The sequence below is a fragment of the Mesocricetus auratus genome, unplaced genomic scaffold, assembly GCF_017639785.1.
Source record: "Mesocricetus auratus isolate SY011 unplaced genomic scaffold, BCM_Maur_2.0 Super-Scaffold_100010, whole genome shotgun sequence".
Lineage (NCBI taxonomy): Eukaryota > Metazoa > Chordata > Mammalia > Rodentia > Cricetidae > Mesocricetus > Mesocricetus auratus.
Genome location: NW_024429194.1, coordinates 4,398,679 through 4,470,767, shown reverse-complemented (window position 1 = coordinate 4,470,767; position 72,089 = coordinate 4,398,679). Strand labels below are relative to the sequence as shown.

General features: G+C 46.3%; 1 long non-coding RNA gene across 1 annotated transcript; it reads right to left on the bottom strand.

Moving 5' to 3' along the window:
• Nucleotides 1–32,389: 32,389 nt before the first annotated feature.
• LOC110343232 lies at nucleotides 32,390–39,067 on the bottom strand. The gene is made up of 3 exons (XR_002385440.1): nucleotides 38,688–39,067; nucleotides 33,643–33,793; nucleotides 32,390–33,496 (listed from the first exon to the last, which is right to left on the bottom strand). It is a non-coding gene; the product is annotated as an uncharacterized LOC110343232 (long non-coding RNA).
• Nucleotides 39,068–72,089: the final 33,022 nt, after the last annotated feature.

Sequence of the window (72,089 nt, the reverse complement as noted above, 5' to 3'; positions counted from 1 at the left end):
GAGACCAGGTTCAAAATATCTGGCCTTGGGACACTGCCCCGACCGTTGAAACATTTAAAACAAAAAGCCAGTGTTGTAGACACAAGGCATTTCACAGTGGGATAGAAATCTTTTGTCACAAATAAATAAATAAATAAACAAGCAAAAGTTGCTCAGGTATTTGCTTATTTTACTAAAGAAATGAAGATCCAGTAAGGCTTTTTGTTTATTTATTTTACCTCACATAATGGGATTTCAGGCAAGGTGAGTGAATGCAGAAAATGGGAGAATTTATAAATGATCACAAATCTGGGTCTCAAGGGAAAATGGTTAATACTCTAAGTAACTGATTTTCCCAGCCTGTCATTTCTAAGGGAAGTGGGGAACACGCATGTCCAATGCCGTTCTGTCCTGGCTAGCTCCAGCCCACTCCCTAGGGCAGAGATTTTTCTCCACCTCCCTGCCCTCCGAACGCAGAAAGGCGAGGCACACAGGCCTCCATGGACATCTAGCAGACACACGCCAGGTTGCGGCTTCATCTCCCTAAACATCCCGGGGAAGCTTCAACTCTCCTCTGCACAGGAGCAGATGGAGACAAAGAGTTTGAGAATCATCACACAGGGATTGTCAAGTTCATCTCTTCCCGTCTCCAAATGTTCTACTGTGTAATGACAACATGGGAGACTTTTCTGGAAAGATTAAGCTGGCAAATTTGGATGGCTTCAGAACTCAAAATAGACATCTGCCCTTTCCGTAGATAACCGACTGAGATTTCCCAAAGAAACCTTCTTCTGTCTTTTCAAAAAAATTCAGCTGCAAAAGAATTACCTTTTAAGGAGACTGAGCACCGAGCAGTGGCAGTGCATGCCTTTAATCCCAGCACTCGGGAGGCAGAGGCAGAGGCAGGCAGAACTCTGTGAGTTCGAGGCCAGCCTGGTCTACAGAGCGTGTCCCAGGACAGCCTCCAAAACAATACAGAGAAACCCTGTCTCAACAAAAACAAAAAAAGAAGACTGAGCATGGATGGGTCACCATGAGTTTTCAAGGCTCTCCTTCAGTATGCTCCTTCTGTTACCCAGTCGCCATCATATATGGCCACGCACCTTGTCAAGGCTATGTCCCCACCCACCCTGTCATCTGCTCCCCATCACATAGGGAGGCTCTGCTGACAGGGGTCCTGCAGTCCATTCTGCCCAGGCTATGGAGGAAACTTACCAACAGCCCCAGCCCATCTGGTGAGCCAGACACAGCTGACCCACTAGTCTGCCCAGTGTCCTTTATCCCCTGAAACTCAGGTCCACTGCGAGATCAGTACACTGTCTTACCTACTGAGCAATCTCTCTCCACCCCAGCCGTGTGGTTATTATACACTATGTAAGCATATTATTCTCTGGATACGTTATGAGCACCAAGATGGGATCCCAAAAGAATTAAGTTAAATTGATTGAAGTTGTAATACTTACTTTGTCTTCCTCTTACTGGGATTTCTGTGTGGTGGACATGGACAGAAGCACCCTGAGGTGACAGAGGAAGTGTGGGAGCCTGAAGCCAAAAACAAAACTATGATGCTCTACTTAAGACTTGATTTTATGAGTCGTCTGTTTTCTGATTCCTTCTGAGTCGGGAACTCCAGCTCCCACAGGGCTGGTGGAGTCACTCATCCAGTGACTAACCTTTGAGCTAAAAAATACGCCTATGAAGTTACGCAGACCACAGAAATGTCTCAACAAACAGAAAGAAGTTGCGGGACTCGGACAGAGCTCCACTCCATCCCACAGAAACTTGCATTTCCCCAGGTTTTTCTAAGGTGAGTTGCAAGATGAGACTTTTACTTAGAATGTGAGAGATACACTGTTGCAAACTGGGAGACACATAAGAAAGCAAGTCCCCTCACCATAGTGAAGCGTAGGTCAGCATGGGAAACGGTAAGGAAATTCATCCATCTGTTTTAGACGAGATGATTGGAGAGGACTGTGTTTTTCTGCCATTAGCATTGTGAAAAGCCCATTGGGTCATTTGTTGTTTTAAACAAAATAGCAAAAATTACAGAGCTTTGTTGAGTAGTTTGTGTTCAGCCTCTGCTAAGGTTTTTTTTTGTTTGTTTGTTTGTTTCTGTAATGTCATCATTGGCCTTCAGGAGATGATCACAGAGAATTGCTCAGGCAGGGGCTCACTTCAGAGGGAAGGGAGGAGAAAGCCACTTGCCAGAGAGAAAAGATCTAAGGGGGGGGGCTGTTGCATTGCACGGACAGGCGTGTGTCTCCTCACTCATCAGATGTCTGTTGTACTTATTCAAATGTATTAGACAATTGCAGAGCAGGGTAGAGAGACGTCACCTTCCCTGATCCTGTGTGGACTTCAGTGCTGGGGAGGGGGATGGTAAACTAGTTACCTGGGGAGACTTTACCCGCCACAGGTGCAGGAACCTGCGACTGTGAGGGTAATATGGGACATAGTCTAGTCTCTGGCTGGATTTCCACTCATGCTGCCTAGGTAGAATTCTAAAGAATATAGTACTGCTGTGGAAAATGAAGATAATTGACACTCGGTGAACAAGAATTTACTTCATATATTGTGCTACAGATTTAATGGATATTGTGCTACAGATTTAATGGACATTGTTTGGATTACAAGGGAGGCTCTGACTGTACCCCCATCCCTGCCATTTGCTTGCTGAGCATACAGGAGTAAGGTTATTTGCCTCGCTATGAGATAATAATGACACACAAAGTCACGCAGATCAAATGTAGCAAACATTGGAAGGCACTTAGGAGGATCTTGACACACTAAGTGTTAGTTATATGTGTCTGTCATTCCTTGTGGCCCACGAGCTAGCTGTCACCTCACCTCCATTTTTAAATTAATTGGAGGGCGCTGGAGAGATGGCTTAGCAGTTAAGAATGCTTACTGCTCTTACATACAGCCTGGGTTTAATTCCCACTACCCATAGGGCAACTCATGGCCATCTGTGACTCCAGGTCTAGGGTATCCAAAGGTCCTCTGCTCATCTCCACCGGCTTCTGCATGCATGTGGTACACATGATCCCATGGGTGTGTGTGTGTGTGTGTGTGTGTGTGTGTGTGTGTGTGTGCTCATGCGCACGTGTCTACAGAGCATTGGGAAATTGCAACAGGCTCCAGACTGTCCAGGAATTTACAGCCAAGGCTATGGGCAAATAAGGAGTACCCAGTGCAAAAAGCAGTGTCCAAAGGGGAAGACGGTTCCACAACTTATTTCTACCTCAGCTTTATTCGGGAAGGGGAAACTGAATGTCCACAACAGACTGGAGATACTTTTTTGCCATATGGATTTTGGTAGGTTATATGAGCAGATAGCTCAGAACAGCCTTAGACTGTACCTGTCTAACCTTTAATTTATCAGACAGGGAGAAAGAGAGTAGAAGAGGAAATGAAACACGCAGTAGCTACTAGCGTTCTGTCTGGAAGATGGAAACAGCAAGATGAATCAGGACTTCCTCTCACGTACTTATTAACTGGCATTTCCTTCAGAGTGAGAAACACTGGGATTCGGCCAACAATGCCGAAGTTTGATGTTACCTGCATCATCGTTGCTTTTTACCGCTGAAGACCATGGGCACGTTTTGGTTCCATTATAGCCCACTCAGGATAAAGGAACTTTTCCATATTGCATGTGTTTCTGAATGCTATGCATCCAGTCATTCAACACAACAATTTGTTGAATGGAAAATTCACTCACACCCACTGGAAGATTCACAGATGGTACGGTCTTCCTTCCTGATCAGAAGGTATTCTTATGATCTTAGGTTCTGAAACAAAAGAAACGGTAAGATCAGTTGAGTCCTTTTGATCTGCCTCCGGCTTGGATGGAGATAAAGACGTAAAACAAAACAAGAGCCACGTCCACAGAACAAAAGGCAGGTAAGAACACCCAGCACAACCCCAGGGTTACCTGTCCACCCTTGTCACTCTGGTCAGTATCTTGTTACCCCACGGTGTGGAATGGCGTACCCTTCAAGGTGGGAACTGAAGCCTGTAGCGCATCGCAGGGATATTTTGGGCAGCCAGGCATTGGCATTGGATGTTGCCTCCATAGCATCTCACCCGAATGACTTCCCCGGTAGAGGCCGTTTTGGCTTTGTTCCCTGGCTTCCCCATTCTGTCCCGTAGCTCGTATTCCCTCATCAACTCCTTTTGGTGGAGGAAATAAGGAAACTCAGCTTGCTGAACTTGAAGTGCCGGCTAAGGTTTTGATCATCATTATAGGGGTTGTCCGGCATCGAGGGCTGTGCTGTGGACTGTAATGCAAAGGGTGCCAGGAGATTTTCACTTTGGGGAACAAGAAGATCCCGAGGGACAAAGAGACAAGAACGCTTCTTTCGGGAAAGTTCAGTTGTTGAGCCTGCCGAAAGGAAGTAACAGAAACCAGATTGACAGGAGAAAGGGCTGCAAGTTGATTGGTGCGCTTCCTGTACGCGAGGGTCACATAAAAGAACAACGTGGAAAGGGCCAAGTGCTGGAGGCTTATTCCTCACGGAGGAGAGATGATCGAGGGAATGCTAGACATTCGACATGGTTATCAAACGATGTTTCCAGGAGGGAATGGGCCAAGAGAACAGACAGGGGTTGGGACAGCATTCCCGTAGGTTCCAGGATGTTTCTGGGTTACCAGCTTATTGGCAGCGCCTCCCACATTCAGGACATAATCTCCCTGCTCCCTGAGCTGTTCCTGGAGTGTCCATGTGTAGCTACACATCCTCTGCTCTAAGCCTTAGAGATTCTCCTCCCCCTGTCCGGCCGACCCCGCCTGTTGAGGGTGGGCAGGCCAGGGTGCAAAGCCAGGCTTCCCCAGGACAGATTCTCCTCTCCTCCCACCTCCCCCTTCTCTGCAGCGGATTTATCTCCCCGGTTACAAACATAAACAGGTGACTCACCAGCCAGGGAGGAGGAGGATGAGGAAGGGCTCGGGGAGAAAGGCATGTGGGGAGCGAGGAGCCCACTAGGATGCTGAGAACTATCTGGGGTGTGTGTGTGGGGGGGTGAATATCGGGTTTTGCCCAAAACTGAAGACCCGAGTTTGCTGCCGTCTGCAGAAGTGTGTTCTGCCCAGTGTTGGCAAAGGTATCTATTGACCGCGCACCTACCATTCAAGACTGTCACCTAAGAAATGGTGCCTTTTGGCTGGTACACCCCGGAGGGAGGCGTAGTCTGACTCACAGGCAGGCATGAGGAAAGAGCCACAGACGCGCCCACAGAGCTAACCTTTGGCCTGAAATGTACTGTGAGACTGTCCTCCGGGAGATCCGAAGGGGAAGTGGCTACCCCCTGATGCTCAGGCACTCTGGCTACTCTTCACACCACCCAGGAGCTCCCCACAGGCATCTACAGAGAAGCCCCAAGGCAAGAAGCCAGAGACAGGCAGGGTGTGGCCATTGTCCGGTAAAGAAGGATACTGAAGCACCAGGGGTGGCAATGGGAGAGGCAGCAGCCCTGGAGGATGGTTGAAGGGGAGCGAGGAGTGAATGACAAAGCAGGCGAGGTCGAGAGCAGGCAGTCTGTTCCCTAAAGCCGGTGACCCCTTCCTGTATCGGCTATGCTGTAAGTGTCTCGTGAAAATGTTCATATCCAGAAAGCACCCAATGCCCTTAGGGGTTCTAAGGAACTACTAACTCTTGTCTAAGATCTTAGGAATGTAAGGCTGTTTCTCTGACATCCTGCCCTTTGTACAGGACACACGTTGAGTTGAGAGGTCAACAGTCCCACAGTTGTCCCCCTCTCCACACCATAGGGGTCGTGTCTGACTTATAGCCATGAAGATTATTAGTTCAAGGAATTCATGCTAAGTATGTATAGTATCTGGGATTCCTGTCATAGTTCCCAGAGTTGTCTAGAGGTTCTGGAAGCCTCCACACCAGGAGGCTGTGATGTAAGGGCACAAGTCCCCAGACAGACACAAGGTGGTCCCTTTTTTATGAGTGACTTTAATTTCTGAAATTTGAGTTACCCATAGTCAACCGTGGTCTAAAATCTGGGCTTAGTGCGCTAGCGCACACATATCACGTCAGGGACGAAGCCTGGCCACATAATGAGCACCAGGTTAGACAAACACACATATCTCTATTGATACTTATTTTCAAATCGGAAATTTGCAATTTTCCTTGAGACTCCATTTTACCAATAATCTGTGTAATTATATTGGGTTAGCAGAAAGATTCACAGGTATCTTACAAAGATGGAAAATCATGAAACCCAGTGTTTTTGTTTTTGTTTTTTAAGTGTAGTTTATAGGGCTGGGGAAATGGCTCAGCAATTAGGAGCCCTGGTTTCTTTTCCAAAGGATTCAAGTTTGGTTTCCAGCACCCACATTGTGGCTCACAATGTCTACCACTCCAGTTCTAGGGGATCAAATACCCTCTTCTGGCCTTCTTAGGTACCAGGACACATGTGATACCCAGACTTACATTCAGGAGAAACACTAATAGGCATTATAAAAATAATAAAAAATAAAAATCTATAGTTTGTATAATACAAAACATACAAAGTTGACTTTGTTATTGGAGTTCTTATCGTATTAATACTATATAGCCAAGTCTAAGCCATTGACTTCAGTTGGCTGCTTCGTTTTTCAGGAGGGTCCCAGGGAAGCTGTCCTTAGCTTCTCCAGAAGTGACCACAGAAAGCTCAACAGGCTGGTCCTTGGCGACGGCACAGCTGCCTCATCTTTGGACGACCCTGTGGTGAAACGTGACGATGAAGATAGAATCAGAAGTTGGTGTGGTATCTGTCAGATAACTCAAGGTCCCCTTGCCTACCCACCCAGAAAAGCTACAACATCAGGATCTAGCAGCTGTCAGTATCCTGGAAAACAGGAGCTTATGAATATTCGCTTTCATCAATTTGTATTCAGTGAGCCGCATCCAAATTAAAGCCAATTTTCTCTCAGGGCCTGGAAGCCCTTTCAGATCCTTTCAAACGGTGTTTTTGAACCAGGTTCTCTCATGGACAGCATCTATGAATTCTGACTCTCACATGCACATGCTTTAGTATCTGAGGAGATACTGCACTTAACGCAAATGTGTGAAGCACCACGCTTCTCCCAGTAGGTCAAGGAATGGGGAAAGACGCTATCGCTCACCCAAATAACCAAAGATTTTAAAGGTTTTGTTTTTCATGAGTTTAGCAAACAGTATTCTGCCAGAGTAATTTAGGTAATCATTCATAAAGATGTTTGAAAGTTTCCAGCACACATGGCTTTTAAAGAATCTAGGGAACCAGTCTGGGATTTAAGTTGTGTCCTGACTTACGTCCCCAAGTTCTAGGCAGCACAACAGCTCAGTCATGGATCCCAGTCTCCTTCTCCTCCTCAACCCCCTCTCCCAAACTCCGCTTTCTTTTGGGAGAGGGAGGGAAGACAGTGCTATCATGACCGCGAAAGAATTAAACAAGATAATGGCAGGTGCCCCCCTCTCCTCTGCCTTTGACCTCCCTTTAAATGCTTCAAGGGAAAGACAGCCAATGGTCCTTGATCTTCAGGGTTGCTCTTCACCCATTGCCTTCGCCGTGTCTCCCTGACCAGCTGTGGTCCTCAAGCAAGAGAGTCACTGCCGGATTATGAGCAAGCAACCGGGACAGAATGATTTGGGATTTGTTTCAATGCAATTGGCTGCCAGAACCAGACATCTAGACATACACCTATGCTTGTGTTTTGTCCAAGAGCAAGGTGGAGATATCACAGGATGTGGGAAGGTTGCCCTTCAAGGTTGGGGAGTCTTTCTTTCATACTCCTTGCCCTCCCTCTATCTTCCCTTCCTTCCTCCCTTCCTCCCTTCCTTCCTTCCTTCCTCCCTTCCTCCCTTCCTTCCTTCCTTCCTTCCTTCCTCCCTTCTTTCCTTCCTCCCTTCCTCCCTTCCTCCCTTCCTTCCTCCCTTCCTTCTTTCCTTCCTTCCTTCCTCCCTCCCTCCCTCCCTCCCTCCCTCCCTCCCTCCCTCCCTTCCTTCCTTCCTTCCTTCCTCCCTTCCTTCCTCCCTCCCTGCCTGCCTTGTTTGCTTTGCTTTCTTACTTCTTTTTCTGTTTGTCTCCTTCTTCTCTTCCTCCTCCTTTTTTCTTTCGGAACAGGGTCTTACTACATAGCCCAAGCTGGCCTAGATTCAGGATCCTCCTGCTTCAGCTTCCTGAAGGCTGACTTTATAAGTATGTGCCACCAACCCTGACCTTTGAACATATTTCCTTAATGCTTTACCATCAGAAAGAATTTATGATTTGATTACCAGGAACCAAATACGTATAACTTGTAACTTTAAAAATGTTCTGGAAATGCAAAGGGCTGGTGTGTACTGCTAGCGGCAGTAGACGGGCATCTTCTTGTGTCATCTCACTTGCTTCTTCTTTTAATTGTTTCTGGACACGCAGACGATAATGTTCTCAGCGGGTAAGGTCACAGCATTAGGGATTAACCAGGCACAAAGGTCCCTGTGTCCCAGACTTCAACTCTCTGGAAATAGGAGTGATAGCATTATCTCCTCTTCCCAACTGCTATGGCCATCATTCAAACAATGCCCAAGTAGAAGAAATGCCCCACTGCCCAGTCCACTACTCATGCAAGCTAGTGTCCTCACACACCTGGCTGTCGAGCACGGATCTACTCCTAGGGCTTGCAACACAGCTGTAGATCGATCATTCCAAGCAGAGCTCTTTGATGCCCAATGACATTGTAGTCAAGACACCCTGCAGTCAGGTGACTCCAGAAGCATACTGGGATACCCCTTCTCAGAATCTGGATTTATATGGTGATCACGATCACTTGGGAGTCTTAGAAGCTAGGCAGACTCTCCCCCAAAGCTAAAAGACCAAAAGGAATGCAAAGAAAGGCAAAAGAGACAGACCCTGGGTTTCTATATGTAGGTGGAGCAAGACAGTGATAACTCAAACTGGATTGTCTGGCCCTGGGCAGAGAGCAAGTGTTTATTCAGAGTTGAATCTGGAGTGAAAGCAGGTGTAGACAACACAAGACATCACTGGGAAGAGTTTTTGGGACGTTTGACTTCTCGTCTCAAATTCATTATGAGATGTATGGCCACACATTGTAAATATACAAAGCCTTTTTGCATCAACTTAACACACACACACACACACTGCAACACTGTTTTGTATTCAGGTGTGAATACAGGTGTTCTGTCATAGCAAAGTTCTCTTCATTATTTCAATGCCTGGATTACAGATTCAATAAAATACAGAACATTCCTAAGTCTTGTAATGGATTACAGATTCAATAAAATATAGACGGTTCCTAAATCTTGTAACTGACCAAAAGGACATTTGTCTAGAATTTTGAAATGTCTCCTCTTGCCATCACCCCTCCATACAGAATGCTCAGATCCCTTGGCCTGTCTTATTTTGTGAATAAACTCATGTCACACAGATTGGTTGTTGTATGAGTTAGGTCAGGTAATTGAATTTGAGTGTCAGAATACAAAGGTGAGCAACCTACAAGTATTATTTTTTCTCGATTGACTAAGCCTAAACTCTGCTCTTGACACCATCTATCAGGTTCTCACGATGACACTGAAAGCCGTGCCAGAACTCAGGTGCCTATGAGTCACCCACATTTGCTATCACCAGTAGAAAGACATCTCTGAGGTTTCAAAACAGAATGAGTGAAGGCCATTTTCCCCTTCAGCCACAAGACGAACACAATATTGATACTGAGACTTATCTGATCCAAGAGTGAAAAAGACAACACTCAACAGTTTCTCAGTGGGTTCCATCAGCTGCCTCCTGAGAACAGCAGAACCTGTGCTAACATGCTCTACAAAGAGGCTTTACTAACAACAGCTGCTCAGAACGGCTTCGGTTTAGTCCTATCTCATTTGCGATTTCCATTGTTTCTGAATGGTAAATACCAGAGGAAGGATTCACTGGAAATGCAATAACTGGGCCCATTCACATAGTCCAGGATGTTCCTTTCCTAAGTTGACTGTTAGCATGTGTCATGGAAACATCAAATCCTGTTAAACCCAATCTGTAAATCTTATTATGACTGTCAAGACTGTCTTGTGTTGCCTACATGGAAGGACTCTACACACCTATTCTCCTTTATGTTTTCCCACATTGCTATTATTTTGAATCGCTCCTATTTTGGGAGGATTCTGTCCAGTTTTTAAGGCTTCAAAGGGATCTATGAGCACAGTCCAGAACTAGTAGAAGGAATGTTTCTCCAAATGCTTAGACACTGAAGAAGTTTGGTTTTACTTTTTAAGTTTATAGCATTTCTCCCATCTTCTCTTCCTTCAAAGCCCTCTTGTATTCCTCTTCACTATTTCAAATTCATGGCTTCTCTTTTCATTAATTTTATTGCATATATATTTATTTCCTAAATATAACTTATTCAGTTCATATAATGTTGTGTGTATATGTTTCCATGACTGCTTGTTTGGCAATGGACAACTAATTGGTGTGCTCTTCCCTCAAGGAGGTCACCCCTCTGCTCCTAGCTTTCCTCAGTTGCCCGTAGTTCTTTGTGTCGGTTTGGGAACTCATTGGCTTTTGCCTGTATGTGTTTTGTTGGACACAAAATAACTTTGCTTAGAGTATTGCTTTTCCTTTCCTCCCTTCCCTTCCCTTCCCTTTCCTTTCCTTTTTCCTCCTCCTTTCTCCTCTTTCTCTTTTCCTTCCTCCTCTGTTCTCATTTTTATAAAGAGATAAGATCTGGCTATGCTGCCCAATCTGGCCCTGCACTTCTGGGCTAAAGCAATTCTCAGAGAGTAGCATGGACTATAGGAAGAGACCATTGCAGCACCTGGCTTTTTAGAAAGTTCTACAGAAGTCTTGCAAGTCTCATTAAGCCAAATCCATCCATCCATCCAGACAGACAGACAGGCCCAGCCTCTGTCTATGTGCACATGAATTGAGATCTTGAGATATTGTATTGTTCTGAGCATTCAATCACACACACACACACACACACACACACACACACACACACACACACACACACACAGAGAGAGAGAGAGAGAGAGAGAGAGAGAGAGAGAACTTGACTTTGCCTCTGAGTTAACTGCTGATCTCAGGAGAAATGTTATTCATTTCACCACCCAAATTTCAAATGCTTTAGTTTTTGCTTCTTGTTTCGGCCTGCTAGGAATTTGGTGTGACCAGTGATGATTTCAGGCGACAATGGAAAACCTCAGTCCCTCTGATCTCAAGAATTCTGAATCTTTCCATTCTGTCTGGGAAGACGATTCCTTAACAATGAATCTCTTTGTAGCGTCACCTTGGTGTCACCTTTGTGACACAGACTTTGCGCCGTCAATGCAAGTGTAACTGTGGAGGGTCACCCACTTCTCTTCTTCCTCCTCTGCTGGATCCACTGCGCCACTCAGACTCAATGAGGCAGTTTAGTAGGACAGCAGGAACATGAAGCAAAGCATTGATTGCTTAAAACACAATGCAGTTCTGTTTGTTGTTCATGACGATGAGAAACTATGCAAAGACTTAAAATGAATACCTCTTCCTGGTTGTGTGTCTATTGTCTCTGGGATGTCTTTTCCAACTTAAAGGTTTGTCCTTGATGTGGGGGACTTACTGTAGTCACGCTGCAGTATACCCAGAAACATTTGATTTGATTTGCTCACAAGGGGGAATTGAATTGTCAAACCCTGTGTGAGAGTCTTGATTAACAGTGACTGCATCAATTGCTTCACCAGGCAAAATAAGAAGAAAAAGCTAAAGCATTTGAAATTTGGGTGGTGAAATGAAGAACATTTATTTTAAGATCAGCATTTAAGTCAAGGCAAAGTCAAGTACTGTGTGTGTGTGTGTGTGAATGATTGAGTGCTCAGAACAAGACAATATCTCAAAATCTCAATCCATGTTCACATAGATAGAGGCTGGGCCTGTCTGAGTGTCTGGATGGATTTGGTTTAATGAAACTTGCAATGCAGCTGTAGAAAATGCCAAAGTTCACTCAACTGTCAAGGCAGACATTCTTGAAAAACCATGAATTTCTCAGGTAAAATAATAGAAATAAGGCTTTAAAATATCTCCCTAAGTGCTTATTTTAATGATTTATAATAGAGTATTTTCTTCCTTTGATTCAGTATCAAAGGGAGTCTTCTCTGCATGATTGCATAGACATGATTTCATTGTCAAATGTTACAAAACAAGTGCAGAGAGGCATTCCGTCACCATGTGTGGAAATCAGAAACAGCAAGCATCAGGAAAGTCAGGGGAGTGAAGGTGTTTAGACTCACTTGGGCAGCCAGCATGAAGCTGCCGGCGTTCAGTTCCTTAATATTCTTGGCATAGCAACAACCCATACTGACCCATCTCCCCACCATCCTGTCCTGGTTCTCATGAGTTTACTGCCTTCACTCTGGGAGACACTGTGGTGTACAGCATCCTCTCTGCCTTACCTGCAAGAGATGTCTCAAGAACCTCGGAGGACCACAGCTGAACTCTCTCCATTTTCTCTGAGTTTGTGCTTCCCAGTCTTTCCTATAGGTGGCGTCAGCCTCTGCTTATGATTATTTTTCTTTTGCTGTTAATCCAAGAACATTTGCCTTTCCTCCTGTCCTGTTATGACTCCACTTTGGTACATCGAATTGTCAGCATCACTCCTTGTAGTTGTCACCTTTCTCATGGCTGTCATCCGACAAAGGCCACTCAGTGGAGGAAGGGCTTGTTTTGGCTCGTGGTTTAGAGGAATACAGTCCTTTGTGGTGGGGAAAGTATGGTTGTGAGAGTGGGTTGGTCCACAGCACCAACCAGGAAGCCAAGAAAGGTAAGGGTCAATGGTTAGCTGCTTTCTCCTTTTCCTTTTCTTTTCTTTTATTACATTCAGGCTCCTGACCCATTGGACGGTCCCACCCACATTCTGGGTAGACCTTTCCTCTTCAATTAAATGTCTCTGCAAACACTCAAAAAACATACCCCAAGTGTGCTTCCATCATGAATGTTCTGGGTGTTCTTTAATCAAGTTGGCCATCCAAATTAACCCTCACACTCATTTTCCACATTAATGCTGTCAGCATAACGTTCAAGGGGGGTGGTCCTTGGGTGGGGGGCCATTGAGGATTCCATTGCAGGCGAAGGTGACCGAGGCAGAGAGACAAACACACCAGGCAGACAGAGCTGAAGTGAGAAGTTTTATTGGAAAGGGGAGGAAGGGGGAAGGAAATAGAAAAGAGGTAAAGAGACACAAGAGACAGAGGACAGAAGAGAAGAGAGGGACAGGAAAAGCCCCATCTGCCCCAGGGGAACAGCGGGAAGAGAGCTGGAAAAGAGCAGAAAGAGAAGAGAGCATCGAGAAGAGCCCAAAAGCTAGAAGACAGAGAGCCTAAGTGGGCTGGGTCTTTCTTTTAAATGTTTCCTTTCCACCTGCGTGTAGACTGGTACTCATGGAAGCCTGGGCTGTCCAGGGTACCACCCGAGTGCATTCTGCCAGGTGACAGGGACAGGCCAGCACAGTGCCTGAATACCAACATATGCCACAATGAAGTAAAATGAGAATTACCGGAGCACAGCATTTGGATACCTCTTCACCCGATCTGGTCCTTGAGACAAGACCCGTGAGGCTAAGGAGCAGAGAGCATATGTAGGATGGCTAGACTGTCGAAGGGACGATCCACAATCTGGATAGAGCAGAACTGGAGAATGGGGCATCTCGACATGATTCAGAATGGTGTGCAGAGGGAACAGATGAAGTGCTGTTTCTGGAATTCTCTGCTTTATGGTCTCAGACTATCACTGGAAGACAGGGAAGGGAGTCTACCGGCTATGTTCATTGTCACAGCTTCTCCCTGACACCTATCCTTTGCAGGTTGCACAGTTCCCAAATGTTTCCATGCCAACAAAGTTAATGGTCTTTTTGCCTCTCTTCATAAAACAGGAGATTAGTATATTTTTCTTGGATGCATTAAATAGTGTGACTCACATTTTGCTGTTCATTTACATAACCAACGGAACAGTCCACCATATCTGTATCTCAAAGGAAAACTGAAAAATCAGTTACATTAAATTTCCATCAGGGCATCTTATGATAAGCTAATGATTTTTCCATCGCTTTTGTTTTTGCTTATTCATATAACTCTATGTCAGAAAAATAAAGCAGTTCCATGAGCATACCGCCATGCATGAGAGACGGCGGTGACAGGCCAGTAGTAATGACAGTAAAAGAACCCTCCAAGACCAGAGCTGGGTAAATGGCTGGGTAAACAAGGGCTTCAGTTAGATCCTAAGAACCCAGATGAAAAGCTGGGTGTGATAGTATGAGTCTGTAATTTCAGTTCCGGGGGGGGGTAGGTGCAGTTGATTCCCAAGGCTTGCTGGTAGTCAGTCTAACTTAACTGGACACCCAAGGTGGACCCCTGGCCTCTACATGCCCATATACATGTATGCATGCACATTAGAATACACTACATACACCAACGTGATCATGCGCGCACACACACTAACACACACACACACACATTTCAGCAAGTCTGAGGAAGTTCAGACGTAGATTAGATATATATTACAGTATACTTGTCAAGCCAGAATTCACTTACTCTGACCTTACTTCTACACTTATGCCTCTGAAATAAACGAAGTTACATTCATCCACCAAGGTTTTATGCATGCCGAGAGACGTTGAGACTCCTAGATTAGAGGCAAATGACAGTTTGTGCTTCTCAGTGCCACAGCTCCCACAGGACAACACAGAGATGACTCCTGCGGCTACAGCAGGCTATGCCCAAGCAGAGGAAGCACAGATGAGAGAACCTGGAATCTCCACTAGCTACTAGTCACATGCCATCCCTGGCTCTGGGCAGAGTCGGTGTTTTTCGTCTTTCTAGACTGTCTACCATACACATGTTCTTGAATGCACAGAGCAATAGTAGTCAGCACCACACCAGGCAGAATAGGAGCGTACAGGAGTGCACCATTTCAGACTTCTCTCCGGATGGTTTGATTATACAAACAACCACAGGTGCAGGGTGTCTCATTTAAATGGAACCAAAGCTGCCCCCATGGAAGTGTTTCCCCAGCTCTTCATTTTGCTGTTACACTGCTTCTTTTCACAGGAAGGGGGAGCCTTATCTGCCTCTTGCTGCTGTGAAGTTACCGCTGCACTGTGTACTCCTGTCTGACTCCCCTCTCGTCAGGCTGCATGAACCACCTGTGCTAAACTGATGCCAGGCCACCAGTAGACTCTGCTCAGCCTAATTCTCATCGCTCCTCATGAGTCTGCAACACAGCTGACCAGGACCCTAGATTCCACAGCTGACCCAGACTCCCTCCCCAACTTCTCTTCCATCAGAGGCCGTGGCTCCTCCTCTGGGCTGGCTCTTGGGCAACCCAAGTTCGATTTGAGCAGGATGGAAACCAAACCCACAACTCTGTGCTGTCCCCCCGAGGAAGGCACTTTAGAGGGAATCCCTTTTTTCTTTCGGGTTCACCACTTTCTGCAAACAGTTCAGAGCCTCACATCCAAACCAATGGTTGGTGCGAGGCTGTGAAAGCCAAGGCTGGATTGTGTTAGAGACCCTGAGATGTTGAGGACGCCACAGCTGAGCTGGATAGAGAAGGTAGCAAAGCTAAGGTTGGAATGGGGCCGTCTGAGCCCTTTGGCGTTGGTCACGGAAGCTGAGGGATTTGGGGTTCACCCTGTTGCGTTCCCCTCTTGGTTTGGTCCAGTAGTTCCTCACTCGGCCTCTACTCCTCCCTCCTGGAATGGTAAGGTATGCTCTCTGCCGCTGTATGAGGGAAATACGTAACTTGCTCTTCTAGTTTACAGGGGGTTACCCTTCAGAGACCGTCTTGAGTCTCAGAAGAGATACTGGACTTAAACCAATACTGAGCCTCGGGAATCGCTACGGGGACTTTTGAGGCTGGACCACGTGCATTTTGTATTATGATGTGGCCCCCAAGACCGGGGAGTGGCATGTGGAGGCTTGGATGAGAATGACCCCCCTGTAGTCTGGACACTTCAGTACCTGGTGCCCAGCTGGTGGCTCCTGGGGGAGGATTAGGAGGTGTGGCCTTGCTGGAGGATGTTTGTCACCTGGGGTGGACTCTGAGGCTTTGAAAGACTCATGTCATTTGAGTTAGCCTTTCTGTTTCCTGTTTGTGGTCCAACATGTGAGCTCTCAACTATTCCTGCAGCCCTGCCTTTCACTCTGCCATCATGGACTCAGACCCTCGGGAGCTGTTAAGTCCAACCAACCAGACTCCCAGGTCACGGCGTTTGGTCACAGCAACAGAAAAGTAACTATTGCACCAACCCTGGGGCTCCAGTTGTCTGTGTAATTTGACTATGCCGAGGCAAGAATTTACTACATCTCAGGGACTTTGACAGGCTGGTGACTCATAAAATGTGTCGCACTAAGTTTAGTTACTGCGCCAAAGCCTGGCCTCTGAATTACTTTGTTGCAAATCACCTATCTCGTGGTGCTACCGTGTCCTGAGTGAGCTTCAGAAAGCATCTGAAGTCATTCACCACCCTGTCCTGTGGCCAGTGAGCCTGAAGAGAAGCAAGAAGGAGAAAATCGAGAGGGGGTGGTACTTCTCTAGCTTGAAGCAATCCTGAGACAGGGTTGTTTTCAGTGGTTCAGGATGCTTCTTGGAATGCACTGCTGTAATTAACAAACTGTTCATACCATGGCTTTCAGTCTAGAGCTTTGCTTCCTTTTTTTTTTTTTTCTTCAGTCATTTGCCAGGCTAGTGGGTTGGATCACTCACTGTCTGCTTCCTGTTCGTACCCTCGATCGCTCTCTGTCTTATGATCTTCAACATCTAACATCATCCTATGTATAACATTATGTACAACCTAATTCAATTATCCCAGAGTAAGAGTTTAAGATGATGCATCCTCTGGATAATGCAATAGATCAGACATGACATAGATGATAAGCAGGGAGATGGTAGACAGACAGACAGACAGACAGACAGACAGACTGACATACAGGCAGGCAGCAGAGAAAGACAGACAGAGCTTCTCTTTATACACTGCACATACAGCACTATTACCTTTTCTTCTCAACCCACATTTTCATTTGAAAACGTTAACAGTGACCCCTGGACTCCCTTTCTCGAGCCCCGGAACCACAAACATGCATGCGTACGTTCTTGGTGTCGGCAAGTGTCTTGTTATAACCGTAAAGAACGGTTATAAGAATATGTTTAATTGCTTTTTTTTCAAACCGTAGTTATAGAAGGATTAGTGTTATCCATATTCTGCTAACCAGGACAAAGCTCTTCCCCAATAGGATGTCTATGTGGAAATAACCCAACACCTGGCTGTCCCACTGCTCGCTATAATCAGGTCACTGGCTTATCCAGTTGTGTGCGGCAACAGCCTCTGACCTTACAGCGTGCACCACACACAATGTGGGCCATGCTGGTGTGCTGGTTAGTTCTTGTCAACTTGACACAAACCGGAGTCCCTGGGCTGAGGGGACCTCAGAGGAATTATCTCCATGAGACTGGTCTGTGGGCAAGGCTGGGTCCTTTTTTTTTAATTAATGATTGATGTGAGAGACCAGCCTTTGGGGCACAGGATGGGGGTGGGGAGGCTGCTCCACCTCTAAGTAGGTGTGCCTGGCTTGTATAAGAGAGCAAGCTGGACCGGCCATAGATGTAAGTAAGTCAGCATGCAGGGTCCATAGGGGTAAGTAAGTCAGCATGCAGGGTTCATCTGAGGCCTCTGTGTCGCTGCCTGCCTCCGGTTCCTGCCTTGCCTTCCCTGGCTGACAGACTGTAAGTTGGAAGTGTATGATGAAGCAAACCCCTAAGTGTTGGTTATGTCAGGGGTTTATTACAGCAATAAGGAAGCAAACTAGATTCCCCTGCTTTCTTTCCTTTTTTTATTTCCTGTGATAACATACCAAATAATTTAGGAATAAAAAAATCACATACCTCAGCATATACTCTTTACTTTTCTGTTTTGAAATAAATAAAAGCTTAAATACAATGATAAGAAAGAAAAGAAATCCTTGATATGTTTTACTTATCCTCCCTCCCCATCTTAATGTTTTTATGGCTATTTTATGGTATGGAAGTTGACATGAATATGACCCATTGATATTCAGATTTCTGCATCCTTGCTAGTGTGTGTGTGTGTGTACATGCCGCATATTTGTTTCTGTACACAAATATTCTATTTTTTTCCTCCATTAAATTTTCAGCGGTGTGGACATGGGACTCTGTTTGCATTTCTGCTTGTGGTAAATGGGAGATAGAAAGGTTTTAGCCACAGAAATCAGAACCCACCCAGCCCAGTGCTGTTTCCCCGTGATAGCAAGGAAATGTTCCGTTTGAAAACGGCCCCCACAGAGCAGCATCGGAAATCACAGAAAGCCAGCAGCAACTCTGGTGGGGTTTGGAAAGTTCTTGCATATTCCCGGGCAGGCTTTTCTCTCACCCCTTTCTTTCCAGTTTGTCTTGAACGGACGAGCTGAGTAAGACAAGTCGTTAGCGACTCACGGCTTACGGAAAAGCAAATCTGCTCTCCAGAGAGTAGCAGGCACACGACTAACGTGCAATAAGTCGTTGAACCACATAACAAATCTTCCTAATTAACAACTTTTAAAAAGTTATAACGGTGAGTTAATGCCTTAGTGTCAAATGAAAAACATGAAATGATGACAGGTCTGGGGAATGTGGATGAAGGAACCATGCCTTAAAAATCAGCTGCAATAATTTCCACATGGGTCATGTGTTCACTGTAAACTAGCCCTCCTCCACACACACACACACACACACACACACACACACACACACGCACACGCACACACACACACACATGCATTCGCACACACACACACAAGTGCACACACGCACACCCCTGACTTGCACCCACTTGTGACATCAGTACTCAGACACACACAAAAGCATGACGGCTGTTTTCCCATCGAGTCCCTAGTTGCTGCTACAGATGGGCCAAGCCACTGCTCTTGGCAAATGCGGAGGACGGTGATTATTTTCTCAGGAAGGCTAGATTAAATGTGCTTTCCTCCGTTTGAACACCAGTGACAGGGCATTTAAAAAAAAAAAAAACGAGGCGCTTAACCCCTGATAGGGTAGATGATCTCACATTAGCATAGCAGCCCGTGCGGCTCTGCCCATGCCAGACTTTTTTCCATCGGGCATACGTTATCACTTGACACACTTTTCCAGTCGGGCTCCGCTCTCCCCATCTCCCCACACTTCCCGAAGGAGATATGTGTGGGAGAGAAACATTGGAATGCACGCTAAGAGGCCCACAAGCCTTTTTGCCTAAACCTGGGTGTGTGAACTACACCTCCATCTTTGAATGCTTTGAGAACTGAGGCAGCGTTGTGTATGAGATCAGTGGTCTCCTCCTTATCCTTTGGGGGTGGGGGACACAGTCCAAGATTCCTAAAATAGTGAGCACTGTTGAACTCTACATGTATGCATGATGTCACTTTTGCACATAAATGATGCTCATAGTAAAAGTTAAGTTACAACGTAGTCTTAGAAGGAGATTGGCAATTATAAGTATAAAATGGAACAATTATTGTAACACACTGTGTGGAAAGTTATGAGAATCCCAGTCTCTTCCTGCTTAAATATCTTGTACTGTAGATCTTAGCAACGTTATGGCATGATTTTCTTTCCTTATTGGGAAGTTTAGTGTTGTTCCACTCACAGGAAGCTATAGCTCTCCACAGGCACAGCTGAACCGCTGTTGTCACTACCCTTGAAGCCATCATAAGTAAAATACAGGTCACTTGGACACCTAAGGTAAACCGTTCTGCTCTCAGAACCTAAGGAGGGAGTCCCACATACACCATGGGCACACTGGAAAGCCGATGGGTTCATATCCTGGACAGAACAGTACCCTAAAATGTGCCATTTAGGGGGCTGGAGAGATGGCTCAGAGCTTAGGAGCACTTGGCTGCTCTTCCAGAGGTCCCTGAGTTCAATTCCCAGCAGCCACATGGTGGTTCACAACCATCCGTAATGAGTTCTGGTGCCCTCTTCTGGTTTATGCAGGCACAACATTGTATACATAAAAAAAAAAAAAGAATGTGGAATTTAGAGGTTACCTATTATCTGTTTCTAGAGTTTTCCACTTAGTATTACTGGACGACAGTTGATCACAGGTAGCTGAAATCGCAAAAAGGTTAACCACGAGTAAGGGAGAGACAGATGCTGCTATTAATGGTTAAAAATAGACCTGCAGGGCTGTCACAGGTTGCAAACTGATGGAGCCCCATGAAGGATGTCTGCCGAGTGTCTACTCCGCGTGCCACACCCTGGTTTTGAGCTTCCCCAGTCTCTGCTGTTTTTTTTCCCCTGGAACTTTTACTTGAAAGCAAATTGGAGAAATCCAGAGACTTCCTGAGCCCCAGGGATCTGTGAAGCGAGTGGGACTGGGAACTCTCCTCCTGCTGCTGCAAAAGGGCTTTCTGGCCAGATACAGCCTTCTGAAGATCTTTGTTCAGACCCCAGTGTTCTGAGTCCTGCAGAGAGGTTCTCCAGATGCAAGCAAACAAGGTCAGGGGACTTTCTCTCAGTTGTAACAAGCAGCGAACATCCTGCCAGCAGCCATGTCGTGAAGGCCACGGGTTGAAGCGGTCACAGAGACACGCATCAGCAAGAGGCATCATACATGAAGCTGCATTTGTCAGCAGGGCATGGCCAAATAGATGGGACTTAAGGACCGCCCAGGCCTCTTAATTCAGAAGCAAGTAACAGAGACGGTGGTCTAAGGGGTGCGCCTATTGGGGGCACAGATGGGGACGACATCCTTTTTCCTGTTATGCTGAAGCAGGGCCTTTGCAAACCCATAGGACCCTAAGCATAAGCTAAGCCTGTCCCCATAGGATGTGGGAGACAAGCTCAGGCTTATTCTGCCTGGCCCTCAAGAGTGCCAGCTGCCTGATATAGGACTGTTTGCAATTAGCCTGGTTCGCCCAGTTCCAAAAAGAGACCTGGCTCGTCCTGAGTCTGGCAGTGTAATTCATCAGAAGCATGGGTTTGGATGGTGTCCCACCGTGGCTCTCAGGGACAAAGGCCCCCAGCAGTGCAGTCTCCCTCAAGGAGGAGAGGGTGTGCAGACACCAGACTATGCATGCTGGTAGCCTCCTCACCTCACCAGGTGGCTCTGCCTCAGCTCTGACAGCAAATGGCTGAGGGATGATGGTTCTCTCAGAAAGGGCCCTGAGTTCCTCACATTCCTTCAGGCAGGAAAGCCCAAGCCTGACACTGATGAACAGCAAAGGCCACACAGGGACCAAGCCACTCATCCAGAGGGACAGCTTCAGCTGATGGGAACCTTAGGGAGGGCCCTGCACCAAAGATGGGACCTACCATGCCAGGTTAGGTTCAGGAGCAAGACACACGCTCATAGCAAAGCCGACAGGCCAGCCGTGGGCTCCTCTTCCCTCCAGGTTCCCAGTCCTCAAGCAACTGTCCCTGTGTCCCCACCAGGAGCTCACAATCTGTGACCAGCAAGTGCTTGAGAATGCACATGTGTGAACACACATACACACACATGCACACATACACATGCATACACACACATGCATACATACACACATGCATACACACACATACTCATACATACACACATGCATACATGCACACATGCATACACACATACTCATACATACACACATGCATACACACATGCATGCACGCACACATGTGTGCGCGCGCGCGCACACACACACACACACGTGCACAGAGTCATTAAGAAAATCCTTTGCTGGCCCACAGTCTTCAAAACTAATACCCTTTGCAGTGAGTTAAGGAGCAATTTCTTGTTTCCATGAAATACACATTAAAACTCTTTCCCCCAAACTATTTCCCAAATATATAAGCATTCATTTATTTAAAAAAGTACTTAACTTCTTACTCATCCCCTCCTTCAATAGGATCCACAAACAGATTTTAAATTCAGAACTAACACTACTGATGAAAAGGGATTTGACCACCGTGAACAGACATTTGTCCTATCCATTTTGAAACAGTGAACGACAGAAAATTCTAAACAAAACCATTTTCCCATTGCATACTTGAAGTTTTAATTATAGAGTGAAATGACAAAGAAAGAATACTTAGTAATTATACATAAAACAAAGTTAGTTCAAGGTTTATAATAATCAATAAAGCACTGTTTCATCCGTTCACACATGAGTGTCCCGCACCGTGTTAAACAATTACAGGTACACGGAGCAAACTCTAACCTACACCAATACTTGCCATACTCGCCCACAAATTCCCACTGAGCCTCTCAATGATAACAACTAAAAATGCCCCCTTGGGGGTTTCTGAAGCCGGCTCCCAGGGGCTGCAGCCTCTGCAGGAAGCGCTGTGGTCTTCCCAGAGGCAGCTCCAAGGCGCAAGGGCTCCTCAGTCGGACTGATATAGAGTCTGTAAATTAGACGGCAAAACGCATTCACTACATATGAAACGACAGAGCCCTTCAAAAATCTCAAGCAAAATCCCCCTTTACAGGCTAGGACACAGGACACAGGAAGCTAGATCCAGCCCCGCCCTCCCCTTCCCCAGCCCTCTCTCTGTCCCCAGCCCTTCTGTCCCCTCCACTCCCTGCCCTCCCACCCAGGCCACTCTGAGATGAGGATGTGGTTCTCAGTCACTGCTCAAGCGCCATGGCTGCCTGCCGCCATGATGATCGTGGATTCATCCTCTGTAAACAAGGCCCGATTAAATAAGCTTTCTTTTGTAAGCGTTGCTGCGGCCATGGCGTCTCTTCAACCCAGCTGTGACTAAGACAGTAGTTGAGTCTGAAACTATGAAAAGAGCACACCGGAGTCCTGAAGATGACTTCTTTCTCAGTCAGCGAACAGAAAAGCTCTCCAGGAGTTCCTCGGGCAGATTAAACAATTGAGTTGCCCCTTTTTGGGTGCACCCTGTCTCTTCCTTAGAGTCTACTTGGCTTTCCCTTAGCCCTCAGCAGTGTGGGTACCAAGCAACAGGTGGCCCCTTTCCTTTCTGCGTGAGCAAACATATATATCTCATCAGGGTTGGAAGAACAGAGGGCCTAGGGGTGGCCGCAGGACAGTCTTAAAAGGCAGACACGTTGGGTGATAATTAGAAGCTGCAGGAGAATCAAGGGAGATCATCTTGCTGGGAATTTACCAGCAATGAAAACAAAAGGCTAAAAATCAGAGATAACCTTTCCTAAGCAATGCATGCATACCTGTATAAATGCCACAAGATATGCCTAAGGGGGAGATCCAAATGGACTTTGGGAGCCCATTCCACATGGAGGGATGCTCTCTCAGCCTGGACACATCGGGGAGGACCTAGGTCCTGCCCTGGATGATATGACAGACTTTGGAGATCCCCCATGAAGGGCCTCACCCTCCCTAGAGAGTGGAGTGAGGATTTAGTGGGGGGGGTTGGAGAGGTTGGGAAGTGGGGAGGAGGGGAGGGAGAGGGAACTGGGATTGACATGTGAAGCAAGCTTATTTTTAATTTAAACAACAACAAAAAAAGATGTTCAAGATTCATCAAAAAAAAAAAGATATGCCTAAGGGAGGAAGCAAGTAAGTCTCAACACACACACACACACACACACACACACACACACACACACACAACGTACACACATTTATCTTTATCTTTGGTATATAAGAATATAAATGTTTTGCTTATATGTGAAATACAGAAAGATAAACATGGGCAAATAAAAATCAAATAAAAGCCATTGAAATTGTTAAATAGATAAGGAGAGGGAGATGTTGTGGAGAGGGGAGTAGAAGAAACTAAATTTCTGTATACCTTGGAACTAAGGAGTTTTTTTTAAATTATAGAAAGAAACTTAACATCAAAACAAAAGTATGCACCCTACAAGCTATTAACACACTTAGCTACAAATCTGGTCCCCTCAAATAGAACAGATACTGATTAAATAAGCTCTCATGTGTTAAATACAAGACAATAGCAACACCAGTAAACATAACAACACACTTGATTAAAGCATATCAATGTGGTTGGTGTCTAGTCATGGTTAATGACTCGAGGGAACCAACTGGTTGTGAAAACCAGTAATTAAAGGGAAAACCATGGATGGACCCCCACCTGAGTCCAAAAGCTTAGTTTTATCTCAAGAGTCAAACTGGTCCTAGCAGAACTTTTCTCTCTATAAAATTATCCCCACTGATAAATGGAGATGGCATGATAGACGGCCTTCATTTTGTAAACACCAGTGTCTTATGAAGAGTGGATGTTATGTACCCTCAGATGGAAAAGAACAGGTTAAGTTTTTGGAGGTGAGGGCATCTACTGAATCTTCTAGATCTAATTGCCATGTACAGAGAACAGGAGATAGAGGAGCCGAACCATGGAGTGACACCTGGGGTGCAACTAACCCAACACACACACACACACACACACACACACACACACACACACACACACACACACACACACACACACACACCATGACAGTTCAGCCCATGAGAGAAGGGGTAGATGTGAGGAGGAATTTGAGAGTAAGAAATAGGGACTTCGAAGACTCATTCACTGGTTGCTGTGTGTTAAGTCTTGCGCCTTGATTCAAAGAATTAAAAGCATACATGTACAGTTAGGGTGTGTGATGACTGCACATCTGACAGCCCTGTGCAATTACACAGAGGGCACATGCTTACTGATGTGGAAGCGACATCTGCAGTGTGAAAGCCGATTCCTTTAAGACGATATGAATGTGCGTATAACACATAGGCACTTACCTGCTATCCAGAGCTGATATGACATTTTAAGTTGCTTATAAATAATTCAGAGAGAGGGGAGGGAGAGAGGGGCCAGGCAGAAAAAAGAATGTCTCCTAGGATCTGATGAAGGTCAGCGCCAGGAGACAAGCACATTGCTTAGCTGCCTCTACTTTTCCTCTTCCTCAGAATTTTCCATAATAAAAATAATGTGTCTATCAGAACAAACGCACTGTGAATAAAGCAGCCCCCCAAGGAAACCAACACTGATAGTCCACCAAAAGACACAACAGCCATAGGAAAATGCTAATGCTTTTCAGAAGACTGATTTTCAGAGTGGTAAGCCATATGGCAAGAAAAACTTATCCAAAAAAAGACAATGGAACTTTTGTTTGTGTTAGCTGTGTGTCTCTTGGCTGAGCTTTGGAAAAAGTCATTTAGACACATTCTCTCCAAGTAACTAGAGAGTTGAATATGCCAAAAATTATGACAAATTATGAAGCTGGAGTTTTACCAAGCTGTACGTGCCTCACTGTGATACAAAATCTTCGCTGTGGCCAAACGCATGCTGGAAAATTAACCTAGTCACTCACATGGATAAAAAATGTGACAGCTTGTGTTATATTTTTTTGCAGTCAGACATTTAAAAACATTAATTTGTATGGTTTCCTTTTAAATTAATGGGGAAAACACAAAAGAACTTACTGGTGAACCCCTGGCCCAAATGGATTGTTAGAGTCAGGGGAAGCTATTGCATTTCTGGAGATACAAGGAAGTCATTGATTCACCCATCCTCCAACAGCCTGCAGTTTCCTGCTAAATGGCCCTTAGGATCCCATGGAGCTTACACAGCAAAAAAACCTCCAAAGACAGTCCTCCCAGGATCTTCTGGGATTCACCAGACCAACCCTCCCTTATGTGTTCTTCTGTATGCCAATTGCAAGAAAAAAGGATTTACATTCATACACATAGATACTTGGAAGCCCATTGAGTGGTACCACATACAAATGGCAACTTGCCAGGACGAAGCAGCTTGCAGGCCTTCATACCTGCAACACGCACCAGACTGGTACTTAGACACCCGGTACATGGTCACTAACATGCGGTCTTGGTGGTTCCCATCCCCTCTGTGGGTTAGGACTCCAGGCGGAGACAGGCCGGGTGACAAAGGGAAGGCCTTGCTACTTTTCCTTCCCCGCTCACTACAGATTTTCCTCTCATCAGCCGGACCTTGATTAATTCCACCTTGCACCAGCAAGAGGCAACGCGAAATGTCTGTGCACTTTTCCACGACTAGGATGCAAGACAAAAAAGCCACAAGTCCCCAATCCCTTAAACCCATCAGGGTTGTTCGACACAAAATGCAGTTACCAAAAAAAGGCTTCTCCAGCAGATGTACTGTGACAGTGCAGATGCCTCCACAAAGGTGTGTGTGGGGGGCTGCCTGCTGGACCTTGCGGATGGGTAACTTTTACAATGAGATAAAATCCCAGCACATTGGGCAGAGACCTCAAGTTCACTTAGACGTGAACCTTAGCTGAGGGGTCTAAGGCAGGAGAGAAGGCCCAGGGACAGGACCGTCTTGTTGAGGAGCTGGGCTTATCCCAGTGCTGAGGGAGGTCATTGGGAACTTCACTTAAGGGAACCTCACGGTCAGCTCATGATGGGAGATGTCATTCTGAAATCTGTCTCTTAATGGTTGTTGAATAAAGCACTGTTGGCCAATAGGGAAGCAAGATAGGTGGAAATAGGAGTCGAGGAGGATTCTGGGAAAGAGAAACACAGGGCGTCACGATGTAGCCTCCAGAGGAGTAAAAGTTCTGGATCCTTTTCTCCGGTAAGAGAAATACTTAGATTAACAATTATGGGGTAAATACTTAAGTCAGAGATAGCCAGTAAGAAACCAAGCAAATGGCCAACAGCTTCTAAATTAATATAGTAGCCTGTGTATTCATTTGGGGACTACAACTGTGGCAGAGCCCAATCGGCAGTGGAGGATAAACCAAAGCGGCTGGCAAGGAAAAGGCTTCACCTACAAGTTCATGGTTCCATTCACTGGACTGGTGATCGATGGGTTGACATTCAGTGACTAATCATCTGCTGTCATTAGCTGCTCACCAACAGGACTGATTTCTTACCAAGAAAACATTTTTACAGAGCATTGAGGTCATGGGTTTCTTATGCTACTAATTGTGATTCAGACAACACAGCTGAAGCTGTGTTTAACTTATGCTACTGATATTCAGACGGGCTTTTATTTTAGCTCACATGTGCAAAGCCACAGGAGAATCCCACCTCCCAATTATACTTGATCTCGCTCATTGTATGAGCTCTGCCTCCAGTTCCTATAAACACTTAGGTCCAATTTCCTCCGTCTGAGTCATGTATAATGAATGCGGTTTCTGAAAGAGTTCACGTAGCTCCCAGATGTGCCTGACTCTGAAAATACCTGAACTGGCACGCCAGAATTTTTCTAATACAGGGCTGAAAACTCCACATTTATCTAACATCTTCAAAGAGACTACTTATACAAGTTATAGGCTTCCTGGAGGTTACAATGGAAGACAAAAACCAGGAGGGAGGCTGGTTTCTGTCCTGGAGGGCTGACAGTCTAGGAGAGGCTGCAGAGTCTCGGGAAAACGATAAGAGACATGATGCCAATAACATATTGAGGAGAAACCCGAATGTGACATCCTTAGGCCAATCACTCATAAACAAGGCTCTGGTATCACTTTGGTGGTTTTGTTTCCTGGAAAATGCCATTGTGCCTTGCTGCTTTGAAGATAAGTCCACCAGGAAGGAAAGATTTAAACAGCATCTTCTCCTCATTCTGAGCTCTCGGAGCCCGCTCTCCATAGATGCCCCCTTTCCTCATCAAGAGTTCCCGTGCTTGGGGACAGAAAATGACTTATTTTTTTCTCCTGCTCTTTGTGAAGCTGTTTTGCCAGGTGTGTGTTCCCAAAGCAAGGTCTTGACAGTGAAAGTCACTGCATAATAAGATAGCCGAGGAAATAGCCAACCGTTCTCTCAGTTTGCACTCAGAGTAACACGTGTGTCATAGGACCACGCAGAAGGGCATCATACGCAGACACTTGTGACCCAGGCTGTCCCATAGCTGCAGCTCTAATTTTCCTGAGTCCTGAACATTAAGAATGCTTCTTACTCATCGGGAGGATAAACTTAACAGTCTCTCTCTCTCTCTCTCTCTCTCTCTCTCTCTCTCTCTCTCTCTCTCTCTCTTCATACATTGCTTATTCTATTTTACCGGGTGTGGAAAAAGAACTTTTTGTTTGAGAATAGACTGCCACACACCTGTCACACCGAGCACAAACAAATAATTCATGCTCGCTCATTAAAATGTTTGAAAGATCCTAAAAGCTCGGGGAAATTCTGTACATTACGTTCTTCCTACCTAAAAGGGGGTCTTCAGAGAGCACCCCCCACCACCCCCCGGTTTCTGTGACCTGCGAATGGGGAAAATACTCTTGCTGCTGTGACAGTGACAGCCGGGAAACTGAGGTCTGGCACAGAAAACGTCCCGGAGACTCCGTAAATTAACGAGAAATAGCACCAAGAGTCAAAATCTGGCTTGTGGGTCCCAGAAGAGAGAGCTGGCTGGCTCTGAGGCTTGCCTGCTGTTCTCGGCTAAGTTATCTTCAGCGTTCCCACAGAGCCTCAGCCTGGATGGCGAACAGTGGCTTCGGTGATCCTTCAAGGCCAAGGATGGGACGGGTACGGAGCATCCACGAAGAATCCATCCCATTCATTGCCCTCCTTTGACTAAGTGAGCCTCTCGCCGGATGTACATTTTTTTGTGCCGGTTCACCGCCACCTAGCGGTTATGGGTATGTTAACGTCTGTTTTGCACTAGCTATTAGAAGGGCATTTCTAATAGGATGGAAGTGTGGTCTTTCGACGGAAGGAAAGAAGATTCCAATAAAAGGGACACTCACCTAAGTAAATGTGCATGGAGTAAGGTACCTTGGATTTTTCCCCCCTCTTTTCAGATGACACTCCAGTGAGACGGATAGGTTTGGCTTAGGCCTTGCACGTCCTCTGGCCATAAAACTGTTATGAAGATCAAGCTGTAACAGTGGACTCTTGAGGAAAAAATGAAAACTTCCTCTGAAAATGCTCCCCCAGCCCTTCCTTAGCAATGGACAGGGATGGTCTTTTTTCCAATTATATTTAAAATGCAGATTGCTTAGTGCAATATACATTCTCTTAATGGAATTTAAAAAACCATTCATGTCCTCATTTACATAATTCCTCTCCCGGGTAGAGACATTCTCATTTCATCTTTGGTATCCTTGACAATAATGATGTAATTTATAAATCTGAAATTGGGAAAAGGACATCATAATATTTCTAGTTAAAGACAGAGTTTTAGGCCTTGTACTTTATGTACTTCAGTTGACTATTCCTTGGGTTTCTGGAAGGCCTGAAGTAGGCGAAAACACAGGAATCAGCAGGCACAATTTACTCAGGATGCAGAGAAGGCAAATTGACAAGTATGTAGCAATGGTAAAATACACAATTTTATTTAAGTCAGCCGAGGCAGTGCCTTTGGGGATTGACCCTACGACATTAAAATCCCGCAGGTGCCTACGCAACTTCTCTCCATCCGTCAAGGGCTCTCTAAAACTCAGCAGTCCTTCTCACGCCTTGGACAGCAGGAAATGCTGCCCGCTCTACTCTCCCCCTCTGACGTGCTGAGCTTGGGCCTCTTCATTTTGAACCATGGTGGTGTCTTGCTTCAGTTCCAATCCCAACCCTCCTTCCAGAAGCCATACAATCCTACTAGGCAAGGCTAGTGTGGGATTCACCCCTGTTTTTGGAAAGTTAAGACGGTAAAAACAACCACAACGATTCTCACGCTGCCCACGATGCCTCTCATGCTCTCCTCCATTAGAAACAAGTCGCTGGGCGTGGTGGGAAATGTGACAAGCTTGTCCAGTGATGGATGGAGCACTTACCCAGGACACAGTACCCTGAGTTCCATCCTTAGCACTAGGAAAAAAAAGATTTTGATTTTTTTTTTTTAAAGCAGAACACTGCATGACACACCCCGGAGGTCGTGCTGTGGAATGACAGACACCTCTGGGTGTGGTTTGGGAGTTGCCTAGCTCTGTCTGGAGAAAACTACTTAGAAAACAAAGGCATGACTGCTTCACACCTTTTGGATAATCTTCCCGTACCATCATTTTCTTGACATGGATTTCTTTGGGAGTAAATCAGTAATCAACCTACCACTGACTTCTTCGAAGACAGCAAAAATATTAAAGATCTGGGTCACAAATCAATGAGGGATTCAGTGTAAGTTTTCAGTTGTTTTTATTAAAAAAATAGTGTAGAAATGCCAGCACTCACCAACTCTACAAGAAAAAAAATCATAGAACAAAACTCCCAAAACCTGCTATATACAGGGAAAGGAGTAAAAAAGAGAAAATTGAGTTAACTAAAATCCTAATATCATATTTGCACTTCTGTGGAGTTCCAGTCACCATAAAGTGTCTGAAAATCATTGAAACTGATAAAGTCAGCAATGTACAAGGCAGTTCTAATAGCTCACTGGTTTATTGGAAACCCAGGAAAATCCATGAATGGTGGGGGTAATCGGGTGGAGAACATGATAGCAGGCTTAAATTGTGAAATATTCAGGGCTTTGGGGTTGGCCAGAAGAATCGCAGAAACTAAACCTTCATATTCTGCTTAGCTTTCTTTCTATTTTTCCTTCTTCTCATTCACCCTCGTCCACCTTTGAGACCAACACTACAATGCAGAGTTTCTCACACACAAAAGAGATCCTGCTTCTCTCCCCAACTCGCGTGGTCCACAGACCCTTTGACATCACTGGAGTAGAGAACCCTGCCTACTGTTATTACATAGGATCCCAGGCCAGTGTGAAGTTGTAGTCATTTACTTAATAAACCCACAGGTGTGAGTTCACCAAACCTACGGCAATTACTCTTGTTCATTAATATTTTAATGGTTTTTTTTTTTGTCCGTGCTAGGGATGGCCCTGCTTACATAACTAGGCAATCATCTACAATTGAGCTGCAAGCCACCAATTCATGTACATCGAGACAAGGACCCACAAATATGTTCGAGTGGGCTCAAACCTGCAATCCTCCTGCCTCAGTCTCCCAACCACTAGAACTCCATGTGTGTCCCACTATACCCGGAAACAACCTCCCGTGGCTACCATCTTATTCATTGTAACCAGTAGACGCTTTATTCTTCCAGTTGTGCAGGCGTAGAGACTTTGGACCATTGCTGATCTCTTCCCTTTTCTTAAAAGTCACCTCTGATTTATCAGCCAGCATCATCTCTGCTGGAAAAATCTCTTCCTGGAATCTATCATCAGCCAGCGAAGTCTTCCTGGAATCTCTCCACTGCCTACTAGCCCTGGAGATGCCTGTAAAGAGCCATCACAGCAGGATTCCAGCCGCTCACCCTGCTGTGCTGTGTGAAGCTACAGTGATACCACAGGTGCTGACAGCCTTTGCCCTGCTACATGAGCTCATCTCATCCTATGAGAGACTATTCCTGGAGAGGACCCCCCCATACACACACACCTCTGATGAACCAGAGTTTTTATTGGGGTCACTAACAGTCTGGGTGAGGGGTTACTTACCAGAGAAGGCATGACTCACAAAAAGGCATCCGTACCACCAAAAACTACACCCCGACACCGGGAAACCCCAGGAAAGCTGCAGGCCTGGGGCTCCCTGCACCGCCTGTATGCAGCTCTGTACTCTACATGTGGCTGCTCAGCCTCCTCCTAAAGCCGCTGTTTATTCTCTCTATAAAGCTGGGGAGGAAACTTCTAGACTCTTTCTCGAGATGCTTTGTCTACCCCCAAAGTCTCATGAGCCTACCCCAGCCTTCCTGGAGGAAATGTTTTAACTCAGACAAAACTGCTCCACAGCAGCTATTCACACACACACACACACACACACACACACACACACACACACACACACACTCACACACACATTTCTGCTAGTCTACTTCCAGAGCCTGCTGTCTTCCCTGCCCAGAAGCAAATGTCATGAGGAACATGTCTGTCAAGGTCTACTTCCTGGTTCAGCTGAGCCCTGGGGTAAGTAGGGCCTCTCACAAAACAAGGCCAGTCATTAAATCATGGCCTTCATTGGTGCTGCTTTTATGCTCCAAGTGTTGCTCTTGCTAAGAGTTTTTTTTTTTTCCTGAGGCTAACCAAGCTTCCAACTGATAGCCTTTCAACTGTTGCCCTTCTAAGACACGGCAGCGGCTGACAGTGAAGGATGAGGAGAATGCCTCCGGAAAGTATTTTTCATGTACGCTGTGTTGCAGAGACTTTTCCAGACTCAGGGATGAAGAAGGTTTCACTGGCTCGGGCCCACTTGGTGGGCTGCCATTGACTACTTCCTGTATTCTCACCCTTTAGAAAGGGAATGAAATCGTAGCTTCATGTGGATGAAATAAAACTTCCGATGGTGTTTCAAGATGAGCAAGAAAGATGGCCCTAACCAGAGCCAATGATACTCATTTTGAATGGTATCTGATAGCTGAAAGTGTACTTTAAATTAGTTGAAGCTTTTCATTCATTCCTTTACCGTGTTGGAAAAGTCAGAAGTCTCTGTAATTGTGGTGCTTACGCTCATTACTGGAGAGGTGTTTTTCTTATTTATTCTTTTTTTCAGTGACTCTTTGGTGGGTGGGCAGTCATGGGGCCATGAGAGCTGTGGCCCGCAGTGACAGAGGGATTATGCCACACTGACATTTGGTTGAAGCTTTCTTCAAGCACACTTTTTGTTGGATAGGTGTACACAAACTGGGAAAGCGATTTGGAGAATCATGTCTTGGTGAAATGCAGACTTAGCATGAATAAGATCGTTTGGAAAGCAGCAATGTGAAACTGTGCCTTAACGGTGCATAGACTCTGAAGCAGAGGGTTGCCCATTCCAGGCTCCTGCTGTGGCTTAGTGCAGAGAGCTTGCCCAACAGGCATGACAACCTTAATTGTTTGCCAGAACAACCACAGAAGCAAAGAACAAAAGACCTATCCTAGCCATTGTTGATTCTGTGCAGCAGTAAATGTTTTTAAAGGTTTAGTTTACTTTTACTTTTTATATGTGTGTCAGGTATGTGGTCCTATGCACTAGTGACTGTGGAGACCAGAAGAGGGTATCAGGGGCTGGAGTTACAGGCGGTTGTGAGCCATTCTGCACAGGAGCTAAGAACTGAAGTCATCCTCTCTGCAAGAGCGGTGTGCACTGTCACCTGCCGGGTCAGCTCTCCCATCCTGCAGATAGAGCTATTCTTTGGCCTTCACATCAGATCTCTATTGCTTTACCTTGCCTGATGCATGCTTGCTGGCCAGGGGTATCCAGTGACTTGTTGACCTTCACGGTTGCCTGTGTTCGGTCTTAGGGCAAGTGGCTCTTCCCAGCCAGTTTGAAAATTAACTGTGGCCACCTTTAAGTGCTTTCTAAGACCAACAAAGAATCATCACTCCCCTTTCCTGGTGTAGCCCACAAATTACTGAGGCAATAGTCTTGTTTGAGTTCGTGTATGCTCTTTGTTCTGCTGGTGTTATTGATCAGCCCGTTTTTTTCTCACTCCGATGTGCAAAGCCCCATGGGAGAGGAGAGAGGGCAGTTCATTTGCTGAATGAACCTCCCAGCAGCTGCGTTTAGCGGATTATTCATCCAGACATTTCTCTGCCAGAGTCCAAGCTCTGCCTCAGTAGGAAGAGCATCACGGATGCCAATAATGTGTTTTAGAGAAAATAAAAACCCATGCTTGAGGTTGGCAGCTTGCTTTATCCTGAAGTCTGGACACTCGTGCCCAGTAGAAGGTTTCTGGAACCACTGAAAAAATCAGAACAGATTAACTCTTCTGTTAATCCGGTTAACTCAGAACCCGAGCACTCACACTCTAGGCTCCCAGCCCAGAGACACATGAACCAATGTTATTGGTAAAGTCGTGGGTGGACAGATGGTGTGTCAGAGCTCACCTTTTTTTAAACGTCATTTGTCAAGAGAGAAGACTGATGCTCAGAAGTGGTGTCTCTGAGTCCCAAAGGTCTTCTGGGTCAGAAGAGTTCTGTCTTTCTTAGCAAACCCAGCTCTCCTGTTTATCCTGGTCAGCGTTAACAGCGACAGAAACTGCATTTTGACAAGGAAAGGAATGGTCAGGGCTCCTACTGCCAAGAAGAAGTCAGGTCCTGTACTCAGTCATGGAGCACATTCCTGCCTCCTGTTGCCAGCTTCCAAAGTAATCTCTCACTTCAGAAACATAGCAAATAATCGATGACTGCTGTGGGACGTTTGGGACATTTGGGATGGTCTTCCTCCCTTCCCTTTTCTTTGTGAGCATGTAGGTGTGGTACGCATGCATGTTTGTTCACCTGTGCACATAGGTACATGAAAACAGAAGCCCAAGAAGAGTGTTTGGAGTCTCCCTCGATCACTTTTTTTTTTTTTTTACCTTATTCTTGATGCGGGAACTGCCAATCAAGCCCAGAGCTTACGCACACAGATCGTCTCTCGCTGGTTCACTCTGGACATCTCCTGCTTCTGCCTCCCGCCAACCTGATGCTTGTGGACTTTCAGGGGGTCTGAACCCCGGTCTTCTTGCTTGTGCTTTGAGCACCGAGTCATTCCCCCAGCCCTCTGGGACACTGTCACACTTTATAAGTTTATTCATTATGCATGTGATATTAAAATGTAACTATGTGTCCTATTTTACTTGTTAATCCAGAAGCCCTACTCATCTCCCTTCATTTAGATACTTGAACCACATATCGTCAGCATTTAGGAAGGATTTGGTAACTGTGTAACATCAGCCAAACCAAGAAGTGTTGACAGAAAGGGGAGCACTGGGGTGGTTGGGCATTTAAGCCGACCCTACAGGTCGTCTGGAGCAGAAGTCTCACACTCCTCTTTGATCAGTTACAGTGTACGCCGAGGACTGGCCATATAAATTCACCGGGAGCTGCTTTGTTCCCCATTTCCCTCTTCTACAGAATCGGAAGGACAGACTGCTTGGCAACCCAGACCACCAGTCACAGCAACCCAGACCACCAGTCACAGGTGTCGGCCACGTGACCAGGTTCTACGTTGGGATCACTGGACAAAACCTCCCAGAGAGCATTTATGAGAAAAACGGGGTCTCTTTGCGCACCCACAAGGCTTTCTATCCCTCCGAGTTTTAGACGCAGCGGAAAGTTCCCGAGAGCGTCGGAGAATCATGAACCACAAAGCTAAGAAGACCTTTACGTCCCACCAGAAAGGGAAAGAAGGGAAGAGGCCTCCCTGCTTCTCCTCAGCCTGGACCTTTACCTAGTGTGAGCAGAATGACGGACTCCGACAGTTGCTAGCATGTTCTGACCCCGGCGCCTGTGAGTGCGATGCCCTTCGGAGATGAAGCCTCTGTTTACATAGTAACAGTCTTAGCGTAATTAAAGTCTTAACATGAGGTCCTTTGGGATCCTCCAGGCAGGATCTATGACCAGTGGCCCATGTCCCTGCTAGGGACAGAAAGGAAGTCGGCCCTGAGTTGACAGAGCCTCAGAAAGTGAAGCATAGGGTGGAGCCTTGCAGCCAGCCACAAGCCGAAAGGAAGCAGAGATAGACAGGGCAGAGAGTTTGCCAGAGACCCCGAGAGAGCACTGCGATGCTAACAGCACCGAGTTTGAATTCCTGGCTCCGGAACTGTGTGTGATTTCCATTGTTTGGGAACACCAAGCTTGGGATTCATCCTTGCACTCTCTCTTACACCACCCCGGCTACCTGTCTCCAAGCACACTCACTTCCCTCTTTGTGGTACCCGTGTTGCTCTTTGTTTCACTTGGGCCGGTTTCCAAAGGCTGGAGTTCCTGTCCCAGTCATGTGACAAACACATCGGTTCTGGTCAAGATTGACCTTTAAATATATCATTCCCTCGAAAAGAACGTCAGCCCTGCCGACGGTGGCCAGGTGACATCATCCCACGTGGGACGAAGTCCTGTGTTTCACATTCCATGAGCTTTAGGATGTTTGCACTGTCCCGGGATGCTTTTTCACGAACTCCATTTTCTGTCCTCAAGCAAGCAAGTCTCGATTCACACCACAAAGAGCAGCAGACCTAGGCTGACAGTGTGACAGATCAGGAAAGCTCCCCCCCCGTTAACTCAGCTTCAGCACCCATGCAATTCCATATCAAACTCTCTTTAAACGAAAAGGTTTGACCTCCTCTCTAGGTAAGAATTCAGAGGCTCTGCTTTGCCGCCAGCCAGCCTTATTAGGTGATTTGGGACCAAGAGGGAAGGCAGTCAAGTGGCGTTATCGTTCCAGAAATACCTCCTCCTGCAAAGTTCGCGGTAATTTTGATTATAAATTCACACCAAAGCCCACTTTGGGTGGGTAAATATCCTCCCCTAGAAGTAGATCCTGAAGAAGGAAGAAAACACTGGATCTGGGTTCGTGACATCAAACCTGAGACGTGTGTAATTTACGGAGGCTGAAGTCACTTGTTCATGGTTCTTCACTCACTCAGTTAATGATCTTTAAAGCAAATATACAAAACTTTAGTTATGAAGCACTTTAGTTTGGGGTTTGTATGCGCAAAGATTAGGGTACAGTTTAAGTATTATCATGCTGATGTGAATCAGTAGTGTATCATTTTTTTGTATTTGTTTTTTTGTTGTTGCTTTTGTTCGAGGGTTTCTATGTATTGTTGTGGAGGCTGTCCTGGAACTTGCTCTGTAGACCAGGCTGGCTTGAACTCACAGAGACCTGCCCGCCTCTGCTTCACGAGTGCTGGGATTGAAGATGTGCGCCACCATTGCCCGGCATGCATATCTGTTGTTTTTTCCTCTTACACCTGCGCAATTCTTCCATTGCTTTGACATGAGGAAAAAATTAACATACTGCACATAAGAAATAACACAATTTCATCCTCCCTTGGGAAATAAGCTTCATCCACCCCCTCATTTTGAGATGTCGATGTAGTGTGCTGAAATGCCAAAGACTCCTGTCAGGAGGGAGAGAGCATCAGGCTGAAGGAGCAAGCAGAGTCCTCAGGAGAATGGATACCTCATCGATTCCCGTTTCTTTCTTTGCTCCTTTGGATGGGGCTGGTGCCGGCATCTTGACTGGCTTTGAACCAATGAACACAAAGAGGGACGGCATCGGCATTTCCACCCATGGGCAAGTACCCTTTGAAAGGTCCTCGGGCTCCTGAGCACGGTGTGCAAAACCAAATATTCTTGAGACCCGTAAACTGCCCTGCACAGAACTGTCTGAACCAAGTCCCTCTCGTAGAGAGGCTGCACAGAAACAAGGCTGGAACAGAGTCCAGAGCTTGCCCCAAACCTTAGACTGAATTCAGTTCCACAGCATGGTCAACAGAGAACCAACTGAGAAGAACAGAGCAGGTTAGTAAAGGAGAGGATGGCGGGGATGCGTCACGTGGCTTTTCCCCAACACACAACCTCCAGTATCGTCAGGTTCTGCCTGCCGAACCTTCCCATCACGATTGGTGTGAAAAAGTTTTATCCTTTTGTTTTCCTTTTTTTAAAATTTAAATTAGAAACAAGCTTGTTTTACATGTCAATTCCAGTTCCCTTTCCCTCCCCTCCTCCCCTGCCCCCCACTGGCCCCTTATCCCATCCCCTTTCTGCTCCCCAGGGAGGGTGAGGCCTTCCATGGGGGATCTTCAAAGTCTGTGTCTGTCTGATGGGGAAGACCTGTGTATATGTCAATGAAGCACTGTTGGCCAATAGGGAAGCAAGATAGGTGGGACTAGGAGTCCAGGAGGACTCTGGGTAGGAGAAACACAGGGAGTCACGATGTAGCCCGCCAGAGAAATAAGATGTCTGAACTTTGCTCCGGTAAGAGAAATACTTAGATTAACAATTATGGGGTAAATGCTTAAGTCAGAGCTGGCCAGTAAGAAACAAGAAAGGCCAACAGCTTCATAATTAATACAGCGTCTTGTGTGTTATTTGGGGACTACAACGCGGCAGAGCCCAGGTGACTGGTGGGGAAAAAAACCAAAGCTGCTAGCAAGGAAAAGGCTTCTCTCTACATCTGCCATATCATTTGGAGCAGGACCTAGATCCTCCCCCATGTGTCTAGACTGAGAGAGTAATCCTCTATGTGAAATGGGCCCCCAAAGTACATTTGTGCCCACCTGACACCAACAACTAGCACCAGAAAAACACAAGCTCTTACACCTGGGGTTTCTCCTCTGTGCTGTAAGTCTGTAAATGAGGCTGCTCAGTCCTTATGGCAGACACACACACACACACTCTCTCTCTCTCTCTCTCTCTCTCTCTCTCTCTCTCTCTCTCTCTCTCTCTCTCTCTCTCTCTCTCTCTCTCTCTCTCCTGGCAATAAAGGCAGTAGACTCATTCTCTTAGCACAAATAGCCGGACGTCTTGTCTTTCATTTCCCGATACCTTGGACTTGCTCGTGGAGCGGATCTCACATATCCATTCATTCATTTATGTGTGATCGCATGGTATGTGCACACTACTGTCTGTGCATGCATAGAGGCCAGAAGAGGGGGCCAGACTCCTCAGAGATGGACTTACAGTCCCTTACAGATCACCTGACTTGTTGGTGGGTACTGGGATCTAAACTCCCCTGGGTCGAACAGCAAGTGATCTTAGCGGCCGAGCCCTCTCGATGGCCCTCTATACCACTTCTTAAATGACATAATCAGCTTCCTCCTTCAAAACTCTGTGTATCAATAAAAAAGATCAATGCAATAAGAATTATGTTGTAGAAGACTTTTTAATGTCCCTGAGTGATAACTCCAGTAGAGCATCAGCTGAAAAGACAATTTATAGATTCATTTGGGGAAAAAAAAATAATGTCTATCTCTTGCACCATGATTCTGGAGGAGCAATAAATAGCACTTAATTACTTTTCCTGTATTAAATCATGGTTGGCTGTGCCTGCCAAGGTGAGGGAACATTTAATGCCTGCCATCTATCTATCTATAGCTCCCTTTCCACTCCTGAGATGCCAGGACAGGGAACTCAAATAAATGGTCCCATGAAACAGCACTTACTCAGCAATACCGGTCAGCACTAAAGCGATCCCCCCGGGCTGCCATGGATTCATAAGCACAGAGCTGGCTGGCAGTGTCCAGGCGCCGTCGAGGAAGGTCCTGCTTCCCACGCTGTGGTCTGGGCCAGGCAGCACTCCTCCTCACCGGGTGGCTGTGGGTGAGGGCCTCCTGACACCACAAACTCTTCTGTGTCCTGATCCAAAGCCTGGCTTAGGACTCCCTGCTCTCCAACAGACTCCAACACCGTGGTCCCATCACTGTAGGCAGAGCTCTAAGGGGGCATTTTCAGGGCTCCCCATACCCGAAACCCGCAGCAAGTATGAAACGATCGAATCACGGAAGAAAAGCCAGGCTGTGCCAACGTCCTGCGGAGGACTTATCCTAATTCACACAGACATTTACATATGTGCACAGCGCCCAGTAAGCTGGGGATGCGACCTGGTGATTTGCTTCTTCTTCCGCGTGTGTGGAAATGACGCGGCATTTTACGTAGAGTGCCTGGCTGAAGGCAGGAAGAGGCGTGTCCGCGTAGGCAGCTCTACAAACTGCCTCAGTTTACTACGGGGTAAGTGAAGCCGGCAAAGCCTCATCCTTTAGATGTTTCTACCACGGCAGACACAGTCCTGTTGCATCCTTAAAAGCATTTTAAGGGGCGGTGGTGGCGCACGCCTTTAATCCCAGCACTCGGGAGGCAGAGGCAGGTGGATCTCTGTGAGTTCGAGGCCAGCCTGGTCTACAAAGTGAGTTCCAGGACAGCCTCCAAAGCCACAGAGAAACCTCGTCTCGAAAAACCAAAAAAAAAAAAAAAAGCATTTTAAAAAATAAGTTATAAAAGTTCCTCACCCTTCCGCCTCAACAGAGACACATGACTCTGTGAGGACCCCAGAGACGAGCTGAGAAACTGCCGCGCCCTGGCAAAGGTAAAACCGAGGATTCGTGGCGTTTTGGCATACCTGGCCTTCCCTCTGCCCCCGCATTGCACAGCACAAGCCACGGAAGGTCCTCACTGGGACAGACACCAGGGCGAGCCACACCTCCATGACCTCAGGAAGCACACTTCGGAGATGCAATTTCCCAGATGGGCACCAGGGGGAGCAAGGACTCAGAAGCGGTTTGGCCCAGCGTTGGACCTTCTCTCTGGCTAATGGCACAAGGGTTGTTTCGTAGGTCTTTAAAAAAAAATTCCTCGGGTGCCAAAATCTCAACCAAAGGTCGCAAGGCCGGCAAAGAGCAGGAGGCCACCCACAGCCCACTGAAGGACAGTAAAGCCTCAGAAATTGACCGTAAAATGGGGACCTGTGGGCTCTTGACAAAAGAGTTTGAACTCACAGTCGTGCAAGGATTCTTGAGGCAGGTTACAAAAAACACACAGACAACTGAACACAAGTCACAGGTAAAGCAATAATGCAAACAGAGATAAGACTGTTGCAAATATGAATCAAATTCTAGAACTGAAAAATAAGATAACTGAGCTAAAAATTCACCAGAGTGGTTTGGCAAAAGACTTGAGCATACAATGAATGCATGTGATAAAGGAAATTAAAAGGAAACTTAGAGGTGATAAAAGTGGGGGGGGGTCTGTTGGGCCCCAGCCTGCACGGGGTCTCTGTGAGTTGCTTGTCAGCCAATAACCACAGGTGCATCCTGTTTGCTAGTCCTGGCTTACAGCCCCGGCCTTGCCCCACCAGCATCAACCTCTAACTATGAAAACACGGTCTCTTACCTGGGGTTTCTCCACTGTGCTGTAAGTCTGTATATAAGGCTGCTCCCTCCTTGCAATACACACACACACACACACACACACACACACACACACACACACCACACACGGGCAAACGCGCGCTTTCTCATAGCACAAATGGCCTGACGTCTTGCCTTTCATTGAAATCTCCAGGCTTTCTCCCGATGCATTAGACTTGCTCCAGGCACAGGCAGCACAGGGTAAGTGAATTTGAAGCATTTGAAGCCATAGAGTCAGGGGTGCCAAAACAAACAGAATGAAGAAAGGTGGGCATCTGCAGACATCTGCTGCTTCTCCCCTCACGCGGCCTTCCTCCTGCAGTAAGAGCTTTGTTATTTCAGTCACTGTGACATGAACTACTGGGCCAATTGCGTGCATTATGAAAGTGCAAGAAGAGAGAGTGGGGAGAGAATTTATTTGAAGATACAGTGGCTCCGAATTCCTCAAACAAGAAGGGAGAAATGAACATACAGGGTTTGCTGTATGAAGAAGCTCAGTGGCAGGTTTGGCAGGCCAAGGCCCTGAGTGGGGAGGCTGCAGAGTCTGAGAGACGGAAAGAGGGGGACAGAAAAATATTCACGTTTTAGAAGCCAAAGTCTGCACACGTTCAGTCCAGCTGTCCAGAGTCAGAGACAAGGAGAACGGCAAAAACAAACAAACACAAAGAAAAAAGCCACCCACCAAATACGAGAAAGCTTCCCTAAGATGACTGACAGATTTCCCAGTGAAATCTTACAGGCTAGCAGAAGGCAGAATGATTAAATTCAAAGTGCCCAAAGAAAAAAAAATGGTCAGACAACAATATTGCATTTGTCAAAACTGTCTTTTAACAGCAAAGGGGAAACGGACACTCGCCCAGATGGTCACAGTCTACAGAAGTTCAATAAACTTGTATACAAAACATTAAACAAAGAGAGAGGGGCTGTCTTGTTTGTTTTGTCAACTCGACACAAACCTAGACGTAACTGAGGAGAGAGAATCATAATTGAGAAAATGCCTCCATAAGGTTGGCCTGTAGACAAGCCCAATTTGTGTTTTTCTAATTAGTGATTGATATGGGCGGGCCCAACCCATGACGGGTGAGGCCATCCCTGGGCTGGTGGTCCTAAGCTGTGTAAGAAAGCAGACTGGGCAAGCCAAGGAGAGCAGACCAGTGTACAGCATTCCCCTGTGGCCTCTGCTTCAGATCCTGTCCTGGACTTCCTTCTATAATAGACTGTGATGTGGAAACCTGTGGTGAAATAAACCTCACCAAGTTGTTTTTGCCTTGTGGTATTTCATCACAGCAATAGCGACCCTAACTGAGACAGGTGTGTGAGGTGGACTTTCAGGAAGTGGGGACTTTGAGACAAGGTTGGGCTATAGGAAAAAACCCCGAGGAAGAGGCAGAGCTAAAAGGAATACTTCAGGATGAAAGAGAAGCACAAAGTCATTTATAAAGAGAAACACGTGGGCAGATGTGGTAGCCTGTATGTTAACTTGAGTCTATAGTATTTAAGTAGGAAAAAATTATCTATAAATCTCTTAATGGATATGTAAAATATACAGAGACATTAAAAACATGAAATGCAAAAAAAAAACGAGCACAGAATTTGTATTTGGTTGAAATTAGTTCATTATTTTTTAAAAATTCGGTAGGTAACTGTAATAGTGGTTAATGGAATGTTATAATTTTGTGTCACTTGATGCAGTGTCACACAAAGAAACTGTTTACAGATCATACACACAAGGAAATGAAATACTAATCTAAGCCCAGCAATCAAGTTCCCCAGACGGGAAAACAATGGAATACAAATGAAAGTGTGAAGAGAGGAAAGGAGAGAGAGAAAAAAGATATAAGACAGGAAAAATAGTAAAATGAATAGAAACCTTTCCCAGTCTGTAATTCTTACTTTTTAAATTTTGAAAATTTATTTTATAAGTATGAGTATTTTTCCTGAAGTGAGGGTACACCTGGTGCCCTTAGCAGCACCAATTCTTCTGGAACTGGAGCTTCAGACGGTTGTGAGCCAATACATAGGTTCTGGGAATCAGAGCCGTGTCCTCTGAGACAACAACAAGTGCTCTCAACTGCTGAGCCATCTCTCGTAATTATTTAACGTAAGTAGATTAGCTTCTCCAGTCAAAAGGTGCAGTGTCATTGAATGGATTAAAAACACAGGCTCCAATGATTTGCTGCCTGTCCAGTTTGATTTCTGTTACAGTAAACAAAGCCCTGACCTAAAGGAGCTTATGGGAGGGGAGGGTTTATTTCACCTTACACTTCCAAGTCATGGTCCAACACCAAGGGAGATGAGAGCAGGCAGAAAAACATGGACGGTGCTCCTTACAGCTTGCTGTCTTGCCTGTTCTTTGCTGCATTCTTATACAGCCAAGGCCCACCTGCCTAGGGACGTGCTGCCCACAGTGGCCTGCGCCCACCCACATCAGTCAAGACAGTTCCTCATGGGCGGGGCCACAGGCCAATTTGATCGAGGCTCTTCTTCAGTCGAGGTGCCCCACCCTAGGTAGCTCTAGCTTGTGCCAATTTGACAGCAAAAACCAACGAGCACATGGTCTGGGAGAGTTGCTTTAGAACAACAGATGCTCCTGAAAGTACAAAAATGGAAATTAATAGCCCATATGTGTATCAAACAGATGAGTAAAGCGACTCTATTAACAACCGCTATAATGAGCATTGTAGAATCTGTTTTAAGACACAGAGGACACCATGGAAGCATAAAAAAGGCAGGCTTACAAGGATGGTGCAGTCACCACACACCAGATTTCCAAGTGTCTAGATATACGGTGGGTTCAGAAAGAAACAACAGAGAGTAACACAGTCGTAAGAGGAGATGTCAATGCCCCGTCTTAATAATGACTGGAGCCACGAGAGTAGAAGTCACCAAAGGAGGGAAGGCTCGGGCAACACACTCGGCCAGCTGGGCTTCGCAGACATAGAGTAGCCCATACCGTGAGAGCAGTATTCTTAGCACAGGCCACGCAAGTGACCTCAAAGCAAGTCTTTACAAACCCAGAGATGCTGAAGTCCTGCAGAGTATCCTTTCTGGTCCTTATGGGATGGAATTAGAAGTCAGCAGTGAAGGGATGTGTGGGCGTTAACTTATGTGGATCAGAAACGTCACAGGGGAGTGTGAGAGATACCTCAAGACAATGAAAACAAAGACACAAAATAAACTAGCCTCATCTTTATTTAAAAAACATCCCAAATTAACACCCTAACTACACAAAAGAGACAAAATCAAAACAAAGCACCCCAAAGAAACCGCAACAGAAATGATAGAAATAAAGAGTGAGAAAAACAAGGAATTGAAATCTGTCTTTCTGAGATCGGAACGGTGGGCATACTATTAGGGCTGAATAAGTCCACGGTGCAGACGAGCTAGACTAAGAAGTAGCAGGCAGGACTTCGGTGCCCCACAAGTGAAAGGGACCAGCAGGCGCAGTACTCTGCACGGTGGCACACCGATCTATTAGACGGCTCAGGGATGTGAATGCAGTCTTAGAAATGTACAGCCCTGGGAGCACCAAGACAGAACCCGAATGGGCTAATAACTAACAGAGAATGAAACCTCCCCAGGAAAGCAAGTCTGGGACCGCAGGGCTGCACTCCAGAATTCTCCTAAACATCAGAGATTTAATGGTGATTTCAAAACTCTCTCCAGACACTGAAGAGGAGGGAGACTTTAAAATTCATTCTGAGACCAGAGGCATCGCCATTGGCATCACAATTGCAAAGCCAATGGCATCACCAAAGCGGAGAAAATGGCAGACCAATATTCTGGATGGATATTGATTCTAAAGTATTGAACCAGATTATACACGTGAAACTGTGACCAAATAGTATCATTCCTGGAATGCCAGATTCAAACCCAAAATGGTATTCAATTTTCTTTGCATTTGAATGACTACCATTTTAAAAAATAATGCTGGTGGGCTTAGCAGTTAAGAGCACACACTGAGTACGTGCAGGATCAGGAAGACTGAGTCTGGAAAAGAATAGAGGAGAGCAAGAAAAGAGATACCATAATAGACAGAGCCATTATAGGTTTAAAGACAAATCTGGGACTAGGGAAATGTCCAGAAATCCACAAGGATGACCCCAACTAACAATCTAAGCAATAGTGGAGAGGCTGCCTTAAATGCCCTTCTCCAATAATGAGACTGATGACTACCTTAAATGCCATTCTAGAACCTTCATCCAGTAGTTGATGGAAGCAGAAGCAGACACCCACAGCTAAACATTGAGCTGAACTCCTGGAATCCAGTTGTAGAGAGGGAGGAGTGATGAGCAAAGGGGTCAAGACCAAGCTGGTGAAACCCACCGAAACAGCTGACCTGAACAAGGGGGAGTTCATGCACTCCAGACTGGCATCTTGGAAACCAGCATAGGAAGGAACCAGGCCCCCTGAACGTGGGTGTCAGACAGGAGGCCTGGGCAGTCTATGGGGCCTCTGGCAGTGGAACAGTATTTATTACTAGTCTTTGAATGGACTTTGGGAGCCCATTCCTCATGGATGGATATTCTCTCAGCCTAGACACACAGGGGAGGGCCTAGGCCCTGCCCAAAATGATGAGATAGACTTTGATGACCCACCCCAGGGAGTGGATGGGGGATTGGATGGGGGGTTGGTGGGGATCATGGGAGGATGGGAGGAAGAGGGAACTGGGATTGACTGATATGTAAAATAAGGTTGTTTCTAATATATCTCTATATCTATCTATCTATCTATCTATCTATCTATCTATCTATCTATCTATCTATCTATCTATCTATCTATCAATCACACTGCTCTTGCAGAGGACCCAAGTTCAGTTCCCTGCACCTGAATTCAGGTACCTCACAACTACCTGTATTTTAAAACTGCAGGGACACTTGATGCCTCTGGTCTCTTGCAGACACCTGCATTCACATGCAGGAACCACTCTCATCATATACATATATATATACATATATAATATATATGCATATATATATGTAATTTAAAAATGTTTTAAATCTTAAAAAGGTGTTGGTGATGTGGAGAAACAGGAGTTGCCGTGTTCTGTGGTGTTATTGTACAACCAACTGTCATGGGATACAGTGTGAGACTTCCACCCCAAACTAAAAGTAGAAATGCTGAGTGACATGAGAATCTCATTTCTGACTGTATATTGAAAGTCTGAAGTATCACCAAGAACTACTAGAGCTCCCAGTTTCACTGCTGGACTACTCACTGTAATCAAGAGGTAGAAATGATCTTCAAGCCCATTGACACGACCTACAGGACACTTCGCCAAGAGAGCTAAGGCAGGCATAAAGAGAAAAACAGTAGTGACTCCACCCTCACGAGGCACAAACCTAGAGTGGCCAAATGCCTAGGGACAGAAAGCATAGCACTGGTTTCTGGTGAAGAACGCAGGAAGAAATGGTGAGATTTGTCTGGAAGGCGTGAAGTTTCCATTGCGGATGAGACGCCCAGCTCAGGAGACCCCTTCTCCTCAGAAGCGCTAGCGTACTTGAACGCCCCAGCTGCATGTTTCCAAGAGCCAAGGTGGCAAACCCTATGTCGTAAATATTCCATCACCATAATAAATAATCCAGAACAACTGTATACCTGCAACAAATCAGATTTGGTTCATCGTTTCTCCTGTAGAGGCTGAGAGTGAAGATCAGATGTCTTCAGAGGCCCCTCCGCGCTTAGCCTGACCTTCCGCCATCTCTTCAGGGAATTCCTGCATCGGGGAATCACAGTTGCCTGGCATCAGCTCCCCAGTCAGCTCACAGTCTGCAGCCCACTCACGCCTTTATCAGCGTCTAGGAGACTTTGAGAATGCATTGTGTGGATTCTGGATGCCTTGTGTGCATAAAGAAAGCAAAAGCAGACGTTACCTGGGAGGGACCAACAAGCAGCTCCAAGGCCTTCCTTCCCTTCATGTGGCTGACTCGGCGGCAGTACAGGGTCTCAGGGGACCCGGGGCTGCCAGACATCTGGAGGAACACGGCCAGTGTCTCGGGAACAATGCCCCAGCTTCTTAACAGTAGGTGGGTGGCCACCCACAGCCGTTGTCACTTTTCTACACGGTAGGCATCTCTGTAAACGTGACTGTTGCCAACAGCTGTGATCAAGAAGTGTCTTAGTCAGCGTTTTGCTGCTGTGATGAGACACCAGGACCATGGCAACTCTTAAAACAGAAAACGTTTAATTGGGGACTTGCTTATAGCTTCAGAGGATTAGTCCATTATCATCATGGTAGGGACCGCAGCAGCAGGCAGACATCGTGCTAGAGAAGTAGCTGAGAGTTCTACATCTGGACCCTGGATTGAGAATTGGCATTTGGAACCCCAAAGTCCACCCCTGGTGACACCCTTCCTCCCTACAAGTCCACCTTTCCTAATCCCTACAAATAGCGCTACTCCCCAGTGACCAAGTACTCAAATCTATGAACCTTATGGGGGCCGTTTTCATTCAAAACACCCCAAGAAGTCAACACGGGACAGCAGCCCTTAGCCACATATATGAATGGATGCCTTCATTTCTTCTGATTGGTGGGAAGACTTTCTCCTGGGGTGGTTGGGAGGAGTGGAGTGGTTTCATGTACCTGGTATAAACCAAGCATAATTTACTTTTATCTCAACCAGGCAAGGACAGTGCTGTCAAGAAGGCTGCATTCTGTGTCGATTAAATTAGTTTGCGCTAAGGTGGTTGACTTCTGGGCAGCTTGCTTCTGCTCCAGTGGGTGCCACTTGGTTTATTTTCCCCCAATTATGCAGGGCACCTAACTGGAACTGGTTTCAATATCCTGGCCAGCTAATAGGGTCATCTTCAGGTGTCTGTCCCCATCGGAAGAAGACACTGCTTAGGCACATTCTGGGATTCACTCATCCTGGATGGGAAGCTTCCAGGGAGGAGCAAACTCTTCCTTGTTGTGAAGGCAAATGCAGTCTTCCCGCCTGGGCTGTGATTGCTGCTGTGCGGAGCAACGGGCGGCTACTTTTAGATAAGGCTCACCGAGTGCGTGCATCTTGTATTCTTTGTCTTTATAGCCACTGCTTACCTCTCTTTACACCCAACACTATTAAAGTCAGACCGAAGTGAAACAAACTTGGCCTGTGGTTATTACCACTCCCCCTTTGCTGCCCGTGACTTCCGGCTTCGTATCTGTTAGGTAACAGATATTAAAATCTTGAAATGGAGGTGTTTTCACACGTGAATGGAAACCACATGCTCAGCAGGTAGAGAACAAGATGGGAATGAGGACTGCTTCCCAATTAATTGTAAGACAGACCATCCAGCTTTAAATTTTATCTCAAGGAAAAGGGGAGAGTTTTGGGAGCAAAAGGCTGGGAGACACAACTAAATGTGGGATTTTTCCGGGGGGTGGCGGGAGGAGGCTGAGGAAGTGGCCAGATTGAGAACTCTCAAGTCTGGGATCACGGTGAAACATGTAGACATTGCACAGTCCAGAATCATGGCACATGTAGACATTCCATAGACCAGGATCATGGAGTATGCAGACATTGCACAGTCCAGAATCATGGAACATGTAGACATTCCATAGACAAGGATCATGGAGCATGTAGACATTGCACAGTCCAGAATCACGGAGCATGCAGACAGTTCCACAGTCCAGGATCACGGAGCATACAGACATTGCACAGTCCAGGATCCCGGAGCATGCAGACATTGCATACATAGTCCAGGATCACGGAGCATGCAGACATTGCACAGTCCAGAATCATGGAACATGTAGACATTCCATAGACCAGGATCATGGAGTATGCAGACATTGCACAGTCCAGAATCATGGAACATGTAGACATTCCATAGACAAGGATCATGGAGCATGTAGACATTGCACAGTCCAGAATCACGGAGCATGCAGACAGTTCCACAGTCCAGGATCACGGAGCATACAGACATTGCACAGTCCAGGATCCCGGAGCATGCAGACATTGCATACATAGTCCAGGATCACGGAGCATGCAGACATTGCACAGTCCAGAATCATGGAGCATGCAGACATTCCACAGACCAGGATCACGGAGCATGCAGACAGTTCCACAAACCAGGGTGAGCAACTCTCTCTCTGCCACCTTGCCCTTCACCACTCACCTACTGGTTTCTCCCAGCTTCATTTCCAATAAAGAGAGAGACTTAGGGAAAGATGGTGGGGTCAAAACAAAACACACCCCTCATGAGCTTCTGGAGATGCAGACTGATGGAGCCTACAGAGGACAAACCCAGTTATCTGTGTTCAGGCCAGACAAGATGCCTCCAGAGATGAATGCTGTAGGCCCCACTCTGAGAAATAGAGAACTGATCGACCCAAGTCACCATACCCTATCTAATGTTACTCAGTTAAAAAAAAAATCTTGTGCAGAACGAATCTAACCCTGCCTGTCCTTAGAACTCCCCACAGCCTGCAGGGGAGTGTGGCCTTGAGAACAGCTCCCTTCTCCATTAGCATAAAGTACCTGGAACTCATTGCATGTACTACGTTGCTGGTAAGAGTCTAGAGGATATCTGAAGGCTACACCAAAGGACATGCCTACTCCCCCAAATGCCCGACTATACCATTTCCTGGACTTATCTGTGCACCACTAATACGACTTCTCACAAAGACAGGAGGATCCTATTAGTGTGATGTCCACCATCGTTACAGGGTCAAGGGCCTGGAGAGCTTTGCAGTGTTCTTCGAGGCAGGGGCTGAAGTGAGTCAAAGGTACACCACTGAAATGAAAACAGGAAGAACCACAGAGACAAAGGCGAGTCATCTCAGCTCACCGACACATCTCAGCCCATCTAGTCACTCATCCACAGACTTGGTAAGTACCAGGCTTGGCCTGAAGGGTGTGTGGCTGTGTGGCACATGCAATATCTTTGGGGCTTGGTGAGGGAGAGGCCTCCAGGAATCCGGCTTCCGTTTGGTGTATAGTAATACAGTCACGGACATGCTTGGATCTCAGCCCTGTCACCCGGCAAACCAGGTAACACCGGCTCGATAAAATCCTGGAGCCACAGCTGGGTGGGCAGCTGGTTCCTTACAACAGGGGTAACTCTGGGGTCTGCTCTACACTGCCGCCTGGTGGCCTGGCGTGTTAGGGCTTTCTTCCCTGCCTCTTGGCTTCTGGCTCACTGACTTCCGGCGAGCCCTACACAAACGAGGAATCCGCACTCAGATCCATCCCAGTCTGTACTTCCGAGAGAATCAAGACCAAAGGGCCATAGAACTCTAAATTTTCATATATACTGTCAGTTTAAAAATGTCTATTCTACCTTCACACGTCATACATCCTAGTCTAGAAAGCCCCTGAGTTACATACCTGGGTCACAGTGGTGTCTGTGGAAGAACGGTCTTCACCAGAAGCTTACCTCTCTGACCACACTCCATCTACAGATGCCAGAAAATGTGATGAAGGTGACTATTTTAAATTACCTTCTTAATTTAAGACATTTCCTTCATAATTTACTTCCTAGAAATGGAGCCTGGTCTATTTCTGCTCAGTACTTAAGACTGCTATGGAACTTTCTGGTGGAGATCAAGGCCTCCAGCTACGAGGACGAGTGTCGAGTTAATGAGCCCCATTGGGCTGGCTCCTCTCTGCCCTCGCTCCTGTCAGCCTGCCCCTTGCTCTGACGACTCCTGTCACCGATCACAGTTCTCACCGAGGACCCTCGAAGGCAGGAAAACAAAATCAGCCTGGTTCCAGACAGCCTAGATGAAAGTACACATCTGGGATCCAATATGGAAAGAAAGATAAACAGTGAGCCTCAGAATTTGCTTAGTGTCAAGTTACCCGTCTCCCCAAAGTCTTGATTTTAGCCAGACTTCCCTCAGGCCAGTTTGAAATAAGGACATTTTGAACTGTAGAATCATAACCCAGCTGCATAAAGAGACCGCTGGTGTGCTGTTTCTGCATTTTATCCTAGGCACGGTACAGGGAAAAACACTAAAAGTATATAGCTTTATGTAGCTGCAACACAAAGAAATCCCTGAACTTTATGAAAATTGGTTAAATATGCCTGACAAAGTATCTTACCCTGAGGAATCGTAGTAAATAGAGAAATCACAATGGCAGAGATGAACACACGTATGTGTGCATGCATGCACGTGCGCGCGCACACACACACACACACACACACACTCACGCACGCACGCACGCACGCACGCACGCACTCACTCACAATACCTGGCTTTGTGAAGACTCTGCTGTGCCTGCCACAGTGAGGGACGTGTCGCACAGTCATCTCAAAACAGATCGATTATTTTGTAACAACCACCTCTATCACATCCTCAAATTCCTGGAGTGCCTGAACTAACTGCCCCCTTCACAGGGGATCCCAAGGGTCCGTCTGGGGCTACACTCACGGGTGATGAAGGAGACAACTTTCTTTTTAACTTTCCCATCCCTCCTTTTCATTAACAATTAATAATGGCTCCTGTTCAGGGGCTCATGTGACATCCCTGTGTGCCAGTCAAGCTAGGCTAGTTAGCATTTCCATCTCGTGTCGTTCCTTGCGTTCAGAGACTTCCCGAGTTCCTGGCTCCAGCTCCTCATCAAATATGGAGTAGGCTATGGTGAACTGCAGTCATCCTGAGAGGATGCCTCTGTCAGTCTGTGAGGGAGACCATTTTAACAGCAGTGACTCGGCAGCCTCGGTCCCCAAGGAGAAGAAAGGAAAGGGAGTGATCACAGAGACAAGACTCCAGGTTTTTCTTCAAGTGCAGTTAAGCCATCGGACCCGGGACAGATACGCCTGGGGTGTGTGAAAGCAAGAGCGGATTCCGCCATTAATTATAATGAGCTAAGACCACTAAGCCACTGGAAATAGTCAACACCAGAAACATATTTCATGCTGTTCTGAAACCATCATATGCTTGCCATTGGATAAATACTATAGAGAACACCGTAAGTCTCAAACAAGCTAAACAGAAGGGGGGGGGGGGGACAACACAACATGTGTGTCAGAATAAGAACACTGTATGCAATCTCTCTGTGACTCAGTTTCCTGATCTTAAGAATGGGACAGTCACAGCATCCAGCTTGTAAGATTGCCACACAGACCAAAGGGGTTTGTGTGTGTAGTCGCGCGAAGCAGCACTTGGAACAACAGTGTTAGCGGTGAGCACCCTGGGTACCACGCCGACCATCGTTTCAGTGTATCAAACAGGAAAGGCGATGTAAGCCCAGTAATACCCACCAGAGGCAAATAATCAGAACTCTAAGTCCCCAGTGGAGAGTACCGTTGGTAACATCCACAGCGCACTCAGTAAGCCGGAAATAAGCGACAGGGGTTGCTGCTGGTCCGGCATTGCTCAATTGGTGCATCAGAACTCTGACCCCAATAGCTGATGGTGTACCGAGTTCATGTGTGCAACGGCCAGAGATGCACTTCGATTTGGGACTTTAGATGAACTGAAAAGGAAGTTGCCTACAATGAACAAATCCAGGCTCTCCAATGAGACCCTCGGGCCCTCGCGCAGAATGAATAATAAAGGCTATTCTGGTGCCCCACCCTGAGTGGGGTCACTAAGTGTGGCGCAAGGGTTAGGACTGGGGTGTGAAGAGCCCTCGCCGGCTCCCGCTGGTGGCGCTGTTTTGGGAGGGTGGTGGAAACTTTAGGAGGTGCCTAGCTGCAGGAAGCGGCTCGCTCGGGCACGCCTTAGAGAAGTCCACGTGGTCTCCGGCTCGTGTCTGCCAAGGGGAAATCCACTTCTGGTCACAAGCTTCCTGCTGCGAGACGCTTGGCTTCCCACGGACCCGGAATCAACAGAGCCGAGGAATTCTCTCCAAAACCTCAGAAGAGGTGACCTGAAACAAACCATCCTTGAAGTCATTCTCTGAGATAGTTAGGTCACAGCTACTGACACATAACATAAAAAAAAAACCTTCTCTGGATGCCCACAGCTGCCTCGGGTCATCTTGTTTGGTCCTGTGGATGCCCACAGCTGCCTCGGGTCCTCTCGTGTGGTCCTGTGGGGTCTGAGCTGTCTACCTCCTGCTCAGGTCACTTGTAACCCAGGCCTGTGTCTTCTTTCTTTACCAGGCAGCTTTGCCTGTCCTCGACTGGCTGTCCTTCTGACCCATCTGGGGAGAAGCAGCCACCCCAGGGGCTGTTATCTTCGCCTTCTGTGGCCACAGAAAAGTCTTTCAGCCCTATAGGAAGACCTACTTCTAACCCAGGGTTAGGGTTGGCAAAAAAATCCCTTCTTTGTGCGTTGCTACACACTTGGGGGTTGACGGCCTTAAATTATTGTGCCAACAGCAGTGATCTAGAGGTGTGAAACACCTAGGGACTTGAAGGGCTGTAATGTGAAGTTGCCCCTAAAATCCAGAGTTTCAGGGGTAAAGAGACTACCGATGGGTGAACGGGGTCAACAAGGTGGAGATGTGGACATGCTTTGGCATAGGTGAGGAGGAGGTGCCGTGTATGACCAGGTCTTCACCTGATGGGAAGACAGAACAAGAGGCATGGGGAGGAAGAACGCATTCTAGACGGCAGTGATTGCCCACAGGAACCTGATACTCAGCTACATGCCTGGCACCCTACATGGGTACATTGCAAGTGCTCCGTTAAATATTTAGTGAGTGAATGAATGAATGAACAAATGCGTCAAGGGAAAAAAAAGCACGTGCAACCTGCCATGTTGATGAAGGATGGACGACACAAAGTAACTATTTAGTTTTGCTCTCATGTGGAAGCCAAGGTGGGGGGCGGTGAAGAAGATTGCTAGATGTCCGTCTGTCTGTCTGTGGTGCTTTGCACTCACTGGTGAACCGGCACAAAACAGTCCTTCACGGCTGTGGACATCTAGACGGGTTTCAAGTTAACCAGAATCTCCGATTTTTAATCTTTGTCCTTTCTAGCTCATCACCCTCTCTGCTCTCTCCTCCCCACCCTTTCCACTGCTTTTTGAAAATGCCTACTACACATCCCTCTGGTTATAAAGGACTTCACATGTGCGATTTAATAACATTACAGACAGACGCCATGCAGTGAGTCATTAATGGCCACTAAACGCTAACAATGTGAAGGACTGTCCCACACAACGGGACGAAGGGGACTGTCTCCTGCCCTTCCGCCGAATGTCTTAAAGTCACCCAAATGGAACACCGCTCCGGGATATATCGTCTTCAAGGTTAGGCATGCTCAAGGTCCCAGATCTGCGTGCCATAAATAATACTGAATTTACAAACAGCCTTGGAAAAGGTCAGTGCATTCTCTACCCTTTCTGAGATGGGCTCTTTATCTATCACATTAACTCCCTCCTTTATTAATGCCTCACCTGCCTCGAAACCTCAACAGCACTTGGAGAACAGCGATGAGATGCTGGCTTAGCATATTGTATATTTAAATGCAGAACATTTAAAAATGATTCGACTTGTAAATTTGATTACTGTCCTTGGTGTGTGTGTGTGGGGTGGGGTGGGTGCATTTACCAGTGGAGAGGAATCAGAAAAGAGAGAGCCCAATAATGTTCATCTAGGAGTGAAGTCTTGTCATAGGAAAATATTAGAATTTTAAACCTGTTTCAGAGAGAAAAAAACCACAGAACCCGTGTTTAAGGACTCAGTGTTCTTAAGTGATTTCTGAAAAATATGATATGAATAATAGATAAGAGGAGGTGAAGCCCAAGTTCCTTTTAACCGGGGTGGCTGATTAGCATATTTTTGAAGAAACTCCCTGAAAGCAGAACCCACAGGCAGGTTCTTTCCTTTCCTGGGACACAGGGAGCTGGCGAGTCATTGGGTCCTACACCCCCTGGAAGCAGAGGAGGTCAGCTCTGCAGGGAACAACCTGGGGCTTCTCCCCTGCAGCTAAGCATGAGAGAGCTCACTGGAAAGGAAGGCTGCATTTCATGATGGGCAGACCTCCACCCCCCACCCCAGCAGGGGCATCTACCCCTCCTTACTGGACAACAGCTTGTAGACACTCAGAGACTCAGAGATTTGGCTTCTCCCTCCTCTCCCCCCTTCCTTCCTTCCTTCCTTCCTTCCTTCCTTCCTTCCTTCCTTCCTTCCTTCCTCCCTCTCTCTCTCTCCCTCTCCCTCTCTCCTTCCCCCTATCCCTTTCCTCTCTTCCTCCCTCCCCTGATTCTTCTCTTCTTTGACTCTCTCTCCCTCTTTCCTTTCTTTTCTGTCCCCTCCCTCTCCTTTTCTCTGTCCTTACTTTCTTCAGTCTCACTACAGAATTCAGCAGGCACAGTCCACACACACACACACACACACACACACACACACACACACACACACACACGCACTCACTCAATCTCCTTACTCAGGTGGCAGAGGCAGACAGATCCCTGTGACTTCAAGGTCAACCTGATCCCTGCTCTACACAGGGAGTTCCAGATCAGTAAGACTCTGCCTGCCCCCCTCAAAAAACCCAAGAATTTACCCCCAAATATCTTTTCAAGTTTATGAAAATCGAACTATACAGCCCATATACAAATAGAATTCACATTGTAGAAAATTCAAAAACCATGTCCAACATTGTCTTGGCTTCTGTTGCCATGGCTTGAATGTGACACCCCCAAACATGTTAAAACAGAAAGCTCTCAGCTGATGCCTGGTCCTTGTCTCCCCAGTGTCCAGAACTGTGAGAAATGACTCCTTTCCTTATAAGCCGTCCAGTGACTTATAGTTTGCTACAGCAACGCAAAACAAAGGCAGCTGTCATCACATCACCCTCTCTGCCTAAAGTCATTCCCAGTGACTGTGCAACCTTCTAAGCCTTTAGCTCTGTAGCTTCTTCCTCACTGATGCATGCCCTTACCTGTGAAGGATGCTGGAAACCGACAGGGTCTCCCTGGAATAACAAGTGGAAATCCATTACTCTAGTGTATCTCAGACATAAAGTTTTGCAGGTCAGCAAGCACCTGTGCATCCAACACACAGCTTGCAAAGTTTGACACGAAAGTCCCATAATTCCCTTGCCCTGGCTCCTCCCTCCTCACGAACAACTGCCATTCCTTACAAGTGTTCCAAGAATGCTGCGGGGCTTTTGACACTTTCACACTCTGTAAAGAAGTTCAAATCTGGGTTAAGATGGGTTTTGCCGACGTAGCTGTCACTGTTCATTTCCACTGTTGGGGACGACCCACTGAGTGAATAGACCATTGTCATCGGATATACTCCATCACTGTCTGTTGTTCGACTATTTCTAATTTGTGTTGTTTCTCATACGTATCCCTTGACAAAGGCAGAGAGACATTGATCTTGGGGACTGGAGTTGGCCTGGCCAATGGGCATGCAGGTATTTAACTTGGGAGGCAGCACCGGTGGTTTTCCAGGGAGATTGCACCCACCTGTCCTCTACTAGCTGGGTACAAAGGATTCTGGCTCCACCATATCCGGACCAACACTTGGACGTTGTCAGATTGCAGGGTTTTTGTGTCTGTCTGTATTTGGTTTGCTGGCACAAGCCTGTAATCACAGGGTTTTTTGAGAGGTGGAGGCAGGAGGATCTGGATTGTAGACCTTTTCTATAACCATCAAAGACCCTTTGTGAGCCAGGCAGGCGGCAGATACATTGCCTGCTTCCGCATTTTCAATTTATTTTCTTTTGTTGTCTTGTGAAAAACATTTTTTTAATGTTAAAGGATTGCATCACACTTTCCCTCTTAATGTCTGATTCACTCTGTTTTAAGAACTCTTCCTCCCTGGAGGTCATAAAGGAGTGCTCCTATGTCTCCTGTAAGTTTATGGTTTTGCCTTTCACGTTTAAGATTTAATCTACTTAGAGCCCTTCTTCCTTTGGCCCCGATGGAAATAAGATCCAATTTGCATTGTTTCCATGTGGACAATTACTTGACACCGATCCATACGCTGCTGAAGCCATTGCTTTTCCACAGGCTTGCAAAGCCAGCTCGGCCATAATAACTCACCTGCCGGCAGTTTCTGGCTTGGTGTTTTGTTCCATTGAGAACAACTGTTTCTGCTACCTTGCAAACACATGTTTAAATATACCTGTTTAAGGGTTCAACCATAACACAAGGTAGAAGATGTGATTGTTAGCCATAAGGAAGCCAAGGCTTTCTCTGGTCAGGGTTATCTTCTGAACTGATCATAATCTTCACAGAAAGAGCAGTTTTCAGACAGTTAATTAACTCCAGTGTGCGTACCACTCCATAACCTCATGTCGCCTATCAGCCTCACAAACAAGATCACTTGACCCCCATGGATCACGAAGGCAATGGATCCTGAGTATGATGATTAATCTTTACTCTCAGCTTGGCTGGAGTTAAAGTCTCTGTGGAGCCACATCTCTGGGCACATCCTGAGAGATTTCCTAGATCAGGTTCCTTTGAGGTCAATGTGGGTGGACCATGCCGCAACTGGGGTCGCAGACCACACAAAATGAAGTGAGCTGTGAAGCTTCCTTCATTTCTCTTTGCTTCCTGGTGGGGAAGGAGAAGGGACAATGTGACCTCTTGCCTCCAACCCCTGAGCTATGCTATCCTGGTCTCCAGGGACCATATTCCCCTAAATCATTAAGCAAAATACAGCCTTCCTTCCTTCCTTCCTTCCTTCTTTCCTTCCTTCCTTCCTTCCTTCCTTCCTTCCTTCCTTCCTTCCTTCCTCCCTTCTGTTGCTTGGCCATAGCAATTAGAACAGCTATCAGACACTGAGGCAGTAACAAGATGAAAACCAGGAAGGAGACTGAGGCCCTGTCACAGGCATCAGTATTAACAGATTGGTGTAGGACCCTCAGTGAAGGAAGCTGAAAGTCCACTCATTTGAGTACCTGGTGAAGAGCATGATCCATGTTGCAGCTGTCTCCGTCCTTCAGACTGTCCAATTAAATTTCGATAGGAAACTCATTATGAATACTTGCATTTCGTTACATTAAGGTCACAAGATGACCCTCTATTAAAAATTGGTTTAAACATCACAGAACAATACCTCAAATAAATGTGTCCTTGTGAATTCTCTAAACTGTGTAGGGTAAGTAGTTCCTTCCAGCGTCCTGTCCTAGTTATTGTTAGGGTTGCCCTCTGTGGGATCCTGCCTAAAAACACACCTTCTAAACAACGGTTTGTTTTAGATTTTTAGTTCAGCTGGGATTTTACAGATTATTGGACTCAACAGCTTTTGGCCGCCAGGAAATGATTCTAAAACACAGATCGCACCCTTGGTTATAGCCCTAATTTTAACCCAGGAACACATTTATACATAATTGGAGCTTTCTTTTAAAGAAAAAAATGTGAGTTGACCAGGAGCAGGAATACGGAGGCTACAGCGACTGCTAATCATGGAAAGAAAACTTCCTTCTGCGGAAGAGCGACATGTGTAAAAGACACCGGGACCGTGGAGCTGTGGTGGCAGAGGCTGCCAGCTGCTCTCAACGCAGCTACTTTCTCCCCTGTGGTCAACTGTTTCTAGCGGGGCGTGTCACCATCTAACCACAGGAGCGTTGCCCAGGCCTGGGATGCTGAATAGGATGCCCCTACCGGAGTGGTGTGAGGTTTCTAACACACCTCAGTTCATGGAGCTCAGGGCCTCTCCCTGGACAGAGCCCCAGGCCTCCACGTGCTTTCCTGTCCAGATTCCTACCTCCCAAGGCGTTGGGCTGCTTATGTGGAGAGTTTCTTTCCACAGGAAGGAAACTTCTCATATTTAGATTGCTCCCGTTATGTAGCAATGTTAAATCTTAATAAGCAGCAGCTGCTAAGCACCGTCTTATCTTCATATTTCTTGTTTCTTGGTAGGTTGTAAGTAAACCTAAGTATGACACAGATTGTAACATGTACTCTTTCCTGCCCGCTGCCTGTGTCCCACCGCTGTCTAAGACCCCAAATAACACAGGAGACACTATGTTAATTATGAAGCTGTTGGCCGTTTGCTATGGTTTGTTAATGGCTAGCTGTGACTTAATTATTAACCCATAATTACTAATACGTATTTTTATAAGGTCTTATCTTACCGGGAACGCAGCTTCTCCCCCCCAGGATCACATGGCAACTCCCTACTCTTGACTCTATTTCCCAGAATCCTCCTCGACTCCTAGTCCCACCTATCTTGCTTCCCTATTGGCCAACAGTGCTTTATTTATCAGCCAGTAGGACAAACATATACATAGAAGGCTTTCCCTCATCATCCGATGAGGAGATGCCTGCATCTCATAGATACAGAGCTGGAAGTGGAGAAGAGAAATGGGCTCGAAGGCATTCTAAGACACAGCGAAACACAACAGAGTATTCCCAGACCTAAGGGCTCAGGGCACATCTCAGAACAGGGGGAGGAAAGAGGGTGAGAGCCAGAGGATAAGGGGGTTTGCTGTGAGATTGCAACTCCTGGAAAGGTCTGGAGCTACACCCATAGAGTCTCACCACCAGGATCACCCCCCAGATGTGAGCTGGACAAGGGCGGCACCAGTGAACTTGAAAACTGGATGGGGGTAGCCCGTGAGGCCCCCCAACAAAGGACTATAGGCAACTAAGTAAAGCCGGTGGTGGCAAGAGAGGTGACCTTCCCCAGGGAAGAGCCCATCCACTAGTCGTCCAGGCTCAGACTGTGAGCCCTGAAAACATACATGCACGCTATACCATACAGATTCGACAGACTGTGCTTAGGAATATATATGCACATGTAAGCACATACATAAAATTTGACAGCGATTAATGGGGGAAAAAAAGAGGCCATGAATATGAAGGAGGGTGGAGGGGGCCTATGGGAAGGTTTGGAGGGAGGAAAGGGAAAGGAGAACCGTTGTAATTAAATTTCAGTCTCAAGAATAAACAACAGCAAGAACAAACAAAAGACATGGGGAGTCTAGAATCTGGGACTTCAGCCGGCCACCTTTCCTCTGACATCTTAATGCGTGGTAGTACCTGATTTTCAGGTGTGTGACTCTTGTTTATGCTGCATTTGTTTAACTCTGTGATGCTGTGATTCTTTGCCTGCCTAAAACACCTGATGGTCTGATAAAGAGTTGAACGGCCAATAGCAAGGCAGGAGCAAGGATAGGTGGGGCTGGCAGGCAGAGAGCATCAAGAGAAGGAAAAAAGAGGAGGAGGAGGAGAACAAGGAGAGGAGGACATTAGGGGTCAGCCCCCCAGTCGCCCAGCCCCCCAGTCACCCAGCCACTCACCCAGCCCCCTAGTCATCCAGCCACCCAGCCACCTACCCAGCCACAGAGTAGGAAGGAAAGTAAGATATACAGAAGTAAGAAAGATAAAAGCCCAGAAGGAAAAGGTAGAGCGGTTAATTTAAAGAAAACCTGGCTAGCAACAATCCAAGCTAAGACCAGGCATTCATAAAAAATAATAAGCCTCTGTGTGTGATTTATGTGGGATCTGGGTGGTGGGTCCCTCAAAAAAAACCCAAAAGAGTAAAAGACTACTACATCCCACAACATTACTTCTCTCTGGTCTCTAGAAATCAACCTCCTGGCATTGCCATAACACAAGTAAGATTGCACATTTATTGAACACTTACTGAGTGTGGGGTCAGCTATATTTTTCCTGAGTTTACTAAGTGAAGACTTAATTTCTATGGAGTAGAGACTAGGAATGGCACTCACTCCCTGCTCCATCTTAAAGATGAGGACACTGAAACCGGAGGGGAGACACCCCGAGGTGACCTGGCAGGAGCAGTTTGTGCCCTGAATTTGGGCAAACCGCCTTCAGAGTGTGAGCACATCGCCCCAGTCCTCCGAGCAGACGAAGGGAAATGTTTCATGGTTGAACTGTGGAATTTCTCCAACACGAAGAATAAGCACATGCAATCTATAATAGCAGAATCTGGGGGCATTCATCTAGGAGTGTCTCCTCACAGCTAATTGGCAAATGTACCTTTTCAGCAGCAGGGATAGCCATCTGGTTGCTCGATACAAAGGATTTCATGACCGTAAATGTTCTCTTTGCCTCCTTATCTTTCCCGAATTAATCGAACTTTCCGGTCAAGTCAGCAGTGACCTAAATACTTGAAGACTGGGAAGATGTTTCTGTTCTGAGTCACACATGTCTGGCACGGAGGGAGTGGGCACTCATTAAAAACGCCAACGGTTACTGAATTGGTTCTCTGGGTACTGCAGTGTTGGGTCGTCTGATTGATCGATGCTGAGCCTCACAGCCGTCATTTCTCCTCTGGTAACAGCGCTCTGTCCCTTCAATGTTGCCTCCCTCTCTTCCTCTAGACCCTAGTGCAATCTTTTCCTGAGGGGAGCATATGACCCAAGTCAGTCAACGAGAATCTCAGGGATTGGCCACCACTGCTCCAGCTGTGTAACATTAGAGGTAGCTGGAGGTGGAGCGTGGAGCTTGTTCTCAGCAGCAGCCAGGGTGGGGTGGGGGTGGGGTGGGGCCAGCATTTTGTCGGCCCCCACCATCTTTGAGGGCTCTCCATCACAGAGGCGGCCATGAAGTTCACTCATTTCTCCTTTGTTTACACCAACAACAAACTGACATTTCCTCACTGGGGGAGGGAGGAAGATACTCTTTCTGCATCTCCAGGACACAGGGCAGGAAAGGATTTCAGAAGGGGAGGCAATTTTGTCACCGTTTCTTGTCTATTTGTGTTTGAGAGATGGCTGGGCAGTTAAGAGCTTCCAAAGAAGGAGAGCAGGGGAAAAGGAGAGAGAGGGAGAGGGAGAGGAGAGAGAGAGGGAGAGGGAGAGAGAGAGATTGAGAGAGAAGGAGAGAGGCAGGGAGGGAGGGAGAGAGGGAGGGAGGGAGAGAGGGAGTATCTTAATATTGAAAATTCCCCCCCCTACTCCCCACCAAGCTGGAGATAAGGGAGACTCCCTGGCCTTGATTCCATGTGAAATCACAGAGCCTAGAGCCATACATGAGCCTAGGGGCTGTTGCTAAGGCCTGGGATGTGTTGCTATGGCTTTCTCTTTTTTGAAGCCATAAAGGAGGACAGGAGGAATCTTAATACCTGAGGATTAGTGAGATGGGTACCAGATCCCGACTTAGAGCGGGGAGTCTCAGGTGGCCACACTTCCCTGGAGGCGTAGTGAGAAAGCCTGGAGTACGTAATGAAGCAGACGGTGATTTTCTGTTGTTTTTACACAGTGCACATGCCACAGCCTTCAGAGCTGTGCAGGAGCCCCTTCTAATCTTTCTCCGTCCCCCATTGCTTCCCTTTCTTCTCACCTCTCAAAGGGAATGGGCCTCTGGTGATCTCCCCCCAGCTGCCTACCTACCCCTTTCTTCCAGCCTCTGGGACTCCCAGGGTTCTTTTAGATTTGTCTTGCTCTCCAGAGTTTCTGTCACTGTCCCAGGAGGATCTCTCTCTCTCTTTCTCTCCCTAATTACCTAATTTTCTCATCACTCGCCATTTGTTACAACCTGAAATGATTTGCCTTATTCGTTCATTTGTTTGACAGGAAGCTTTGTTTGTTTATCTGTCCTCCCTGGAATATTTATCCATCTGAGTGTTTGTTAATTCTAGGGATATTTCTGCATCCTTCCACGTGACTACAACTAAGGAAAACTGACAAAGGGTTATAGCCTCAAGACTTGGGATAATAGAAGAGACACATGGTGTACAGGTCAAACGCCTGGGGTGGCAGGCGGCTGCACCAGTGGGAAATGGGAAGCAGGGAAGGTGGACAGGGCAGGGGAAGGGCCAGCCGGACCTTTCGACTCTTATCTGCCTGCCCAGAAGCCCACCTGGTAGACCAGAAGGACGGTAAAGAGAACTGCGTAGAAAGACTCTTGCTGGCGTCCACCCTGCTAACCTCATCATCTCAAAACACTCACTTCATGCACCCCCCCGCCCTGCAGTGACTCCTGGGGCTAGCTTTCTCTGCTTTAGAACAGGTCCTTACCTTGTGACAGAGGTGACTGTGTGAGTCTCACCCGGACAGTGAGGCAGTAACCGCTCATGTCAAATCTAAGAGGTGTGTTGATTTTCAGACACAGTCACATGGATATTGCACTTCTTCTAATCAAGGAGCTGGTCTAACTACCCCTTGACAGGTGAACAGGGGAGAAACCATGGTTTTCATTTGTGTTTCAGCCAAGTCACTTAACCGTAATCCAGGCCACAAGAAACTTGTCCCCTGGAGGCCATGAAGTCATGGTAGGGAATAGTGCTTTCCGAGAGGAGGCTTGTTCCCCTAAGTGAAAACTCCCAGTGCGAAGAGTAGAGGGGGAAGAGCTCCAAGGAGCTGCAGGGCAGCCAAGGGTGCTATGCAGGGACACCACGATCATAGCACAGAGCCCAAGCTCCTTGCAGGGACAAGTTTTAGAGCACAAGCCATGAAAACGAATTTATACCTGGAGTGAAGCTTGTTACAAATGGATCCCAGTGTATTTTGCACATAAAAAGTCCTATTTGCATTTAAAACCAGTGTGATAATCTCTCAAATATCTCAAACCAAGCTAAGGAGTCTAACTCCCCCTTCCTGCCAGATGCCACCCTGATGACAAAGCCATTGACTGGCTTTTGAACACACCCCTCGTCAACTTGGACAAGACACAGGCAGTAAGTAGCATCTGTCCTTTCCTGACAGTGTTGAAAATCTAGACATTGTTGTTCAGGGGCAAACCCTGTCATAAAGAGATCTAAAAGAATGCTCCCAAGGAGTTGAATATCCCACAACCTGGTGCATCTAACATAGCCCTGAGAGCACAGTTGCTATTGGCCTCTGAAATCTTTTGTTGAAAATCCAGCCTGTATTTCCTTTAGATTTCTTAATGATTCACACTGTGGAGAAAGCTATTAATTATTCAATTAATCCCCCTCTGTGATAAAATGTTTATTGGATTCTTATGCATTTTAGCTTCCTAGTTAGACATAATTGGGCAAATAAATGATAATTCTGGTTTTTTTTTTTTTTGAGACCCATTCCTGTATAGCCTTACTCTCGGGCATAGTATCTGAGTGAAATATTAATTACAATAAAATTGTTGAAGTTGTGATCCAACTGGGCATTGATCACTGCACACTGTGGGAGAGTAGTCGCCCCAAGTTGAAAGCTGGTGCACCCTGAGTAATAGAAAGCTAGTTAGATCCGGTCATCCATTCAGGCTCTTAGGGGCCGCTGAACAGGCTGAGTTTGAAGTGAACTCTGTGTTCCTTTTGCAGTAGCCCATCAAGCTGCTTCATGGACTTTGCTGTGCATGTATAGCTAGAGGAGTTCTTGGTTTTAGGAGAGCTTCCGCGTCTCCCGCACACCCAGTCGATCAATAACGTAGTGATAACCCAGGCAGCAGTTGAGATTCACTGACGCCCTGTGCAGAGGTTTCGTCTTGAGTAACTACTGGCACCAGTCAAGCGCATACCCGAATGTGGGCGCGTCTTGCCCGCCACGTCACAATCCGATAAGGCCACCCCTTAGAGAGCCTCCGCTGCTTCTCCAAGGTGCAGCCTCACACCTGTGCACACCAATGCACACCCGTGTAGCCTCTCCCTCGCTCCCCAGAGGCTGCCTGCAGAAGCCCTTGTTGTGTTTGCCCCATCCAGCATGCGGAGACGTAGCTGCCTCCTGTTCTTGGGTGACCACTCTTCTGAGAATTAGCGTTACTGCTCTCCGGAAGACCCAGGCTGTCCTCATCAGTCACATCACTTGCTTATATCATTGGCCATCGCCCAGAGCTGACCGGACAGCACCTGCTTATACTAGCCCTGCCTCCTCCCGGCTCTGGGTTCTTGCCTTACCGTCCTATCTCCTTGAGCTTAAGGACTCTGACACCAAGCCTTTGGGTCGAGACAATGGTTTTGCAAGAACTCAGCTAGCCAAATGCTATGTGGTTTACATCTTTTAAACCAGAACAAATATGTCATTTTCCCTTCAAAGCCAAAACAGATACAGTCCAGAGAGGAAATCACTAAGCTAACACACAGTCTAGAACAGAACTAATAAACTACCTTAAGAACCAGAAAAATGGGGCTGGAGGGATAGCTCAGCCGTTAAAGACTAGGCTCACAACCAAAAATATAAGAACCAGAAAAATGGGCAAGGGGCAGAACCGGTCCTTGGATCCTTCACTCTCCTGGCAAAATCAGACTGGGCACCTGCCAAGGTGCGGACACAGGGGGAACTTAAGCCAACTGCTGTTGGTCTCTCACGGAATCCGGGCTGTTCCCACACAGCCAACGACTATAAAGTGGGTTGGAGGTACATCCTGCCAAATACTACCCCAGGAAAATGCTGTAAGGCTTGGGCAGCTGTGTGCCAAGCGCTGGTGATTAACCTTTCAGTTCTCTAAACCTGGAGGAAGTTTTCTACCCCCCCAATCTCCTACAGGCATTTTCTGAAAAGGCTGCGTATCAGGGTCTGCTCGGTGTACATAGACCCCTGCTTGGTGTAGCCATGGTCCCCTGGGAGCTAACAGAGAGAGTGCTGAGGCAGCAGAGGACCAGGAACCCCAGAGGACCCTGGCCTCCGCAGATGTGGTGATGCTGAAGGGTCCGGGAGACAATTCTGCAACCCTCAGCATTTTGCACACACACACACACACACACACACACACACACACACACACAAATTCCGGTAATCTGATTTGAGCTCATTTCTTATTGATTTTCTGCTCACCTCAGTTCAAGACAGTTTTTGGGTCTTAGAAAACTCAAGAACCCAGAGGCCTCATCCTAAATGTGTCCCTTGGTCTTAGAAAACCCACAAACCCAGAGGCCTCATCCTAAATGTGTCCCTTTGCCCAGCACCGGTGGACGGATGAATGACTCCATCCAAAGCTGACGTGGAAGTAGCCTTTGGCAGGCCCAGCACTTGAACCCAGGCTTCCCAAAGTTGACCCTGTCACCCTACCTACCTGATTAGGGATTCTAAGAAGTGCCTGTTTCCTTTATTATTTCACTGTTCACGGAACATCTTTAGAAGCTTGCCATCATTCTGTAACATCAAAGTACTTTTAACAAAATAGATGGGATTTTGGTTCTTGGTACAAAGATAAAACATCTCATGGGCAAACGTAATGAAAAAGAAATCTTAAGAATCTTAAGTTGGGCCTCTTCTTTACCAGCCAGGTACTCGCTCAGCACACAGGAGGCTCGGGCGTTTATCCCCAGAATCCTACCCTACAAGAAAAGTTTATTCATGTCCAAGCTCAAATCTCCTGCCCCCTTCTGTCTCAACTTTCAGTATGGCGTCACACAGAGCAAGGGAACGCAATGCAGACACGCTCATTCCATTTACCCAGCACCGATGGGAATACAACCAGCTGGCGAACTTGGTCTTACTTACAGCCCTTAAAAATCGTTTTATAAAATGGCAGTCATTTTGGAGGGGGTAGCTATCCTAATACAGTACATTTTTTTTCAAGTCAGTAACATTGACTGACGATTGCCAGGGAACTTAAATTTTGTCCTGTGCACTAGTATGCGTGACCGTGGGGAGGCCATGTTGGACAGTCCTATGCACTGTAAGGACAATGAGCGGGATGATGAGCGGGTCTGACTTCCTATGCTGGTTTCCCGTTCCCAGTGGCTTATATTTCTCTGATTTAATTGTCTTTGCTGCATGACGTGCCCTTCTACCTGCTGCCTCTGTCTTTCTCGGGTCTGTCTCTAAGACCTGCTTCACTCACAGCTACACAGAGCGGTACCCACAGTGACCACCGCTCCATGCAAAGTAACTGCCTGTAAGACTAGAGTCGTAGGACCTGAGACTGAGTCCCTCACCCTTCCCTCTCCTCCCCCGGGGACTGTCCAGTCAGTTCCGGGCGATGGCCGATGATATAAGCAAGTGATGTGACTGATGAGGACAAGAAGAATGAAAATCTCACAGTGGAAGTTGTTCATCAAGAACCCCACAACACAGGGTAAGCCTTAGAATCAGATTTCCATTTTTCTTGTTTCTTCTGAGTGGGGTTAAGTACAATGAACTAATAACTAACATCAAAATTTACTCATCTACTTTTTCTTAAAAGTTTAATGTCCATCACTTTCATTTGCTATTATGAAGAAAAACTTTGTGGTTTTATTTGTGTGTGTTTCTCTGTGTGTCTCTGTCTCTGTATACCTGTGTGCAAGTGTATGTGTGTATGTGTGTATCTGTGTCTCTGTGTATCCTGTGTGTTTGTATGTAAGTGTACTCGTTAGTTCTCTCCTTCCACCATGTGGGTCCCTGGGATTGAAGTCAGGTCAGCAGGCCCTTTGACCTACTGCTCCATCTCACTGCCCATCCCCCTCCATACAACCAGATTGCCATTTTAAAAATACTTTCCACTGTGTGTATTTGAGATTTCCAGCATATCATGATATGCAGACAGACAGTAAATTGATGAATATAGAAAAGCAAATTAAAACATCTGTAATCACACTGCTACTTGTTTGTGCCAAGAACAGCTAGAATCTACTTTAAAAAGTATTTCATACTTGATACATTGTGTCCTCACTTTGTCCATTGGATCTCTACACTTAATGCATGCAGTCATCTGAGAGGAGGGAATCCTAACTGAGAAGACTCCTCTGTAAGCACAGGCTGCGGGCAAGCTGGGCAAGCCTGCACAGCATTTTCTTACTTAGCGATTGATGGGGGCTGGCCCAGCCCATGGTGGGTGGTGCTATCCCTGGGCTGGCGGTCCTGGGTTCTACAAGAGAGCAGGCTGAGCTACATGAGGAGCAAGTCAGTAAACGGTATCCCTCCATGGCTTCTGCATCAGCTCCTGCCTCCAGGTCCCTGCCCTGCATGCATGAGCTCCTGTCCTCACCGCTTTCCGATGAGCCAATGAGCCCATACATGGAACTGTGAGTGAGATTAACCCTTCCCTCCCCGTGTGGTTTTGGCCGTGAGTTTCCCCACAGCCTATAGGGAGCCTGACTAAGCAAAGCGCTTGGCTGCTTTGCTCCTCATCTTCCCACTTCTTCCTTCCCCACCGTGGCTCCTAGTAACCATTTTTGACTCTCCGTGAATGCGAGTGGATCCTGAAGTAATTTTCTTTCGTGTCTGGCTTATTGACTTAGCACAATGTCCTTCGGATTCACTCGTGTTGTGGGAAATGCCGTGGCTTCCTGTTTAAGGCCAACTAGTATTGTCTCATACAGAGCAGATTTGCTATGTCTACAGGCTACAATAGGCAAGGCAGCCATTTCCACAATGCCGGCTCTGCCTGTCCCTGAACGTGGAAGGCCTTTTCCTCTTTCGGTGTCATCTTTAATTTCTTCCTTCATTGTTTCAACGTTCTAATTACGAAAGTCTTTCAACTGGTTTGTTAACGTTATTCCTAGGTATCATCTTAAAAAGCTACCATGTAATGGGAGTTTTTCCCCTTTGATTTCTTTTTTTTGGCAACTATATAGAAATTACATAGAAAACTACTGATTTTCTGTGTTGATTTTTGTACCCTGCTGCTTTGGTGAGAGTGTTTATGAGATTTTCTGGTGTTTTCTGGTGGAGTCTTTAGGTGCTTGGTATAAGAAAAAAAATAAGATTATTTAGATTATTTTGTATCAGTTAAACTTGCATTATGGCCCCTACATGGTCTATTTTAGGGGACATTCTATGGGCTGCTAAGAATGTATATTTTTGTGTGTGATGGGGGAAGTGTTCTGAATTTTGTCTCCGAAGTTCCTTTTTTTTAATCTATGATACAGTTAACTGAAGTCTCACTGTTGATTTTTAATCTCTAACGGTTCGTATTACATCGGGATATATCTACTCAGGAGAACGGCATATTAAGATCACCCACTATTATTGTTACCAGGGCATGCCCATTCTTTTACATTCACTGTGTTTGTCTTATGAGAGTGGGGACCCCAAAGCTTGGTTCATGCACAGTTGCAGTCATTACAATTATTAATTAATTGTGTCCTCTATAAGTAGTGATGCTGTTCTGTCTCTTTGATTTGGCTAGAAGTTGCTTTGACCTATACAAGATTAGCTACACCAGTGAATTGTCAGCTTCCATTCCTTTGCCATATTGACTTCCATACTTTCACTTTCAACAAGTATGTTTCTTGGAGACTATAGATGATTAATTGTGGTTTTCATCACAGTGAGCGAGTCTGGATCTTTCAGTTGGCTGGTTGAGACCGTTTGTATTTCGGGTTCTTATTAAGAGCAGCTTGATGGTTCCTATAAATCTGTAGGTTGCTTCCTGTTGATGGTATTATTATTATTATTATTGTTGTTGTTGTTGTTGTTTGCTCTTTTCTTCCTTCCCCTCCCGTCATACAATCAGGCTGCAGTTTTCTGACTTGGATGTGGGTGCTTTTTTTTTCTCCCCATTTCTCCTTTGTTTAACTGTTCCTCACATGAAATATATTCCATTCAGTATCTTGTGATTGGGACTGCCCCTTTCCCCCTTTTCATCTATGTGTGGTTTACATGGAAATGCCCCCCCCACACACACCATCCCAGGCTCATCTATTTGACTGTTTCCCAGTTGGTAAACTGTTGGGAAGGATTAGGAGGTGTGTCCTTGTTGGAGGAGGTGTGTCCCAGGCCCGGGCTCTGAGGTTTTAAAAGTCCATGACAGACCCATTGTCACCCTCCCTGCCTGCTGCCTGAGATCAGGGTGTAAAACTCTGTTCTAAGCCCGTGTCTGCCTGCTTTTCCCTGCGATGATAACAGACTCACCTACGATGATAACGGACTCACCCTCCAAAACTATAAGCTATCCCCCAGTTAAATTCATTTTTTAAGGGTTTGCCTTGGCCATGGTGTCTCTTCGTAGCACCAAGATCTTCTGTGTTTAGAATTTGTTCAAATATCTTCTGCAGTGCTGATTTGGTGGTCACAATTGCTTTAGTTTGTAACTGTCTTCAATGCCTTTACGTCTTCACTGGTTGTAAAAAATAACTTTCCTGGTTATAGCAATCTTGGTTGTCAGTTGTTTACTTTGAGGGTCTGAAATATATCATTTGTCTCTTGGATTTCAGGGTTCCTGTTTGGAGGTCTAATGTTGTCTGTTGTGTGTGCCTTTTTAAATTAGCTTGCAAATTTCTCTCGCAACTTTCTTCCTTTTTTTTCCTTTCTTCTAGTTTTGATATCTTGACTACAGTGAGTCATGAAGAGGTTTTTGCATAGGCATACATTTTTGGGGTTCTAAATGCCTTTTGTGCTTGGATGTATAGCTCTTTCCTGAGATTTGAGAAAAAGATTTCAATTTTTTCCTTTGAGTCCTGAATTATTTCATCCATCTGTTTGTTTCCTCTTTGAAGTCACCAATTATTTTTACAAGTAGAATGTTGAATTCCTCATTTGGCATTTTACCCACATCCGTATCTTTGGATTTTTGTTTCTGAGGAGTTATGAGCTTTTGGAAGAATAATTTTGCTCTGCTTTTTCGTGCCCCTCTACTTCTATGGTGTAATTTGTTCATTTTTGGGGAAGGATATATCTTCAGGTTTCAGTTGAGATTCTTATTAGTAAGTATCTCTCAGTTGAAGACCCAATCCCCTGTACCTCTCAGAGAGGAAAAAAAACAAAAAAACCACAAACACTGTAATAGTTACAGCACCAAATCAAGCCACCCAAGGAGCTTGATTTTAAGCCAATTAACAACAACAAAGAACCCCACGACAATGGCTATAGGGATGATGACAGGATAATGTAGAGTTACAATGTTAAAAATTACTCGGTATAAAATTTAGAGGCAGCTGGGCGTTGGTGGCCCACGCCTTTAATCCCAGCACTTGGGAGGCAGAGGCAGGCGGATCTCTGTGAGTTCGAGGCCAGCCTGGTCTACAAGAACTAGTTCCAGGACAGCCTCCAAAGCCACAGAGAAACCCTGTCTCGAAAAACCAAAAAAAAAAAAAATTTAGAGGCAGCAGCTGGAAGAAACAACAAACGAAGATTCAAGGAAAAGGAAAAGCAGAATTATGATAGAATATTTAAGACTAAACAGGAAGAGGAAAGAGGAAGGTCACAGTGAAGATGGAGAGAGAAGAAGAAAACCTGTACAGTGAAGAAAAAAATACCTACAACAATTTACAAGACAAGGAGTAAGATGGGAAAACGAGGGGAACCACAAAGGACAAAATACTCAAATCCGAAGCGACAGAAACTGTTTCCTTCTGAGTCCTCCAATGCTGGAGCTCCCTGGGTGGAAGGGTTGGCCACCTGAACCTGGAGACTCTTCAGCTTGACCTCCATCATCCTGGTGCTGATTCTGAAGTCATCTTTATCTAGCTGGTTTTGGATTTCTGCACACTTTTGCCTAAATGTTTTTTTTTAACGAATTTGTTAATGTGCTGGGCATCAAGCCTGGATGCCCCGGATGCTGGCAGAAACCTTGTCTATTGAGCTACAACCGAAAACCCAAGCTTCTGTTTCTTTAAAGTGAAGAACACCAATGGTGACGTTTACGACCAATGAATGTGTCAGCCGGACAACCTCGAGTACGGTACAAAACAAACTCCCAGTTTTAAAAATGGCATACCCCTGTGTATGTGTGTGATATACTTTAATACATGTTTGTGTGAGTACATGCACATGCATTTATGTGTGCCCACATGTATTCGTATATGTGGAGGCCAAAGGTCAGTTTCAAGTGTCTTCATTGAGGCAACAGCTCTCCCTGGTTCCAGATATCACAAATGGCCTTGCCTGGCTGGCCAGCAAGCTCCTGGTATCTTTCCGCCTCTGCTCTTCCAGTGTTAGGGTCACAGATGTGAGCTGCCACTCCTGATTTTTTCACACGGGCACTAAGAGATCTAATCTGAGATCCTGAAGGATACACAGTACCTGACAGAACCATCTCCTGGTCCAAAGGAAAAAAAAAAATCATCCCAAACCACATTTATTTAAGAACAGTCGTGGAGAACAGCCAATATTTCAAGGATGGCTAGCATAGAGCCCTGTAATTTTGGGGGTGGATGGAAACCCAGGTTGCCAGCTGAGGACAGGATGTTCTGAAAGCACCCATACTTCAAGAATGACTAGCAATTGGTGGCAGCACTCCAGACGCCTCGTTCTGAGTAGGACTTCTCTTTGCCTGAAGACCGGCTTGGATGTTCTATAATTACTGGTCTTTTTGTCTCAATTTTGGAACCACTTTTAGCCCTTTCTTTTATGGGACATGTCACAGCCTGGCTTAAGCGCAAAAATTTTCCCCTTTTAAAAATGGCTCTGCAGTTAACATTAGTTTGCCGAACATGCTAGATCGGATTCCAGCCATGCTGTCCTCGGTTTCAAGCTCCTCGGGATATATATGAGCTTCGGGACAGTGTGGTTTCAGTGCGATGCTCTTGACTTCTCCGTCCTTTCATTCTCTGCCTCTTCTCCAGCCTCTCCTTCAACACTTCATTGTGTGTTCTCCACAACAGCTGCCTTTGAGCTCCCAACTCTGCTTCATCCAAGGCCAAAACAGACGAAGACTCTCACCTGGTCCAAAACTACTAACTATTTTGCTGATAATACCTGAGGTGGGGAGGGGGGAGTTGCCAGAGAAGATCGACTTTGCAGGCGAAGTTATTTGAGCACTTAAAACACAAAAGGGAAACCGTGTCAAGAAAGATGGCAGAGGTCGTTGGTTTCAGCCAAGCCGTTTTGCTGCCCTGTGGAAGGACCATGAGAGAATGAGCGCCATTTGGAAGATGTGTGAGGCAGAAGTTCTTTGTAGTTTTCTAAAGAGCCATTATCTCCTGCAACAGATGAGTGGGCTCAGCTGTGCAAGAGATACGGGCCCTGATGTTTAGAGTCACACCACTCCAAGACATCCACGTGCCCAGCCAGCATGGATGAAAGCATTGGCTGGTAGTGTTCTGAGCATTCCTTTTTCCTGGCTCCCAAGAACTAATTAATCATTCGTATCTC